Source organism: Ambystoma mexicanum, chromosome 6q (genome assembly GCF_040938575.1).
Source record: "Ambystoma mexicanum isolate Mex_15411 chromosome 6q, UKY_AmexF1_1, whole genome shotgun sequence".
NCBI lineage: Eukaryota > Metazoa > Chordata > Amphibia > Caudata > Ambystomatidae > Ambystoma > Ambystoma mexicanum.
This window is the reverse complement of record NC_090937.1, coordinates 910,877,968-910,950,056: the sequence shown is the minus strand read 5'-3', so window position 1 is coordinate 910,950,056 and position 72,089 is coordinate 910,877,968.

Genomic DNA, 72,089 nt, shown 5'->3' with positions numbered 1-72,089 from the left:
TAAAGACTGCTTAACTTTGTTAGCCTTTTTAGTTCTGGTCACCCTGGTCCACTCATCCTCTGACTCAGAGGCACTGCTACAAGAGGTGGCTGTCTGATCTTCTAGACTCTCCCGGATTCTGTGAGCTTGGGAATGGCTGGCAGAATGTGGTGGCCCAGTCTCTTGGTACCTGTAGAGCTCAGAAGAGCCTTCTGACTCTTCCTTGCTCCCAGGATTGTTTGAGTATCCCTCCCACTGTCCTAGCTGGGAAGAGGTTTTTAATATACTCCTAGTGGGCCTAGTCTCATGGAATTCCCCACCAAGTTTTACCGCCTGATCTCTTGGTATGTGATATTTCTGAGGATCCAGTTCTCTGATTCTCCCATCACTGGAGTTTCCCTGATCAGAGAAGATGGCCCTAGCACTTGGGAACCTGTACATAGATGCCCGCCCATCCATTTCTGGGAGGCGCTGACCTATTAGCCCCATATTTCCCATTGGGTTGAAGTCTACCATCCCCGCGGCCCTTGATTCATGTGAGCCAGTGGACAAGGGGTTGGCAGAGTCCATGGAATTGAAGGGATTAAAGTCTCTGGCGAGAACAGGGTTCCTGAGGTTATGCTCAGGGGTTTTCCTCTACCATCTGACGTCATCTCTTCCAGCCCCTACTCCCTGATGGCATGCAAGAATCTGACCCGTTTGTTCTTCTATTAAGGCCTTTCTGGTCTCTATTAGTTGTTCCTGCATGGCTATCTGTCTATGGAGCCTGTAATTTTTTTCACAGAGTGCATCATTGTCTCTCTGTGCTTCCTGCCTGCATTGGCAGTATTGGGCCAATGTTTGCTGCATGAGACTCACCTCCTGAGTCTGGTCTTTACTGGACTGATTATTCTTTGCCAGAGCATCTTCCATCCTCATGGCATGCTCTAACAGCTTTTCATAGTCCATTTTGAGTTACCCAGTCCCTGAAGGGCCAGGTGATTTTCTTCTAGCTCAGTTTTTAAATGGCTGACCTCTTGGCCTAACGTGCCCCTTTCCTGAGTTAGTGTGCCCCTCTGTGCAGCCAGGTCATCCCTTTGTTTTCTAATGGCACATCATTTCTGGAGTTCCTCATCAAAATCTGTTTGAGTGTGGAGATCCTTCACTATTAATGTATTATTTTCCTCCTTTAGTTCATCAATCTGCCTTTCCAGGGCGATTATCTGCCCTGCACAGGCTCTATTAAAATGTAATTGCTGCTCTAGCTTTTGTTGGCTCTGTTGTAGAGAATCCAATCGTTCCTGCCACTCTTTTTGCAGTGTCAGTAATGTTGTGTCCTGCTCTACCTTATCTTGCTGCAGGAGATCCAGATCTTCTTTTACTTTTTTCAGGTACTGTCTGGTTTCTATCTCTGATTCTTGGCTCTTTTGTAGACTTTGCTCTGCAGAGTCCAAATCAGTTTGGGTTTTCTCTAGGGATTGTACTTGCCTCTTTGCCAGATCTAGGTTTTCGGCATATTTTTCCTGTATTACTCCAATCTGGAGGTAAGCCGCTATTTTGGCAATTTTACATTGCTCTTATTTTACTTTTGGGGCCATATACAGTTCACTAAGTGCCTGGTGTAATGGACCCTGGTCCTGCCATGTATCTAATTCTATGGCAGTGACTTCTTGTTTGACTTCCTGCAGCCAGACCTTCTCATTCTGCTCTACCCATTCACCCCTGACAAACAATTTGTGCAGTAGGTGTTCTTTTGCAATATTGATTTTCACTGGTGTCGCCATTCCGGAAATATTAATTTCCTTTTGACTTATCTCAGGGTTACTTTACTTTTGCAACACAGGCCCAACTCATTTGAGTATTCCTATTGAAGGGTGTTTTTACAGTGTAGCACAGTATGGTAACCCAACAGGGTGTATGTACCCCGTCAGTTAGCACGCTGTGTTAGACTGTCACAAGTGGTATGTCTAATTCAGGATCTCGTGACGAGCCCACAAGCTGTAAGTGATTTCAATCCGGCACACACCCAAGTCAGCACCTACCATGTAGTGCACAACTGAATTCCTTATTTATTTGTATCTAAACGTTTATTCTGAACGATATACCACTCATATCACGCCCTTCTCCTGGAACCCTCCGGTCACACTGAACCAGGAATCAGGTTGGTTTGCAAAGGTAAAGATTTATTTATGTATTTAAAATGTTATCACAATAGGTTTTAATAGGCACACCACACTCACCAATGGGGTGAGGTAACACGGAATAATCTCGTTAATACACAAGGAGTAACAGTGAGCAAACAATTCAGCACAGAAAATAATACTTGTGTGTGGTTTCAGATCGGATAGCACTGTGGTTAAAGGTTCCCCCTATACACCCCTCAACCCCCAAATAGGCAATGTAAGGAGATTGGAGGAGAGAGCAGGTATTCAGGAAAGGCAGAAGTCCAATAGAATATCAATCCCACTTTCCCCCAGCAAACACAAGAGAAAAAACGGAATTGACTGTCAAGCTGTTAGAATGGCTTTTAAAGTTATCATTAAAATGGACAGGGAAAAACACCAAATATGGTCCAATTTCTCAAATTGTTATAAATTCTTATGGGAACCACTTTGGATAGTTGCACACAAACCCAAGCAATGATTTAATACATAGAAAACGTTTGAAATCTTAAAATCCAAATTGGAAGCAATTAAAAGCTGTTTTACACGTGTAAGAATTTCCCCAAACGTAAATTTGTGGCAAACTTTTCACTGCGCGATATTCGCGTTAATGGGAGAACCGTATTGTTTTAGATGCAATTTAAAGCTGTGGATGGTAGCTACAAGCAGAAGTTGAGATTTTTTTTTAGCACAAAAACTGAGGGAGCTACAGACGTTTTAGTAGAGGTCGTTTTTTCAAGATAGGTGCAAGAATGGAAAACAGGAATGCACTTTTAAAATGACAAAAGGATTTCTTACACTAGAGGATGACTATGAACAAAACGAATAACACACAGGAGCACAGTCACTTGATCAGAATGACTGCCTGCGGAGGAAACTCACCTTCTTCAGATGAAAAAAGATCAGCGCAAAGATAGTTTTAGCAATACTAGTACAGGAGGAAGATACGATGGTTTGGATAGAGAGTTCAGACAATTCAAAAATACTCCGCACAGGTTCTGAATACAAGATAGGATGGGTTTAAAATAGGGATTAACTATGCAAAATACATATGCCAGTGACACAATTCTTTCTATAGATACTCACTGGTTATGTTTTTAAATGGAACTGTCAATTCTGGTCAGGGGATTCTGGTCAGGGAATTGGATCTGGTTTAAGACAGACGGCTGGGCTCATTGGACTGGGCAGCATCAGCAAGGCACTCTGGTCACGGCACGGCACAGGACTGGACTGGATCTGCAATGCACTCTGGTCACAGCACAGCACAGGACTGGACTGAATCTGCCCTTCTTGGTTCTGAGGATATTTATTTTCAGCAGGCAAGCAGTACAGCGCAGCCCGGCTGTCTTTTGATGCTTCCGCATAGGTTTGTGGGGTTATGGTTCTGGAATTTGAGGCCTAGCTGAAAATGGTTCAGCTATGCAATGGATTTCTGCTTTGCCAAGTTTCTGGAGTCTGGAGCAAGGAAGATGTAGAGTTCAGCAGCAGGGTGCTTCGCCAGCATCGGGATAGTGAGTGAATCTGTCTGTCTTTTTGAGTGGTGAGCTGTCTCTATTTATGCTATGAACAGATGTCATAAAGGAGGTGTGTGTGCTGGTTTAGCCCAAGCTTGCCCCTTTTGACAGGTGATTGGGTCAGAGTCTACTCTCTGCCTTGATAGGAGGAGAGAAACACAGTGTCACCTTTATGGTGCAATTTTATGAGGCTGAGAATCCACCCCTAGCCCCTGGAACACAAAATCTACTTTTGGCACAATACATGTTTACACATGTGCAACCGCTATAACAATCACATATACAGATTACATATTTTCCATAGCAGATACTCCTCAAAACCCTGTAGCTGTGGGATCTTGTCTCCGCTTTTCACAAAATGTTGCCCTTTTCATGAGGAACACAATGTCCAATTTTTAAGCAAATTTCTGCAAGTGTTCGAGTTTAACATGGGCATGAATGTATACATTTTCATAATTTTAGCAGAAATACATTTTGCGTAAAAACACATTTCTTGCTGTTTCTTTCCAGAACATGTCACACTATTTAGCCGTCTCTTGAAACGTGCAGCCAACATTTAGATTCACAAATCTGTTACTTTTATATTTTTTACAATTTTGACTGGCAAGTTATACGTCTATAAAAAGAATGTTCTTTGTTAATGTTCAGCCACAGATGGTTGTTTGGGTCCGCCTCTTTTTGTCTCCCTGCAGTCCAGTAGCAGTCTCCTCCCTGTTTGCTCCTGGCAGAGGCCATTTACGACTGTCTTTGCACCTCGCATTTCCTTAACTGCAGCTGGTCATTGTTCCTCATGCCTCTGTAGACCAGGTTCTTTCCCAACCCCATAATTAATGCTTCTGTGTGATTTCCTGCTGGGGGAAAGACCTTCCTTCTGTGAGAAAACCTGTCATTCCAGTTTGGTAGCCTCAGCCAGGTTTATTTTAATTGTTACTTCTGTTGAATTTACCCTTAGCTTAAAACAAACTTGTATCAAATCACAGCTAAAATTCTCATTCAAGATTTTAAACCGTGGAATCAAAACAATTACAATATGGGTTACTTTCGGTAACAGGCCTCTTAGATTGCAAACATTTGATTTCCAGTTTATACTGTTAAAGTTTAATCAGGCAGGCTCCTGACAGCTGTCATTCAGGCGGCCAAGGGTACTGCACCCAGAGATTTTTGACAGATCCACAGACAGGCCACTTTTGCTGTGGAAATTTCTTAATGCTCTCAGCTTTTCAGGACTTTGTAATTTCCCCATGATTTCTTAAACTAAGTGAATTGTAGCACCCAGCAAGAATAGTGGATGTTTGAGGGTGTTCTGTACCGGCATTCTGCAGTTTCAGCAAAAAAGAAAAGGGAATTTAAAGCAAGATTCTGGGTTTCACTTAGCAAAGCACTGCTTTTTCCTTCTGTACTCCATGTTCAATTGTTGTGGAGCCCAGGGACATATTTCAGGAGTGAGAGCTCTTTTCCACCACTGACAACATGCGTGGCAGATTGGCAGCCATCTTTTTGTGCTTTGCAAAGCGTGATTTTCAGAGGTTTTGGCGCGCACAAGGGTTTTGCGGCCATTTTAATATTTCTGGTACCATCATAGCAGAGTGATGCGGCATAGTAGAGCAAAAGTTGGTCGAAACATCCCACAGGATGAAAAGCTTCTGTAATTTGTCCCATTAACAGTTGTACTGGTCCTGTTGGAGGTGGGATTTCTACTTCTCCTGCCCTTCATTAAGAGCCTGAGTTATGGATTATTTTGCACGGTAAATCGGGACTTTTCGCATCATTCTGCCCGCAAAACCCCCTTCAACTCATGAAATCGACTTTGCTGCACTTTTAAGGAGCTTGCAGGGACTTCATGCAGGTCCGGCATGCCTCTGCAAGAATTCAAGCACCTTCCAAGAGTATTCATGGAACTGACAGCTCAACATCACATCAGGGGAATCAGCATCCAAAGCTCTCGATCACACCACCACATGAAGGCAAGCGCAAGGCCCCAATCGCAAAGGAATCACAGCACAGAGGTAAGGTCTGATCAGTAATGTAGGGGTGCATGTGTGCAGAGTAGCAGGGTGCAGCCATGTCATCACGGTGGTTCGCATGCAGATTGAGCAGAGAATTACATGAGTTATGAAAAATGGTATGCATGTTGTTGTGGTGCTGTTCACAGTTACGGGGCACCCAAAACAATGTCACTGGGGTGCTGGCTTGGTTGCCGGAGACCCTAGGTAGTAATACTGGGGTGCTTGGCTTTGCGGCTGAGGAGCTAGCAAAGGTAGGCATATGTGGCTGGAATCGCTTTGCCCATGTCGTGGGTGTTCCGGCTGCTACTTGCGCATAGGGATATCTTGCATGAAGAAATCCATGACTAAGCAGAGCATGCACAAAAACTTATGCACGCAGGGACTCACAAAGTATGTCTCGGCGTTCAGACTTTGCGAGATCAATGCTCACTTTTTCATGAATCAGCCCATAAATGTCTTCACTTCAACCACTGAAAAGGGATGTGAGTAAATTCACAATTTGAGCAAACTTATGTTCATGAGGATTTTCAGTGCTAGCTGTGGTTGTGGATGAAGTAAAAAATTGCATACTGTATGTTTTATTTTTTAAACCTCTCTTCTGTTTGGAAAAGTGTGCTTTGTTCTGCACTCTTATCAGCTGCTCTTGGAAGGATCTATTCCAAGGGAGGTATGTTCGTTTGAGGAGCATCAGATGAGGAGTGGGTGGGTTTTCCTTTTTAACGGCCAACCAATCTCTTCTTCCTCTCACTTCCCATCTTCATCTGGTCAGACAAGCAAGGTTAAGTTGGAAATATGCCAGTCAGAGCAGATTTTGTGATAATACCCCTTGCAAACCTTTTAGAGATTCCTACAGAATGAACAGCTCTGATTGGGCCTCCAATAATCTAGTTTGGACAATATGACCACCTTTCACACATTCTTTAAGAGGAGTGATGTTCTGAGAATGCAGTCTTGCTCTCTTGACGAAAGATGAAGAGGCTATTTCATCTAAAAAAACACACATGCGCAGTGTCTAGTAACCCTCGCTGGAAGTTCACTTCCAGATCATAGCCAAACAGGAATGCCCTGCGGGTATGCAAATTAGCTAAAAAAGTGCGCGTATAAGAAAAGTGTCTAATCTTGTAGGGCATTGCTATTTTATAAACAGATTTATCAACCCGAAACTGCGAGCCCTCTAGGATGCATCAACTAACCACAAAAACGTTTCATTCTCTTCAGAGAATCCCAATCAGATGTAGATTGATATTCCTGCTATTGGAATATTATGGCATGTTTACCATTAACTTTCAATACTATGGTGTGTTTGAAAGGGCAAGAGCAACTATTCTACCTTCAATTTGAAAATAGAACAGTTCAGCTATATTGCCACTTGTGCGTAGCACCATGTAGTCACCACACCATAACTGGAATATCACCTCATGATAAGAGCCACATAGCATTGCACTATGGTTATGCAAATTAGCTGGACAAATGTGCGCATATAGGAAATGGTAAGCACTTGTATAAAATAGCACTCCTTGAAAGCCATCATTGCCACTATGAAAACACACTAACGTTTGCAGTGCCCAATACTGCCATTATTGCCACTTGCCACATTACATACTAACTGTGTCAATATATGCCAGGATTTCCATTACAGGAAAACACTTACGTTGGCTGTGCTCAATAATGCTAATATTGCCACTTTAAGAAAACATGTTCATGCTGGTTCTGCCATTATATTTCAGTATCGCCACTACAGAAACACTCATGTTGGTGGTGCTCAATAATGCCAGATTAGTGAGTGTAAGAAGCAATTTTCATGATTGTTGCATGAATATATGCCAGTATTGTCACTGTAAGAACACACACACACACACATGCTGAATGTGCCCATTAAAGACATATTGCCATTGTAAACGGTTATTTTCTTGTTGGCTGGTCACTTGTGGGACTCACATGGTGGACGTGCCCAAACATACAAATATTGCTAATGTAAGAAGACATGATCATGCTGTCTGCATTAATATATTACAGCAGTGCCCTGCAGAATGTTGTCTTGCAGCCAGCCCCTTGCACTCCCCTGCTTGCATTGCATCTGCACACACATACACACAAACACTGCAAACATAGATACATACAAATTCATCTACATATTTTGACTCCACACGCACACATGCATTCATGCATGCTCTTACATTTTCACACACAAAAAGACAACCGATCAGTGCACATACAGAATAACCCTCACATGCACACATGCACATATATATAAACACACACCAACACAACACACACTGATTGTTTTTCACCTATCAGCTACACCAACTCACCATAAGACTCCATGTCACTTCCAGCTCCCTGGGTCAGGATGCCTACACACTTCACAGACAGGTAGCCAGGAGAGGTGTCAATCAAATCAATGTCACCCCCTGATTACAGCTTAATGGGCATGCACTATTGCTAGGAATTCAGCACTCTGTAAGGTGTGGAAAAGCAGGGAGGTGCAGGAGTGCACCCTTAAGGGTAATGGGCATGCACTATCCTTGTCTCAGGGTCTGATGTACAATGCAAGACTGGGGAAGCAAAGTTCACCCACCTCCAATGGACCATTGAGCATGCATGAGCTAGGATACTCAATCCAAAAGAGAAACCAGAAATCCCACAATACCTGCTTACCAGGAACAGTCCCTCTCCTGATGAGCTAGAGCTCAGGTTTTAATGAGCTTTCCTCCCTGGCCACTCTATAGTTGGTGGTTGGCAGTACCGTGTCACCCATTGTGAGTAAGGCAGCGATGTTTGAAGGGCTCTTTTAGTGTCTTCTTTCTGTGAAAAAGAAAGATCCTTTTTGTTATGTAGCAATTTCTCAAGATCTGGTAAAGAAGTAGAAAGCTAGAATCGTGCAAAAGCTGTGCCTTCTTCGTGACAATCGTTATGAGTAGCTCTCACGTGCTGTTCAGGACATGTTGTAAGTATCCGTCCATCATTCATCAGTTTCCTTTAATTAGTTATTTGCAGGAACCAAGACACTTAGAGCACCTGTTTGATTACTTGGAAGAGGTGATCATTGTGGAATCAAATGAAAGGATTGACCTGGCTGAGTCAGAGCGCTTCGTCAATCAGCGCTTGTGCAGTCGTTGAGACAAAATAATACACTTACACTTCAGGGATCAACGTTCTCACTAATATTTAAATTGCTCACAGCACAACACACACCAAGGGGAAGCTGTTAGCCTTATATCTGGCTTTGATACTTCAAAAGAAATCTACATCCACATGAAGCCTCCCTTGCTCCTGCGCGGACCTACTGCTGAAAAGTTTACATGTAGTTTCATCTGCACGAAATTAAAAGTGATATGCTTATTCATGTAAATGTGATTGTTCTTTATCTTTTTTCCTTTCTTTTAGGAGTCAGAGGGGTACGCCCATATCTCCATTCCCTCCATCCTTCGTCTCACCCACTTTAACTCACCCCTGCACACCCCCACACCCCACTCTCTCTCTATACATATGTTTTACCATGCTGACTAATGTGTCTAACCAAATGTACTACTTTTAATTATGCAATCACTGCATAACCCCTTGAGAAGTCAGCGGTGAACGCCTTGCCACAGATCTAGCTTCAAAATCCCATCTTGAGTCAGTACCAAACGGTTCTTTCTCCACTGTCTCCCAGATACACTGCCTATTTTTCCAACAGCAATTCACTAGAGCCTAAGTGCTAAAGCAGATGATTCCAATGATGGAAATATCCATCATGTGTCTGTGTGGGATTGGTTTAGAAAGGTCCCGCTTTAATTCTCTCTTTGGTTCCATGATATATTTATTTATTGTTCACTTATTAGGTGCTTATACAGGAAGCAAATACTGTTTCAAAGCGCCCACAGGGCAGCAGGGGGGGGACAGGGGATGATAGACAAAGTCATTGCAACAATGTTAAATAATTAAATACAACAAAGGAGAAGAGACAGGGGAAGATAAACCTACTATGCCTTGTGAGTGTTCAGAACGTGCAAGTGGAGGGAGGAGGGGGATAGGGTTTGTGGTGCTCATGAAAAGCAGCAGGGGAAGTGCTATGAAGAAAAGTAAGTGCAACCTCCAGTGGTGATGGAGGGTGCATCGAGGCAAGTGCAGGGGATAGACAGCAGCTGGGATTAAAGATGTGGAAGGTCAGGGCCCCCGAGGAGCCATAAGGGCCCTACACACCAGTCAAGCTACTGTGCAAATTGCTTTACATGCAAGGAGTTGGAGTCAGAGGAACATATGTGTCTATCGAGGGAGTACTTGGTCAGAAAGAGTTGCAGATAGAGTGGTCCCCGGCCTCGGACAGCCTTGTGGATGATGTAGAGGAATTTGAATTTATCTGTGCTGCAATCAGGAGCCAATGAAGACTTTGCAGGGAAGGAGATATGCGGTCCCTTGGTTTGAGGCCAAGGATAAGTCTTGCTGCCTTATTTTGGATTAGTTGGAGGGGTTACAGAGTGGACAAAGGTAGATTAAGGAGGAGACTATTACAATAGTCAGGCCTAGAGAAAACCAGAGCCCGGTAACAGTGAGTCTCTGGAGGAAGGTGGGGAAATGTAGAATTAATTTCAGAAAGAAAAGCTGAAAGTGGGACTTCTTGACAATTTCCTGAGTATGAGGGAGGAAGGAGAGCGAGGAATCGAAGGTTTCTGGCTTCCAAAGAGGGAGCAGGGGAGAGCCCATGGAAGAAGGCTAGAGTGAAGGGAAGATGGAGCGTGCTGGGGTCCCAATAGGGAGGATCTCTGTTTTGCTGGCATTGAGGCAAAGATCATTAGAGGTACACCAGACTTGGATGGCTGAGAGGCAGTCAGGGATGAAGGAGGGTGCAAGGGCGTCTGTAGGAAGTTTGAAGAAAGGTTGTGTGTCGTGAGCATAGCACTGGAAGTTGGGGGAGAAGGAGGAAATGAGGCGTGCCAGCAGAGTAAGATATTACATCATGTAACACATAGTCCCTTCTCCCTGTTCCATGGTGGTCATTTTTAGTTTACTTCTTTTTCATTTGCTTCAATGGCTGCCATGGAAAGGGAGAAGAGACTATGTTTCCCAATTCATGGTGGGCATTTTTTTGTTTCCGGTTGCAAAACGCAAAGTGTCTTGCAACTGAAAAGAGCACTATTAGCACCCCGTTCTAATGGGCTGGGCACTAATGGCAATAAACCCCTCGCCAGTGGGCATTACCACATCAGGTAATGCCCCTGGGCCTTTGTTAAGGATTTGCTATTCTCAGGCATGTAACTATGGACCTGAGGCAGTAATGTCCCCTGAGCTCGGGGCAGATTGACTAAATGTTACTGGTAATCAGTGCAACTCGCACATATAGCCTGTAGCAATTACAGCAGGAACAATTGTAAACATTTCACCTGATGACAATACTTGCTCTCCATATATATATACAGTGGCCACGCTACTATGATACTTACAAATATTCTACCATCCATGAACCATCAATACATAGCTTCATGGCCTATTGGACTATGGGAATTTAAAGACTGAGAAAAACAGTAATGCAATTTATTTTGAAACACTCATTCCACAGATCATGCAACATCAAGGTGGTGTGCCAAACATATTGAGACATGGAGAGATACCCACCCAGACACTGATTCTAGAGCATGCCAACACATTCACGACATGCTGCAATAATGAAGACGCTCAGAATAATATAAAACCTTCATTTGCTTGAAAGAAACATTAAACAAGCCCACCCAAACATTAAACAAGCCTTCAGAAAAAATGTAAAATTAAAATGGACAAATGTACTCTGCCTCTCGTTCAACAATTGTGTTGGCCAATGCCAACTGAGCAGCAACATCTGCCTCCCTCTCTCTAGCTCACATGTCAGTGTTCAGCTGCTTTAGGGCATGCCTCCTTTGATCCTCTATTAAATGTTCCACCTGAATAGTGTCCTCGATTAAGGCAGTCACAGTACATGCCATAGCTTCCCCTACCTCAGCCCTGGCCGTGGGATGTTTGCACCTGCCATCAAATGTGTGACCTTATTTGATGATACAACTCCTGCTGCCCAGAAATCCCCATTAGGGGTTGGTTTTCCTCTGCAAAAATGATTGGCTGTGGAGAGGGGAACCCACTGTGGCACTATCCTGCATTCTCTGGTGGTCCACCACAGCCTGCCCTCCACTGGGCACAATGGCAGGGCTGGAGTCCTGCACCTTCCTCTGTACTGCATCCATGGATGGCTCCTTGTTTGCCTTTACATGTACCTCCACCTCAATCAGGAACAAAGGCACTTCCAATGTGCCCAATGGCGGGACAGCACCAAAGGAGCCGGAGCCGATGTCAGGTTACGGAAGCCTCTCTTGAGGTAGTCTGGTAAACAGAGGTGGATGTGGAGGGTGGGGCTGTTGAAGTATTTTTTTCAAAGAAAGCACCCAAGTCAAGTGCTGATGCTAGGTGGTCATGACCACCTCCCTTTGATTATAAACATCCTGCTGTTGAATGGCAACTACAGCATCATGGAAAGCATTGGTTCTATGAAATTCGCCCACCAACTGTGGCAGCACTGTGGACTGGATTATGTCTTCAAGCAAATAAGTGATAGCTGTCTACATGTAGACACCAGAGGAACATAGCATTACAGCAGGTGAACCTGGGGCAGTAGGCTGTGCTGCCCCTTCTATGGTGTCCGCCTTGCCCACCTGTGTCACGCCCATGTCTGCAGAATGTAACTCACCCTCAGATCCTCAAACAGACAAACAGGGCAGGTCCTCAATACCATCCTCATCCACTTCCATGTGCAACCCTCCCACCTCAATTGGGGTCTCCATGGTACCTCATCGGTCTCCTGGGAAACATTTCCCTCCCCCTCTGCTGCTGAGTTGTCTAAAACAATGATGTTAGCTATGTCCTCACCTTCAGCACCTGTGATATCTGAGGAATCCACAACCCCAGCCACTACTCCTCGCAGAGCTCACTAACATGGAGTGCCTGGGGGTATGCTTCTATTTGGGGGCTTTGTCTTTGGCATGCTCCCAACAAGGTGAAGCAACCTCTTCAGCTGCACGAGACACTGCAAAAGAAGAAAAATACATCAATATCTCTGGAAGAACGTGTAGTCACCTTCCTGTGCACAACTGTGACGTGTGACCATGCTGACATTATTACAATCAATATGTGTTAATTGTTGTGTACACTGATGTTGGTGTCACGTGCATTTCTTTAGATATAGCTAATGTGAATAGCACATGGCCACAGAGCTAGTTCACCTCCAATTCACACAACCATGTGCATCCATCTTGTATTCCGCATCTTAGACTGCATGTAAAATATATATGTATTTTTATTTTTTTTGTTGTATGGCTAATTAAACCTTTTAACACTAGACTTGAAAAAAAAATTCAAAGTACATAATACAAATACATTTTCAACTGTACGATCTCTTATAACAATATTCAATATATAACTCTTCTAAAAAGTTTAAGATACAAAAAAGTGTAAGAATGTCATTCATCTGAACAGACCAATTAAAATTCATATCGCATTTCGATGAACCATAGCCATTTCACTCACTCAGTTGTTTTTCTTTCATCCGTAAAATTTTATACATGGTAACATTTAGCATTGTACTGTTGCCAGAATTAAGAGACCCCATATTTCATCAGATTTAACATTTTCAAGTTGATGTCTCAAATTAAAATAGCATTTGCTATAAAGATTATGTAACCCTGGCCAGTCAGTAAATTAGTATCTCTGAATCTCTACTTCCGTTTTACAAATACAGGAAAGTCGAGCTGGGTGAGGAATAGCATCCCATTGCACCTATTTTTGCAAATGTGGAGAGAACTTACAATCTTAATTGAAAAATAAATCTTCTCACCTTAGGACATATAAATCCTTGTTTAAAGATCACACGCGGCACTCGCTACGTTTCCAGGCTCCACACAGACACGGAATGTCTCAGCAGTACGTGGTCCAGCTGCCAAAGCTGTCCGTCAGCTACACGCGGCCAGCGATTGCCGCGTGTGATCTTTAAACAATGATTCATCCTTCATTGTGAGACCAATCAAGCCTGAACATAACCTCCATTTTTGAGGAGCATATCCGGGACCAGTACTTTTTGACAGTCGCTTATACTTGTACCTAGGCAGGGGAGTTGCTAGGTCTGGAAAAGACCCGTGGCTATGCTGATGTCGGAACTGTTGGGACTAGGGGCTAGCTAGTTTTTTGGCTGTAGCTCCTGAGATTCTATCCAGGGCTACAACTAAAAGATCAGGGGCTATAGCCCCTTTATCCCCCCCCTAGCAACCCCCCCTAGCAACGCCCCTGTACCTAGGGTCACCTTAGCACTCCACACTCATATAGTTCCCATCCTGATGAGGGCCTTGACAGACATGAGGCCCATTTAGCTTACACAGACAGCCTGAGACACCCTGGTGTAGACGCACCATTTTAATTACAGTGCCTCATCACTGTTCCTCTGAAAGAACATTTTGTCATTTGTTTTGTTGTTCATGTTGAAAAATTTTCATTTATTCTTTGTTACATGCTGTTCACTAGATTTTGACAGTATGTGTTCTGCATTTCATGCCTTTGACACACAATTTGTGAGACCAATCAGTGTTTAGTCCATTGTGTTTCCTTTTTATGTATGAGTTTCTGTGCAAAAATGTTATCTTTCTTGACCTAATGTACAAACTGCCTAAATTATATAAATCAAGAATTCACCCAGACTGGGTATTTTGAATAGAGTGTCGTGTACATTCATTCTTGCCAGGGGACTAGAGGAGAGTTCAAAAAGGTTTTCTCTCTTTTCTGACCTATTCAAATGTGTTTGTTGTTATATAAGCAGCCCTCCTGGGCAGAATAGGTCTTTCACCAGGAGCCCTTTTCGATAATCTTCTCCACTAGGGACACATTAAGATCCTTAGAGTAATCAAGGCTAATTAATTCCATGAATGAATAATTTTCTTGTTTCCATTCTTCCAGGACTTTAGGGCCCGGAAGTTGTGTTAGAATTTCAGAAAAATTTGCCAGAATTTTTTGTTTGGCAGGCTGCAATAACATTTTCATAACACATAGGGCCTCATTACACGGACGGGGTTGGACCAAGGTTGGTGGGGCGGTAATTCCCCCTTCCCCCATTGCCTTTCCCCATTCCCACTTTTGCCCCATAGGGCATAATGGGAATGATGCTAATTACGGCACCGCAAATTGCAGTACCGTAATTAGCTCCCTGGTCCCTTTGCGGGTTGGTTTTTAATGCCTGCAAAAAGCAGACGTTAAATTCTCCAACCCGCAAAGGGACCTCAGAGTAAGGCGGTAAGGGTTTACTGGTACCGGTAAAATACCGGTACCGGTAAACCCTTACCGACTACCGTGTAGTTAAGATTTTTTTAGAGTAGCCAGGGACATAAGCCCAAGCTCACATCTTATTGACTCAATGTGTGCAGAGTTCCCCAGTCCAAGCGTTCCACGCCACAATTTGCTTTCAAGTTTTCTTAACCATTTAGTTTCCTGGTTGGTGAACATTTCTAGTCCATGCAGTATACTAGGAACCAGGCTTGAGTTGTATAATTTCAGAAAACCTTCAATTGAAAAGCCACCTTTAAATCTGATGAAGTTTCGTATGACACTAAACTTATTTCCGCTTTTGAAAAAACGCATTTCTGCAAGTCATTGTTCTTTAGTGAATCAGATGCTATCATCCCCTGGTAAGTATAAGAACTAACAGTCAGATTGGTCTCATTTTCCATCTTCCATACATACTTTAAGATTTTCGAAATGTTTGTTTTTTGATAATTGATAATCAGGGCATTTCTTTTTTTTAGAATATTTGCTCAAGGCTTGCAATCTCTGTTGTAGGCCAATCTCAGCTCTGTCTAGTAGCAGGGTGTCACCCGCACAGGCCAACCATTTAGTCGCTTTTTGGCCTATCCGAGGTGGAAGTTGTGGCACCCCTCAAGAGCTTTACCAACATCCGCAACATAAAGGTTGTGTAGAATGGGAACCAACAGACAGCTCTGCTTAAAACCAGAATAATGTTCTATCTTTTTAGACAGCAGCCCCTGTTGGGTTAATCTTAACTTGACTAAAGTATCAGAATATCATTCTTTAACAAAGTGGAGAATCATTGGATTGAGGATCCATTTTTCCAATTTTCCCCAAAGTAACTTCCGGCCTACAATATCAAATGCCGCTTTGTAATTGACAAATGAAATACACAAAACAGCATCTTTATTAGATAGAGTGGCCCAAATTAAATAAAAAAGAGACCAGGGGTTAGTAAAGGTGTACAACCCTTTTCTAAATCCCATTTGTTGATACCCTAAATATTTGTTTTTTGTTATCCAAGCATTTATTTTGGATAGCAGTGGTAAAATAATTATAATTTGACTGTGTCACCTCCAAAGTCTAATTTGGAGCCCCTCCATCACACTCTCACCAAGTGACATTATATTCTCTGACACATCACTTACGTGCCTCACTTATAGACATAAGTGATACCTGGCATCAACAAGAGACAAAGCAAATCCTTGAAGACACAAGCACCCCAAACACCAGAAGGGAAACCATTCATTGTATGTTCATGTAGGTCATCAACACTCCAGCCACACTGCACCTCCGCAGTCCACCAAGGTCTGCATTCCTCAAAAGCAACATTCATGCTGCTCAAGATGGACGTTGTGTGTGCAGATGAGTAGATTAAATGTCCTAGCACCATTCACTTGTGGACATATCTCACAGCCTCCTGTGTACATCTCAGCTGCACAGGACACCCACACAGATGTTCTCAAGAATGGAATGTGCACATGCCCTTTTCAGGTTGTGGAGGTTGCATCCACTGGTTGCCAAGATGTATGTAAGCCATGTGTGTACTCACTAGGCCGCTGTGTCACATGGTCTAGGTATGGTGTGCCAATGATGCACCACCCAATATACTTGTTTAACACATGCCCGTGAGTGGACGATGTACTCATCCCCCAAGACGCTCATGCTACCTCAGTCATGAATTTGTAACATGAAAAGACCATGTTCCCTTTGTGTACCTACCAGAAGCTTGAATTTGGCGCTGCAGGTCAAGGACCTGTGCATGAAGTGCGGGCTAACATTCTCTGGGATCCAGACCTACAGTGGTGTCACCTTACGGCGTCCAAAACAATGGACCCGATGACTGGATCCGTCCTATATGGACGTACTAGCCTTCTTGTGGCTCTAGATCCTCATGTCACCCAGACGGTTTGTCACATTGTCAACATAACAGACTGCTACCGCCACATCCACCCTTGATGGCAGCCGTAATGCACTCCCAGACTCTTAGGCAGGCTTTTGCACCAACCTGCTTCTCAGTTCTGAAGAGGCCCTCATAGTACCCTAGGGCCTCAGCACCCAGGGTGTCAACATCTGTAGTTCAGAAGTTGACAGCCCTCAGCTTCACCACCATGGCTGGCTCAGATGATATGCCAAGGCATTATCCATGGGAGGCTGGCAGGGGAAGCAGTGGGTCCTGAGTGTCCCTCAGCATGGGAGCTGCAATGGTGTGATACAGGTGGTGCAAAGGTGAGGCAGACAGGCTTTTACAGGGGGACCTTTATGGGGTAAATGTGCAGAGTGTGCTAACAGAGGAAGTCATGCTGGGTGAACAGTCACTCCAGGAAAAGTCCTACTGGTCAGTCACCCTACAGAGGCATCCAAGCAACAGGAGCTGTCTGACAGGGAGAATGGGCAGAGGCTAAAGCAGTATCAAAGGCAGGAGGACAGGCAAAGCACAAGTGGCATCAGGCAGTGCTACAAGTCAGTAGGTGAGGGAAGGTGTGAATGTTTCACAAGGTGTGTTTTGCAGGCAATGCATGCACAGTTTTCACACAGTTTCTTTGTGAAAAGGAGGAACATACATGGATTCCATTTCCATTGCACGATCGCAGTGTATATTTGCAGTACTGGGGCCACGGATAGCACCATGAGTGATAGTGCATAGCCACAGAAAGAGAAGGGACCGCCAAAGAAAAATGTTTTCTCGAATGGGAAGATGCTCACACTCACAGACTTTGTGAAGGAGCATTACATGGACCTCTGTAATTTGGCTGCAATACCATTTCAGTTTCAGAATGTGTCTAACTATGGCAGCAGGGGACTGAAATGGTACATGCCTGTGGAGTGGAACATCATACATTCAAGGAGGTATATAAGTGCACACAAGATCTAAGTAAAAAAGAAGAAAAAGGGAAAGTTGGGCTGAAATGTGTGTTCCTCGCAGGAAACTGGTTGAGGACCACCCCAGAGAGAGGAGCTGAATCCCATCAAAGTGGTAGTCAGTATTCCCATTTCCATTAAGCAGGTTGTCTGCATGGGAGGTATGGACATAAATGTGGCCACATCTGGTGAGGGATATGTCTGCATGATGACTTTGCTGCACATAACGTATTACATGGCAGCTGCTTTGCAGTAGCCTGCTGGGTAGTGGTGGATATATGTGATAGGCTTCTTCATGTTTGTATGCCATGGGATGGGCACTCCCTTCTGAGGTGTAAGGGTGAAGTGATCAATGTTTAATTGTTCCAGTAAACATGTCTGTTCATTGGTCTATGACACATATCAGTGAGCCTCAATGGGCATGCCTGTGTATGGGCCAATCACATTTTGAGGGTTCCTATCAAGATTGCACATTTCTGAATAGGTGATTCGGAACATGTGAAATTGCATGTGGTCTCTCACTTCTATAGTCTCAGACTCCATATTATTTAGTCCATTATTCTGAGTCCTCTGATTCTGCTCCTCATTCCTCATGTCTGTGGAATATTTTTATCCACACCACTGCACCACACTGCACCCCTTTGCCAATGGGGAAAGAAAACTGTCAAAAATTGAGGAAATAACTCTGTGTGCACCAAATCTGAAAATTGTGCATGGTGCATAAACCACCACAGGGCTGCACACCCTGCCACACGCACAGGCAAAGTTGGTGTACAAACAGGAATCACTGCTGTCATCTGTCACTGTCACTTGAAACAAGGCCACAGAAGGGCTAACATCCGAAAATTCTCTTAAATACAGTTTTCCTAATCAATGGCAACCTTCAAAGTGCTGTTTCGGCACTAAATTCAGTCATTTTCCACGGTGAAGTATTGAAAGGAAAGTGTGCTGAAATCATGGATTATCCAGGCAGTCAGAGGAATCGAGGCCTCACTGACTGGCTGCTACATCAGAAAATTAGCTGTCAAACCCTGTTTAAAAGTGCTTCTATTTCCTGATTAAAATGGCAAAAATCAATTCTGTTGGTGAAGGGCTAATCCTTTTAAAATGTTTAAATCCTTTATAAACGGTTCTTATATTTTATATGGGAAATGAAAAAACTTTCATGTCAAAGGGCCCAGTCTATGACCAATCCACTATGCAATTCAGATGTGATAGCCTGGCCTGGGAAAACTGACACCTCTGCTTGACACTTCCTTGAGAACAGGAAGGCTAATGGCTGTTAATGGTTCCCGCATAATGAAAACAAAGAAAGCCTCAGACATGTGTCTCCTAGCTGACCCAAGGACAAAAGAAGGCTTGGACACCCACCTTCCTAAAGGAGGGGCCGGATGTGGAGGAGGTTTCTCAGTGAACTTCAAAGGACTGGCCATTTGCTCACTTTGAAAATAAGAAAAAAAACCTGGACTGGATTTTGAATGGAAATTACTTGTTTTTGCTTCAGAACCTTATGACATTTAACAGGACGGCCAAAATAAGTAGACAAGTGAAAAATACAAACATATAAATCTTAACTCATGCCAGACAGTTGAAGATGTGGTAGGAGTTTGTACTACGTAAGGAACCAAGGATACACCGAAACAATGATTGTGGAAAAACTATACATGTTGCAAGCTTAAAATTGTATGTACATGATCCCCTGATCAGCGCCCAGAGATGTATCAAATTAGAAATGATTAATCCAAAGTATTATGGGTAAAACTGATAAAAATCCATATAATGACAAATACAGCTCTCACAAAGATGTGAAGGGGATGTAAATGTAGATAATCGAGTATAAAGTATATGTGTACAATTTTATGAGGGTACATAATGGTAGAAATGTACATTTGTGCGAAAGTATGTTTTGGGTAAAAATCCAGGTGGGAGTTCCTAAATCCTGTCATAGGATGACAACTCTGTTTAGACTGCCAACCAGGACAAAGCACACGCCAGTAGCCACTCACAGACATGGGGGTGTGTTCAGAAGTTCTGCCCACACCATAAACGGGGGGATGACATTTGTAATGTATAAATATAGAAGTTTCACTACACAAAAGACAGACTGCTTCCAGAACACACTGATTCCAGAACCCTTCTAGATGTCCACGCAACACCTTATTCAAGAACTCTTCAACTTGTAGGTGACTCCAGAATTCTCGAACGATCCAGATTTCTGTGCAGAACCCAGACTCTAACATTGCAAAATTATTGCTAGCCTGACCCAATTGCAAACATCCCAAACTTGAAGGGATTTAAATCTGATTCAGCTTGGCTTGCTACCACTAAGGCTTGCCGCTGAAAACTTGCATTGTGTTATCTACCATGTGCAGTAACCAGAAGGGGCCCGTCCAAATCCAGGCTGAGGTGCAGTTCAGTTGACCAGAACCGCCTTGCTGATCCAATCCCGCTAGATGTGCCTTGCTGCCGGTAGACCAGATCCAATTTATTGAGCAGAGCTGACGGTCCAATTTAATAACTTCTTCTGTAAGTATTAACAGGAAGAACAGTGACCCTTAGTATATCTACATTGTATTATCCCTATCTCAACACATCCCATCTTTAATTCAGAACTCCAGTAGTGTTAGAATCCTTCTTGCGCTGATTGTCTCACCTATGTTCCAAAACCATAACTCCATAGTGATTCTGAATAACTAAGGTAAATCCCAGAAAGAAGTAAAGTATCCACAAAAGGATGGGTTACGCTGATCACGTGACTCTAAGATCCATCTGTGGCATTCTCTTTTCCATAGTCATAATATAGTGTAATCAAACCCATCTGTCATTTTCAAAAGCGCATTTCTGTTTTCAATTTCGCTCCTATTTTGCAAAAACTCCTCTCACTAAAACCTCTATAACTCCTTCAGTTTTAAAGATGAAAATGAAATTTCAACTCTCACTGATACCTAACATCCTTAGCTATCTCCACAACTAAAAACCGTGGAACAGCGTATTTGACTCGTTTTTCTTCAATATCGCATAGTAAAAGTTTTCAGCGAATTTGCAAAATTCCCAAGTTTACCCGTGCCATATCCCCTTTTCAAGGTGCTTTTACCATCCGATCCTGATCTCAAGTGCGTATTGTTGTTTATATTATAGCTTATGTATGTTAGGACCTGATTAGTGTTGCTTTCTTTAGAACTTGTCTCCATTTAAGCATTTTTGCACCTTTTTGCAGTCTTTCACAAAGCCATTTTTCATCTGCCAGTTTACAAATGTCATTTGCCAAAACGGTTTTCCGCTCTTTTTTAGGGATCAAAGATTGCCTATAACTCTAGACATTGTGTTTCATTCCTGAAAACCTGCTGATTACTCACATTGGTGTAGGACTGCTCAATTGGATTTAAACAAAACTTTGCAGGGGGAACATTAACCTAAAAGGCTATCTGTGTGCAAAACAAACTGTTCTTTTTCCCTGTGTTTTCAATTTTGCCTCCTTATAAGTGAATTCAATTGTTTTCCTTATCTTTCTGAATTGTATTGTCACCCTTTGGGTGATTGCTGCCCCATATATATCTATATTAAACCTATGTGTGATTGAATATTAAATAAATAAATACATCTTTACCTTTACAAACTAGCCTGATTCATGGTTCAGTGTGACCTGGGGGGTATTTTGAGAAGGGTGTGATATAAGTGGTATATCATTCAGAATATTGAACTTATAGACAAAAATAAAATAAGAGTTTCATTTGCACACTACATACTAGGCAAGACTGGGTGTGTGCCTGATTGAAATCCCTTACATGTCACATGAGCACCCCCTGTCCTATGTAGTGTGTTCTGGACCACATGACTTTAGCCATCATCCCAAGTACAGTGTTACATAGCTGTTCTTTCATGTTTAAACCTGTCGGAGCCATAAGAGACATGTGGCATTCTGCAATGCTGCCATTAGAAAGCCTCACACAAGTTACAGCATTCATAACTAGTATCATGGGAAGCCCATGTGGCCGCATCACAAATGACTTGATATGGGATAAACTTTAATGCTGCACATGTTGCTGTCATGCCTTCAGTGCTAATGACAGCCACTGTCCAAGGAGATGTTCCAAAATCCATCTGAAGTTCTGTGCTCACCCACCAGGCTGGGGGTGCAGTGATGGAACGCCCATCATCATGCCCAGGGCAGACTGTTTGACAACCGCAGACTGCTAGTGGCATCCAATCTGGCCTTTTACAGCTTTGACTCACAAGAAACATTTAGTGGCTACAGAGGAGCAAGGGCATGGACACAGTAATGTTATGTACGTCATGACAGTCTAGGTTTTAAAGAAGATTTAAGACCCAAATGACATCTTATCCTTTGGGTAAGTTAGTCGTGACAGCCAGCCAAGAGGGAAAGTACCTGGATAGGCCCAGTGTTCAGCCTCGACCCCTCAGGTGGAGTGGGCTGGAGCCCCCACCAGCTGCCCTGCATCCACGACCAGAACGGAGGCAACTTCTTCTTCTGCAATGCGACGATCTGGCCTACCAGCCCAGCTGCTTCTACTGGTGAGCACACCCCCATGCTTCCACCCACCTACCCCACGATTGCTGAGGCGCAGCCACCCTCCGAATTGCCATCCATTGTTCTTGAAGCCTTCCTACTTGCACGGCGCCGACTTGCCCGATTTCAAAATGTCGGGCGCGATGCGGCCTCAGAACGAGGCTTAGCTTCCCTTCGTCGCCAGGCAACGCTGCAAATAACTACCGCGTATATCCGCCGGCAGGCAGAAGCCGGCTCCAGCTAAGGCCAGCATAAGGCCTGTTAGCTACTGTAGATCCATCCAGTGTTCAGCCTCGACCCCTCAGGTGGAGTGGGCTGGAGCCCCCACCAGCTGCCCTGCATCCACGACCAGAACGGAGGCAACTTCTTCTTCTGCAACGCGACGATCTGGCCTACCAGCCCAGCTGCTTCTACTGGTGAGCACACCCCCATGCTTCCACCCACCTACCCCACGATTGCTGAGGCACAGCCACCCTCCGAATTGCCATCCATTGTTCTTGAAGCCTTCCTACTCGCACGGCGCCGACTTGCCCGATTTCAAAATGTCGGGCGCGATGCGGCCTCAGAACGAGGCTTAGCTTCCCTTCGTCGCCAGGCAACGCTGCAAATAACTACCGCGCATATCCGCCGGCAGGCGGAAGCCGGCTCCAGCTAAGGCCAGCATAAGGCCTGTTAGCTACTGTAGATCCATCCAGTGTTCAGCCTCGACCCCTCAGGTGGAGTGGGCTGGAGCCCCCACCAGCTGCCCTGCATCCACGACCAGAACGGAGGCAACTTCTTCTTCTGCAACGCGACGATCTGGCCTACCAGCCCAGCTGCTTCTACTGGTGAGCACACCCCCATGCTTCCACCCACCTACCCCACGATTGCTGAGGCACAGCCACCCTCCGAATTGCCATCCATTGTTCTTGAAGCCTTCCTACTCGCACAGCGCCGACTTGCCCGATTTCAAAATGTCGGGCGCGATGCGGCCTCAGAACGAGGCTTAGCTTCCCTTCGTCGCCAGGCAACGCTGCAAATAACTACCGCGTATATCCGCCGGCAGGCGGAAGCCGGCTCCAGCTAAGGCCAGCATAAGGCCTGTTAGCTACTGTAGATCCATCCAGTGTTCAGCCTCGACCCCTCAGGTGGAGTGGGCTGGAGCCCCCACCAGCTGCCCTGCATCCACGACCAGAACGGAGGCAACTTCTTCTTCTGCAACGTGACGATCTGGCCTACCAGCCCAGCTGCTTCTACTGGTGAGCACACCCCCATGCTTCCACCCACCTACCCCACGATTGCTGAGGCACAGCCACCCTCCGAATTGCTATCCATTGTTCTTGAAGCCTTCCTACTCGCACGGCGCCGACTTGCCCGATTTCAAAATGTCGGGCGCGATGCGGCCTCAGAACGAGGCTTAGCTTCCCTTCGTCACCAGGCAACGCTGCAAATAACTACCGCGTATATCCGCCGGCAGGCGGAAGCCGGCTCCAGCTAAGGCCAGCATAAGGCCTTTTAGCTACTGTTAGCGCTCTGGTTGCGCTACATGCACATGCTGTACTACCTCCCTATTATACCACCTCACGGCAAGGGCAGAGGGCAGGAGCCCTCTCCCCCCCGCAGAAGCCACATCGCAGCCATCACCGCTGCCCACGAGCTACAAATGCACAAGGTGCAGGGCGTGCCTGACCTTGTCCTTTCACTGTGCCTAACCCGGGCATGGCGGGCGCATTACGGCGCCAGAACGAGGCTGAGCCTCGCTAACCGCGGCAATATCTAAATCCTACATCCGCCGGCAGGCGGATACGCCGGCGCAGCCGAAGGCCATACAAAGGCCCTGTTTTGCGCCCTGATCGTAGGCGCGGCGCGGCCTTCTCCCTTGTCCCTCCCTCCCGAAGATATCCTGCAAGGAACCCTGCCCTCCGCAAGGACGGACTCACACAACCACGGTAAGCCCGAGGGTTTTTTCCTGCACCTCTAGCTGGAACCTAGAAAACTGCACGCTTTATACCTATTTGGCACTCTCTATCAAAGGCCCTATGCAACCACTGTTGTATTTCGGTAATGGGGCTGCTTAACCCCTTCCCTCTACCTTGCAGCTCTATTGCATAAGGTTAACCTTGACATCAAACCTTACCTGATTTGTGCCCTAACTTTGTGCTGTGCCCTATGGTCGCCACCAGACCCTCCTTGATTTGTGCCTTAATTTTGTGTTGTGCCCTATGGTCGCCATCAGACCTCACCTGATTTGTGCCTTAATCTGTGCTATGCCCTATGGTCGCCATCAGACCTCACCTGATTTGTGCCTTAATTTTGTGTTGTGCCCTATGGTCGTCATCAGACCTCATCTGATTTGTGCCTTAATTTTGTGTTGTGCCCTATGGTCGCCATCAGACATCATCTGATTTGTGCCTTAATTTTGTGTTGTGCCTTATGCTCGCCAATAGACTACAATTGACCTGTGCCTTAATCTATGCTGCTGCAGATAGTACTTCACCTGATTTGTGCCCTGACCTGCCCCATGGTTGTCACTAGGTATAACACTGCCCTAGCCACTCTATATACTTCAATGTGCTTCTAGTTGCCCTGACACACTTAGATGACACACTACCTAGCTGGCCTTCTACACTTGCCTAGTCTGCCACCGCTTTGCCCACATAGAACCTAGCCTGGTACTCGCCTAGATCACCCAACTGCCAACATACAGATCTCTTTACAGACTGCTCAGACCTCTCTGGCACCAAACCACCAGCTACACGCCTTTGCATGCAACCTAGTCCACGCCCATAGTTTGAACTTGGACTTGCCCACCCTCTCATCCCAGCCCACTACCAGAATGAAAATCACCCATTACCAATCCTTACACATTGCCCTGAGCCTCCTTACCACCATGGCATTTGCAGCCGTGGACTCACACCCTGCTGAGGATAGAAACATGAGACTGAGGGCAAGACTGCCCTGTCTTCATGAACCTTCCTCCTACTACAATCACAGAGGATATACCGATCTAGCAAACAAACGTTCGCAATACCCCAAAACCACCACCCCTCGCCCTGCTCCTATAACTACTAACCAGCCACCGTCACAAAGAGATGCCCCCACTAAAAATAAACAACCTCCCTCGACTCAACCAACCAGTACCTTATCAATAATTGGATCTCTTATTAACGCAAGATCCATGGTCGCCCATGCTACTGAGATCTCGGACACCCTAACCAATGAAAACTTAGACCTATTAGTCATAACCGAAACATGGCTCCACGATGCGGCTGGCCCTGCCATCATGCTAGCTATACCTGACGGCTACCAACTACTAAGAGTCGATAGACCTAACACTAAAGGTGGCGGCCTAGCCATCATTCATAAAGCTACCTTACCTTTCAAACTAGCTACTACTCTGATATTCCCATCTTGTGAACTCCTTACTGCCAAATTGCACCACTCTTGTAACCGGACTTTCACCCTGCATGCTATCTACAGACCACCTGGACCTTTGGGAACCTTTGAAGACGACCTAACCAGCATCATAACTAACAATACTAAAGACCACGCCCAAATACTATTACTGGGAGACTTTAACCTGGGCTTTAATGACAGTAACGACAAACATGCCCTATCTGTCGCCTCACTCCTGAATGACTACGCCCTAACTCAAAAAGTCTCCTCTCCTACTCATGCCAAAGGTAGAACCCTAGACTGGGTTGCTGATCGGAACTGTAACATCAGCATTACCAACATAATACCACAATCCTGGACCGACCACCACTTAATTGTATTCAATGCCTCACTAAACCTTATCCGACCCAAACCTATACTCATGGCCCCGCCACTCCCCACCAGAAATAAAAAAGACATCACATCTGAACAACTCCTACCCCACCTTCTCCCTACCCTTAATAACTTAGACAACATCACAGACCCCACGTCGCTTGTAGAAGTGTACAACAGCTCAATGATCAAGGCACTCGACTCGATTGCCCCTACCAAGCTGCGCAAAAGCAAACAACTCTGTCACCTTAACAACTGGTTCACGCCATACCTGAAAGACCTTAGAATCCAAAAAAGAAAGTTGCAGTCAATCTGGCAACACTCACCCACTGAGGAGAACAAAACTAAATTAGCCACCCTCGCCAAACAGTATAAAAAGGAAATCATAAGTACTAAAAAAAATACCTTCAATGACAGAATCTCTAAAGCCAAATCAGACACTAAGGAGCTATTTTCCATCCTCCGTGAAATGGAAACACTTATAACACCACCTGACAACATTCCTAAAAATAAGCCCTGGTGCACTAACATACAAAATGCCCTGGCAGGTAAAATTAGCTTGCTCCAATCTAAAATTGCTATCAAAAAAGCCTCCTTGCTCCTGCCAACAGAACCCATATTGCAACATCAGCTCCTCCCAAACCAATCTAACACCCCTCACCCATTTAGCTTCAGAAAAATATCCATATTGGAGACAGAAAAAATCATACTATCTCTAAAACCCTCCAACTGTAAAGGTGACAACTGTCCGGCCCAAATTATAAAAGATGCAGCTCGAGACCTAGCACCCTTCATTTCGAAACTCATTAATGCATCCTTTAAGTCTAATCTAGTACCTGACAACCTCAAACAATCCTGGGTGCTTCCCTTGCTAAAAAAACAAACACTTGACCCTGCCATACCAACTAACTACAGACCCATCACCACCGTCCCTTTCTTACTTAAAATCATAGACAGAGTAGCATACCTGCAAATCCAGGACTACTTAGAAACTAACAATTTACTAGGATCACGGCAATCTGGCTTCCGTCCCCTTCATGGCACTGAAACAGCCTTGATTGACCTCAAGACCCAAATTGACGAGTTGAAGGACAATGGTAAAACAGCTATGCTACTCCTCCTTGACCTATCTGCGGCCTTCGACTTGGTAGATCATGCAGTCTTATGCAATCACCTAAGCTCGGCCGCTCATTTCTCAAGTGATGCCATAACCTGGGTACAATCCTTCCTTGCAAACCGGACAATGAGAGTCTTCTCCCCCTCAGCTGCCGCTGATCCCATACAAGTTTCATGCGGTTTTCCCCAAGGATCATGTGTTTCTCCAACGATGTATAACATCTTTACTAAACCCCTGTTTGATAAGTTGGACAGACTGGGTGTTGTCTACACTAATTACGCAGATGACACTCAGATTCTAATTCCCCTTTCGGGTAACTTCTTGGAAGACACGGACTTAGTAAATAAGATATATCTCCTCATTCAGGCTTGGATGGCATCCCATGGCCTCTGCCTGAACGACGACAAGACTGAGCTACTGATCCTTGGCTCAGCGCTGGCCATCAAAAAACTCGGTCCCAACTATGCCTCATTTAACATCGACAATAACGTTATCAAAGTGATGACTGCAGTCAAAACCCTCGGGGTTTATCTTGACTCAGCGCTTACCTTCAAAAAACAAACGAACTCTCTAGCATCCTCCACGGCATATACTTGCAAATTGATCCGAGCATGCAGACCTTTTCTAACTGAGACTAGCTGCATCACATTAGCCAATGCTCTCATCATATCCAAGCTGGATTACTGCAATGCCCTCTATGCTGGTTCTAACAAGTATATCCTTGACAAACTACAAACTCTCCAAAATAACGCTATCAGAGTAGCGTTAAATATTCCTAACAGAGCCCACATCTCCACCTTTAGGAAAAATATCCATTGGCTAAAAATCAAAGACAGGATCACCCTCAAAATACTTTCCCTCACATCCAAATGTCTTAACAACATTGCCCCCCCTTATCTGGCCAACAGAATCCACAAGAGAACCTCAAACCGTCCCACGAGACTGACCAATGCCTTCACCTTAGTGATGCCTAGATACAAAAAGAGTACAGCCGGCGGCTCTAGTTTCCCAATCATAGCTGCGCAAACTTGGAACAAACTCCCTCTGGATCTCAGAATGGACCAACCTTACTCTAGTTTCAGGCGAAAAGTCCTCACTTGGATCCGTGCCAATGACACTTAACTTGACCTCCCCCTCCCACACAGACACTAGACGTCTGCTACCAGCTGAATGACATCCGTTCAACTAGACTGTACCTTAGCTCTGCATATTTTTCTTCTCCTCTGCTTTCTTTCTATACTTACCTTTGATCTAACATGAACTGTATAAACTGCACTTTTCTTGATTCAATTGCGATCTGCATAAATTGTATTTTTCCTGTAACTAAGTTCTCAAGTAATCTTGCACTGATTGCGCCCAGCTACCCCTTCGGGTTTGGTTCTGCGCTATACCAAATAAACAAACAAACAAACAAACAAACATATGCATATAAATATGACCTAGTTCAAAACTGATATGGGCAGAGGCCTTTTCCAGCACTGGCAATCAGTTTTATGAGAGTAGGGTGACAGACGAGTGTTCTTACTGGCTTGCTTCAGAGTCCCTAGTGTCTGCACAGGAGTATGAACTATGCACACATCTGGGTGTAGGTGTGTGCCGTCCTTGGTCCATTCAAGTGGGTGTATGGGCTAAGATGCCCCGTACATGCAGCCACATATGAAATTCCCAGTCAATCTATATGTTCTCCCCATGAGAGTGGGAGAAGGGCCATCAGTGCAAGCCCTTCACTCAGACTTGTTCTGGTATTCATCATTCTTGCTGTTTACCTACACATTGGACATGAGTCAGGGGATGCACAGTAAAGAATAAGTCTTAAGAAGCTGCCCATCAGACATGATGAGCAAGTCTGGTGAAATTGTTGGGACAAGTCCTTATGGCAAATCTGCAATCACTGAATTTCCAATTACTTCCATCTAAAGGGGCTGTCAGGGATTGTTTAGGAAAAGGCTGTAGTGACCCCCTTGGACGTCTGTGTATGGGTGATTAGCACGATTTGGCATGTGTAAAGGGGATGACATACTGGGCAGTGAAATGGAGAGCTGTATGTCCTCTGAGGCATGGTCACGTAGTGGTTTGTGGAGCAGGACTGAACTAGATTATTGAGTGGAATGTCATGCATGCTGTGGCTGAGGGATTATTGTCAATGCCCTGGCATGTGTGATTTAGATGTGTCATGTCAGGATCTTGAGTAACCCACCACATTTCAACTGAATGTAGCAGATATTGCTCCATCAAATCAGCCTTTTATGACATACAGAATCAGAATAAGTTTACTGGATTTGTAGTGATTGAATTTGCATTTGTGTGGTGAGTGTTGTATGTTCAAAGCAGCCATTGCCATGTCAAAAAACCCATATGGGATTGTGTGGATTTGAGTAGAGAAAGCTTGACATGTAGCATTGTTTGGTTTGTGATGTGGCACGTGATGTGCTCTAAGAGGAGTTCAGATAGGATAGGCATAGGGATCCTTTATCCCGTGTGGGGGCACATAGTTCTGGTTTTTGAGGTATATTGAAGATGCATTGTACCCTATGTGCCTAAATAGATATTATAATTATATGAGTTGTGTTATCTTTTACATGTGAGGATTCCCCAGAGTAGGCACTGGCTGCACCATCTACCAGCACAGACCAGCAAGCAGTGTCCAGTGAACATTCAGAATATTTGCAGGCAATAGTGAGAAGGCATGATGACTCTTCCTCCTCAGAGGAGGTTGCTACTGATCTGGATGACATATATGAAGAAACCCCAATCATGGGCCCCAAACTCAATACCCAAGAGGAAGAGGGGCTCCTCCAGTTTATATATGAGGCTGGGTCCAGGGAACAAGCACAGGCTAGCTTGCTCTCAGCTCATGGTGCCATGCCACAACATAGTTCACCTATTGGAGGTACTTAAAACACTGGGGCACATGTGTGTCAAGACATGAATTTTCCGTGCTCTAGTGTGTCCGCAGCTGCAGGGGTCCGGACCATTGGCACCCAAATCACTGCAGTCCATAGTGCATTCTCCACTGACTTTAGGCTCCTTATAACAGTGCTGACCATTGTAAATAAGCCTGCATATGCCACGTACACGTGGGGGTGGCTTGGCTTGTAGTCAACCTGATTGAGAGAAGGATTTGCTGCATGCAAGCACCAAACAGCAACAGACCCCAGAAGAGGTGTCTGGGAATATCACATATATGGGACATGCAATGGTAGTGGCCATTGGGGATTTTGCTAGGAGATGTGTGCATTGAGGGAGGGCATGCACTGGGACATGACGGCATTGAGGGAGGGCATGCACTAGGACATGATTGTCATTAGCAGCCTTTTGCATGAATCTGTCAATGGCAATGGAGGACCAGGCTTGAGTGGGCTCCCAAAGCAACCTGCTGCACAGGGGGATGTGAGCCAGTAACTGGAGGGAGGATGGCTCTCCTTAATTACCTTACATGTGGAATGAATGCACTCTGTTGGGGGCTGGCCTGCTGTTATGTTGACCCTGATGGTGGGGTTTGGGATCAATAGTGCTGTGGATTATTCTTTGGTTTGCCATGTCTCGTGGTATAATATTCACCATGCTCTCAGAATTTTATAGTTGTGTTTGTAATGTGGGCTGCATTGTTTCCATTTAAATATATCAGAAATGCACTTGCCGAGCTCCTTGGTAATGGTATAATTATTCGAACAGTCTTTACTCTGATCAGTCACCTGAATCCATAGGTGTTCAAGTTCAGCCACAGAGACTGTACTGCAAGGCCATCTTTAGGGTTTTAGATGATGTCATTTCTCAACATCTATCTAGTTTAACGGGTCCACACATTGACAAATAAACTGTTGTGTAAGTGTTATTTGTGGGGATGTAGTACCCTTTTCCTGTTACATAGCCAGTGTGACATGAGGATTTGGTGGCTGGATCCTTCAACTCTTAGCTGCATTCTATGTTCTCCTGATACACTTTTCTTTCTTTACTGTGTGCATGCAGGTTGTTCTTGTAGTGTTTTCCTGGTAAGTTGGATGCTGAGATGATGTAACTACATTTGGTCGCTATGCTGAGCATTGATAGTGATGGATTCTGACATGGGGTCTCTGTGTTGTGTACTTTTGGGTATGTTTTTGGCATGTAGAGACAGATGAGCTTGTAGTGTGTTTTCTGTCATTCAGCGTAAACTCAATGGGCATCATTACCGGTTGGTGGTAACCCGCTGGGGCGACCAATGGGTTGCCGCCAACCCTGTAACACCAAATCCGGCGGGTGACTTCCCGGTGCCACCAGGACATTACAAGTTGTGTCGGCACAGGAAGTCAGGCGCCGGATTTCATAAGTCTCCTTTCCCATAGAGTCCAATGGAACTCTATGGGAGTGGAGAGATGAAAGCACTGGCAACGTTGCTAATGGTGCCAGTGCTTCCGGGACAACTCTGTTAAACCGTATTTGTTTAATAGCACCTTGTTATGAATATTGGCCTAAGCACATTCGTGTTGCACGAAAAACCGCGTTTGAAATGCTTCAATTTCTGATCAACTTCGCCGTCATTTTAAGAATCATTCGCCATTTTGATTTCGACTCCTGCTTTGTGTTCTAAAATGGTGGACTGTGTTTTCAACTTGCAGCCGAGCCGAACGACCTTTGGGTTGTATCAACATTTAGGCTGACCATGAGCAGACTGTTTGTTCTATGCAAAGAAACTTTGTGTCTCGTATGAACTGCAATCCAAGTTTTGTATGTGCTCACAAGCCTCATTCTCATATAAACAATGAGACAATGTAGAGCAAACTCAGATCGCGTGCTTTTGCTGAACTGCATTGTAGCAATTCTTAAAACAAGGGTAACTGTGGATCAGAGAACCAATGTCACCATTGTAACTTCATGGACATGCAAACTTGTTAAATCCGTTGTACAATATTGTAATATTTGTCATGTGAACTGCGCACAAACCCTATCATGTAAATTATGAGTTTGGAGAGGGGCTGGACAATGTTTGGAAAAATTGTATAAAAGTGACTGTGTTAAGATGTCCAGCACTCTCACCCCTCACTGTGTCTGCTGGTACACACTGCAAGGTGATGGGAGCCAGATAGCTGTATGATTTGCTTTGAATCTGTACAGAATAAAAGATACTTGTATCTTTTTGACCCAGGATTGGCGTATTTCATTTTGTGGTACTAAGCCTCCTTCTGCATCTCCACCCTTACCGACAGTTGCTGTTCCCGTAATTCTGTCTTTACCGCCAGCGGTAGTGTCTCCACTACCCCTTGTACAAGATTTGTCTGAACATTCTTTTCCAAGTGGTTCTGCTCCACATGTATCGATTGAAGGGGCGGCTGCCGATCCTAAAGTAGTGACTCATAGTACAGTATCAAAAGCTAGAAAAAGAGAATTGTGTGCAAGGGCTAAGAAATGTATACAAGAAGGTGAGAAATCAGCTGTCTTAACTGCAATTTCTGACCAAGAATGTATTCCTCAACAAAATATTTTGATAGAGGGGATTTAGCTGAAATGTGGAGTGATTTGATGGACATGGATATCCCACAAGGGTTGAGGGATTTGAATGTCGTAGCTTACTCAAGGGACACTGCGGAAAAAGTACATGAGCATGTTGAGAGGGTATTTGAGTTTAAGAGGGAGTTAAATCGGTTACAGAATGATGATATGAATGGCGATAGATTGGACGCTTCGTACGTGCTGAAACAATTTCTTCCCTCTTGTAAAACAATGAGTGGAGAGATGCGTATTTGCACAAGAGACACGCTAAGATGGATTTCTGCTGTTTCAATTCCTACCATTAAAGTATATGACACGGTTAGTCAGTATACCCCGGCTATGCAAAGAAAAGTGTTAAGGTAATGGTAGAATACATTCAGGATGAGTTTATGAAGAAAAAGGTTTGTTGTCCCGCAGATTTGATGGTCATTTATAAGAGAGCATTTTCACCCGATACTGCTTTAACTGCTTTATCACTTGATTTAGCTTTGTTTCTTAACGAGCGTTCAGAATTGCCTACTTCTCAATTGCCAATGAGGGAAGTTGCTCTGATATTTGTTCCTAAAGTAGAAATTCCAGCTAATGTTGCAACATGCGCAGCAGCCACTATTATTGAAGCTCATTATGTCTCACAGTTTGCTTATATCCCATTTTGTAGACAGGAAGTGAATACCATTAGACAGACGATTCCAGATATCAGGAAAAATCAAACAGGATTTTATAAAGAAATTGAATCTGTCTTGCATACCTCGGTTTTCACACTGGGTGATATAGACTTGTTGTTCCCTGTGATCCTACCTGCTGATTTATGGAAACAGATTAGAACTATAGACGATCTGGCAGGACTGGGTGACACATGGGTTAACTTGGTACGGATAGATAGAGAAAGGAAGGCTGTGAGAATCCACCACAGGTGATATTGACACTGCCATACATAATAGTAACTATAATGAACACTTTGGTTCCAGAGAGAATAGTTTGGGACAAGCTTACAGCTTGCATCCAGGGGAAATCTGAGGGTGCTCCTGAATGTTTCAATTGGTTCAAACAAGTTTTCAGATTTTAACGTCAGGATTTAAGTACCGAGTCAGGAAAAAGGCTGTTTGTAGACAAATTTGTGCGTGGATTGTTGCCTGATATCCAATCACAAATTATGACTTTCGAAAGCACCTGCAAAGCTAATTCACAGTCTGAAGTATTGCACATGGCTCAGTATTATGAAAATAGAGTCAATACTGAAAAAGAGAGGATAGAAAAGAAGAGGGGAGACTTGAAAACCAAAGTATTGTTGCAGCAGATAGTAAGAGGGATTAGAGTTGGGAATACACAGTTTAGAGGACAGGCTGCCCCACAGAGTAAAGCGCAAATGGGTCCTGTACACATGAACCAATGTGCTTATTGTAGACAAGAGGGTCATTGGCAAGCACAATGCCCGATCCTTCAGCAGCGATTGAATACCACATATGGTACCATGGTAGATTACCCAGAGGCTGTCCTGGGATAGGGGGTCCTGGTAGAAATCAGTTCACTCAAAATCAACAGTCATTTTCCCAAGATAGTCAGCATCATAGTGTTGATAATAGGAACATTTAGGTAAAAATGAAGGTGGGGAATAGGAAGCATCTATTTTTGATCGATACAGGAGCACAGAAGTGTTCCGTTGATCATTCACAGGTTACAGATATTCCACTGTCAGGGCAGAACAACATTTCTGTAGGGTTCTCTGGTATGCCAGTGGTTAGTCCGGTCTCTCAGCCGGTACCGATTTCACTGGGGCCATTCACCGATTCATGTCCATTTCTTTTGACGACGATTTGTGGCGAAAATTTGTGGGGGTTGAATCTGTTGAAAGTATTGAATGCAGCAATTTATTTTTCTCCGGATGGAGTGCATTTGACAATTTCACCTCAACAAACTTCTGCTTCACAATTCTTGAATAGGCCTTTACCGACTGAATTGGATAAGGTTCCGGCATGTTTATGGGCGGTTGATGACAATGACGATGGTATTTTGCAAATTGAACCTGTTGAAATTGTGTTGAAACCAGGTGTTAAACTACCACGTATTCCACAGTATAAGATTTCAGTTGACAGTGAACAAGCTTTAAAGAGTATAGTTTCTGATTTTTTTCAATCGGGAGTAATTGAGGAAATTGCAGGAAGTTTGTGTAATACTCTGATTCTACCGGTGTATAAGAAAGGGGATAATGCGAGTCCTTTCCTTTTTATTATTGATTTATGTGCTATCAATAAGATTGCTGCTCCACAATTTCCAATTGTGCCTGATGTGACTACTATATTAACAATGATTCCAGCTTCAGCTACTCATTTCAGTATTGTGGATCTAAAGAACACTTTCTTTAGTATTCCTGTACATGTTGCCAATAGATACTTGTTCACGTTCACCCTAGGGAGATGCTCGTTTACATTCACGCTTGTGCCACAAGGGTACACTGAGAGTCCAAGCATTTACAGTAGAGCTTTGAAGGAACAGCTCAAGACACTTGTGTTACCTTCCACTTGTACGTTGTTGCAGTATGTTGACAATCTTCTTTTAGCTGGAGGCTCAGAGGTTGCTTGCAAGGAGGGCACCGTGTTGCTTCTTATTCATTTAGCAGAACATGGGCATAAGGCTTCATTGAAAAAGTTTCAATATTTTCGACAGGAGGGGAGAAGACTGACATCTGAATGGATACAAAGCATCTCTAGCATGTCTGTCCCAAACACACAGAAAGAAGTCAGAGCCTTGATAGGCATGGCCTCGTACTGTAGATAGTGGATCCCTAACTTCTCATTAATGATAAAATCAATGTTGGTATTGAAAAAGAAAGGCATTTATTTGCCTTTACCATGGAACATGGATTTCCAGAAAGCTTTTGATGTGCTCAAGGCTGAGTTGTGTTCAGCACTGGTTTTGGGAACACCAAATGAAGACAAGGCCTTCGTTTTGTATGTGTATGAATGTGATGGATGCGCTTTGTCTGTGTTAACACAGGAACATGGAGGGAAGAATAAACGGTGCGGTTATTTTTCCTCCATGCTTGACCTTGTTGCATGTGCTTTGCTGAATGTTTGAGAGCTGTTGCTGATGCCGCTGCATCTGTAAACCAAAGTGAGGATATGGCTCTGGGTCACTCCTTAATCACGACGGTACCTCACTCTGTAGATGTTCTATTAAATAGAACACAAACGCAACATCTCACATCAGCACAATTAACAAGATACAAGCTGATTCCATTTGCACTGCATATCCAAATTAAGAGATGTTGAGCATTAAATCCGGCCGAACTATTGCCTCTTCCGCAATAAATTGCTTGCAGTGACAAGATGTCACATGACTGCCTCTAAACCACAGAACAAGAGACGAAGGGCAGAATTGACTTAAGTGATACACCGTTAAAAGATCCACAAGGGGAGCTGTTTTGCGATGGCTCCTGCTTCAAACTTCCGGATGGTACATCCACTGCTGCTTATGCCATCACTACATTAAGCACTATTGAGGAGACCAAAAGAATTCTGCATAACTCCGCGCAGGCCGCAGAGATTATTGCATTGTGTGGGATATTTCAACCCATGCCAATGCACCCTACTACACCCCTTTGACAATGGGGAAAGAAAACTGCCAAAAATTGATGTGCTAACCCCTGTGCACACCAAATTTGCAAAACTGTGCATGGTCATAAACCACAAAAGAGCTGCACACCCTGCCACACACAGGCAAAGTTGATGTAAAAGCAAGAACTCCCTGCAGGAGAATGCCAGTGGGTGTTGTTACCTGTCACATGAATCAATGCCACAAAAGTGGGATAAAATCCAAAAATGTCCTTAAATACAGCTTCCTAATCAATGGCAACCTTCAAAGTGCTGTTTTGGCATTACATTCTGTCATTTTCCCAGTGAATTATTGAAAGGAAAAGGGTGCTGAAATCATAGATTCTCCAGTGCAGTCAGAGGAATCCAGGCCTCACTGACTGACAGCTGCATCAGAAAATTAGCTGTCAAACCCAGTTTAAAGGTGTTTCTGCTTCTTGATTAAAATGGCAAAATTCACCCATTTAAAGCATGTTTGTGAAGGGCTAATTCTTTTAAAATGTCCAAATCCCTTATAAACTGTGCTTATATTTCATATGTGCGAAATGAAAAGACTTTAATTTAAAGGAACCCAGTATGGAGCTAATCAACTATTTAATTCTGATCTGACAGCTCAGCCTGACACTCAATTGCTACAGGAAGGCTTAAGTGATGCTAATGGTTCCTGCATAATGACAACAAGGAGACCACATCAGACATTCGCCTTGTGGCTGAGCCAAGAACAAAGGACAGGCTCTGCAGTGGAGGGACAGGATGCTCCCCTCTACACCCCACCCTGATCTGACAGCTGTTTGTTGAAAGGAGAAAAAAAACCTCTGAACTTCGTGGTGTTTACATTTATATTAGTGATTAAGTTTGAAATGATTTATCTCTGCAACCTGAAGGAGTATAACTCTAAAAATTGGTAGATGTTAACCTAATTTTAGGCCAATGCTTTTAAGACATTGATGAAATCTGTACCACTTAAGGAACCAAAGTTACAAAAAAATCCTTATGGTAGCAGAACTAGTAATGTTGCAAGCCTAAGATTGTATGTACATGATCCACTGATAAGCGCCCAGAGGTGTAACAAATTAGAAATTATTAATCCAAACTGTTAGGATTAAAATTGATGAAATCACATAGAATGAGAAAGATAGCTCTCACCGACTGGGAATTGGACGCCAGGATAAACCATAAAAAATGTAATGCATGTGTCTGATTTTAGTAGAGGGCAAATTGTAAAAATGTCTATTCATGGGAAAGCTAAATTATGGTCAAAATCAGTGTGGGAGTTCCTAAATCGCATCATAAAGATGACAGCTCTGTTCAGACCACCAACCATGACAAAGCATGTGCCTGCAGCCACTTACAGCCCTGGGTGCGTGTTTTGAAATTCCACCCACACCATAAACTTAGGTGATAGCATTTGATAGTATAAATATAGGAACTTCACAACACATAGGACACACTGCTTCTAGAACCCATCCAGATTTCCGTACCGCACCTTGTTCCAAGACTCTTCATCTTGTAGCTGAATCCAGACTTCTCTGAAGATCCAGATTTCTTTGCAGAATCCAGACTTTATCATTGCTGAACTTGTTCCAAGACTCTTCATCTTGTAGCTGAATCCAGACTTCTCTGAAGATCCAGATTTCTTTGCAGAATCCAGACTTTATCATTGCTGAACTCTTGCTAGCTAGACCCACTTTCAAACATCCAAAACTTAAAAGAATAATTCTGATTCAGCTTGGCTTGCTACCATTAAGGCTTGCCCGCTGAAACTTGCATCCTGTAATCGACCGTGTCCAGTGACCAGAAGGGGCCGTCCAAATCCAGTCTGAGAGGCAGCCCAAAATTGACCAGAACCGCGCCACTGATCCAATCCCTCCAGAAGTGCCCTGCTGCCGGTAGACCTGACCCAATCCAATGACCAGAGCTGACGGTCCAATTTAATTACAAAAGACTGCAAGTATGAATAGGAAGAACAGTGACCCATATTATATCTGCACTGTATTATCCTAATCTCAACCCATCACATCTTTAAATTCAGAACCCTAGTATTGTTAGAATCCTTCTTGTGCTGAGTTTTTTCTCATCTGTGTTACAAAACTCCTTAGTGATTTTGGAACAGTTTATTTAACACGTTTTTCTCCAATATCGCATAGTAAAGGTTTGCCCCAAATTTGCAGTTTTCAAAAGTTTACACATGTCTTTTTCGCATTTCAAAGTGCTTCTTCCATCCCATCCTAATCTAAAGTGTGTACTGTTGTTCATATTATAGCTCATGTGTGTTAGGGCCTGTTTAGTGCTGCTTTCCTTAGAATTTTTCTCCATTTAAGCATTTTTGCAACCTTTTGCATTATTTTACAAAGCGATTGTCACCTGTCAGTTTAAAAGTGTCACTTTTCAAAAACGATTTTCTCTCTTGTTTGGGGATGGGAGATTGCATTTAAGCCCTAGACATTGGGCCTAATTACGACTTTGGAGGTAGCCATGGTGCTATCGGCGCCATGGCTGCCTCCATAACCATGTCCGGGTTCCCTGAATGGGGAAATACTGGGCCATTCCGAGTATGGAGGGCCCGGTATTTCCCCATTCCGGGAACCCGGACCTTCCCCATTCCCATTCGAGCCCCCATAGGGCTCAATGGGAATGGGGAGGGAGCTAACAACAGGCCCATTACAAGAGGGCCCGTTGTTAGCTCCCTGGTTCCCTCGCGGGACCCGCTATGGACGTCTGGATAAACCAGACGTCCATATCGGGTCCCGCGAGGGAACCTCATAATAGTGCGGAATGCGTTTAACGGCATGGGCACCATTACCAGCGCCGTTAAACGCATTGCGCACAACTCACAATGAGGCCCGTTGTCTTTCATTGCTGAATACCTGCTGATTACTTACATCTGTGTAGGATTGCTCATTTGTATTTAAAAACACTTTGCAGGGGGAATATTAACCTGAACGCTATCTGTTCACAAACCAAAACTGTTCTTTTTCCTGTGTGTTCTATTCTGCATCATTATAAGTGAATTCAATTGCTTGAGTTATATTCTGAATTGTATTGTCACCGTTAGCTGATTGCTTTCCCATCTATATATAAATATTAAAATTGACGTGTGATTTGAATATTAAATAAATAAATAAATATTTACCTTTACAAACTAGCCAGATTCCTGATCCAGTGTGACCTAGGGGGTATTTTGAGACGGGTGTGGTATGAGTGGTATATCATTCAGAATATTGAACTTATAGACAAAAATAAATAAAGGTTTCATTGCACACTACATGCTAGGCGAGACCTGGGTACGTGCCTGATTGAAATCCCTTACAATTGACTTGAACTTGTGAACTTTCCGAAGGACTTAATTTGAATATATTTACAGACAGTCTGTATGCCTTTGGGGTGGTTCACAACTTCAGTAGACTATGGGCAGAGAGAGGTTTTTTGACCTCACATGGAACTAAAATAGAACATGGCACTTTGATAGTTCCGCTTCTTTCAGCACTTGCACATGCCTTACCGATAACTCTATTGTCCATGCGGATGACAGCACAGTCGAGAACAGGGCTATCTCCCTATGAGATAATCATGAGGAGACCAGCCAATATTTGGAATGTACCTAAACCCAAGCAGCTGTAAAATGTAGAGCATTTGCTCCTTTACTGAGTACTGTGACCAGTTAACTCAAAACTTGTATTTGATTTATCAACGGGTGCAAGAAGCCCTCCCAGTAAAATATGAGGGGCCAGGTCATCGACTCCGACCCGACGACTCGGTGCTCATTAAAGCATTTGAAAGAGCATCTTGTCTCGCACCTCACTGGAAAGGACCCTTTCAAGTCCTATTGGCCACACAGAATGGTGCGCGAGTAGAAGGAAAAGGACACTGGATCCACGGTTGCCAGTGAATTCGTCGAAAAAAATTGGTCGACCAGACAAATGGTCGAATCAAATTGGTCGAAAACCATTTAGTCGAATTTTTTTTTTTTTCTATTTTAACCCTTTTTTTTTTTTTTTTGGGGGGGGTCCCCCCCCCAACCTCCTTTTTTTCTCTAAAAACCCATTTTTTTAACAAAACGAAAACCCAAAAATAAATATATAAATAAAAAAATGTTTTCGACGAAATGGTTTTCGACCAAATTGCGTCGACCAAATTGCAGTCGACCAGTTTTTTTTCGACGAGTTGACTGGACACCTGGATCCACGCAACGCACATCAAGAAGAGACCTTTTCCTCGGCCCCACGACAAATGGGAAGAGAAGGAAATTGTTCACTCTGTTCCTCATCACAAGTTTGTTCTAACCGACACCGAGGGTGTCCCGGAAATCCTTCCTGAGCCCGTGGGGCCTGGGGAGACTGCCGCTTTGCCTTCAAGTTCTTCTTTGTATCTTTCTGCACCATTGAGGAATCTTGCTTCTGCTCCATCACTTCCTTCAGGAAGCGACGACACTCTGTTCACAGATCATACCCTACCAGGAGTCTTGAGGTACGATCTGCGTTCGAGGAGTCAGGCTTACAGCACAGCATTGGCTGTGCCCAAAAGAAATCATTCTTGAGCCAGACCGTTGTTACTATTTCACTGGAAAAAAAAAAAAATAAGAGGCAGGGACCGGCAAAGTTACCTACAAGCAAGATAGGCCACGTGGTCAGGAGCCACCGACGGATGAACTAAAAGAGCCTAACGGAGAGGCTTCTAAATGGACTCTGAGAAACAATGTCCTTTCCTAAATCTACTCATGCGGAACAAGCTACCGGTCTTGTGGCTGACAAATAATCTGTTCATCAGAGATCATGGTCCTTGAGGACACATTGTGTATTAATCACAGAACTGGTCTGTTTAATAATTATATTTGTGCTTGGGTTATGGTACATGGAATGGGTGCGTCTGCTTGAGACTTTGTTACCTACTGAAATTATCTCCACTGTGTCTCCACCTTTCGTGCATCTGCACACTCTTCCTCCTCGAGACTCCCAACATAGACAGGGTTATAATAATAACACTCTTCTATTGATCATGAATGTGACCCATGCGATTCTAAACAGAACGAATTGCTGGGTGTGTTCACACTTGCCACAACACGGAGGAAAAAGGGGTTGAGCTGGTATATTCATCCTCTTCCTTTAACTACTGCATGCTACGCCTCACTAAGGGCACTATTCTTTGGTCGTTGTATGACAGTATTTCTGTAAACTTCGATGGGACTAAACTTAATGAATTAAAAAAATTAGTCCTGACACCTTTGGGATGTTCCCTCTTTGCAAATAGGAGCAAACTCAATGTTGCTTCTATTAGGCCTTCTGATAGACTTTCCAGACCTTTTCAATCACTGATTTCTTTCAAGATGGCTCTCGTAGGCAACCAGGATGCCATGCCTCCTTCCTATACTATCAATCATAGCCCCAACTCTGTTTCCTTCTGTATACAAAGGGATGGTTCTCAGCCAATGGGTACATTTGAGGGCTGTACTAACATCGCAAATCTAGCCAGTGAGGACAGACCTTTGTATGTAGGGGATCCTGTTTGCTTGTTTGTGGTAATGCAGCTTATCCTTAGTTACCTAGATATTGGCAGGGTACTTGTTATTTGGGTATCTTGTTACCAGGGGTATATGTGGCCAGCACCTCTGAAGTCTGTAGAGGTTGTTCAAGGCAGGATGAGAATGGTGATGTCAGTCTAGAAATCTAATTTGAGACTGCAAACGCATTTTGGTGGCCGTGGGCCAACCGTCGCATGCACGATACGACAGAATATAGGTTTTGGAGTTTTCCAATGAACGACCATTTTGATGTAACAAGAATCGCCATTTTGTTTTCTAACCATTGCTCATTGCTTTCTGTTCCTATTGCTTCGCAGTATATTTTCCGCTTAGACTGCTCGACTGTGGAACATTGTTGTCTGTATATGAAAAGGACAAGGCCACAGGGCCGAGAGGATAACAAGAGTTTCGCTGAAACAAACGTAGGCAGCGCCAGGAAGAATGCCCGGCTCCCTCCTTAATGTAGCCTTGAAGCAGAGCCGCAGGGCATTTAATCATTTCACAGCTGCCAGCCAGTCTCGTTATATGGTAGAATATGTTAGAATAATACCGCTGAAGGCTTGAATTATGCTTTTCTAACTGCCCCCTTTGCTGAGCCCACTGTGAGCATGTCGGCTCCCATGACACGAATAGCACCTGATAGATAGCAAGGTCTGGAATGCAACTCCCTCTGTATGTAGTTCACTTCCAAGAACAGAAGTGCCATGTTCTATTCAATAACCGAAAGATGCCTACGCACTCACAAATTGCAAATTGTTACTAGAATAGATGTTTGAAGGTGTCATAGTGGTCAGAGATGTCCATCATCACACCAAGTTCAAAGAAACACAATGAAGAGGGGTGTTATACATGTCATAGCTGATTGTTTGATATACATTTTGTATATATGTAACTGATGTACGTAATTCACTCTCTTGCGTCCCTCGAGGTCTAGAGATACACGTCGTGGGGCGTGAGACCGAGTTGGCCAACTGAGACTTTTGCTTTGCAATAAAACCCTAGCTTTGGGAATACAACCTCGTGTCTGGCGTCTCTATCGTGTGTGCGACCCGCCTTGTTTCCATAGATGTCAGGGTGCCCTAGGGGCCCCTTTCAAGATGGCGCCCGAATAGGGACCCTCCCCCACTTGTTCCTTCACGTAACGTTGTAATTGAGAAAGGCAGAGAATGGCGAGGACGGGACGATCGAGCCGGGATCAAGAGGTGTTCGGGGCACCCTGTAAAAGTGATGAGAGACTCCTTTGCAGATCTGCACACATCTGATCCCTGATCGACGTGCCTGGCTAGAGAACAAGGAGGCGAGGGTCCCGAAACGAGACGGAAGACAAGAAACGCAGACACAACGTCCTTTGGTGCGTCAGTATACATCGACTTGATTTATCAGGTGAGTCATTCCCCGATTCAAAGCATCCTGATATTGGTTGAGAGTTGACTTTGCAAAATCAAACGCCCTAGGTAAGGTTGATTAACCAAGGGGAAGGTTGAAACAAGACTGGGGTATTGTCCACCTTAGCTGGGTTTTTCTGCTGTGGTAGGCAATCTTTGGGAAATGGCCAAATTGTACCACCTGGGGGAACGCCGGCGTATGAGATGTATGTGAAGTATGGAGTGGGTGCGATAATATTCTGTGAGACTTGGCATAGGCAAACCAGAAAGTAACAAGACAGTGGCCGATTAATGGTAGTTTTGAGATGGCGAGGATGGATTACTTAGAAAGGGTGTTGATAAGAAAGAAAGCGCGTCCTGCAGCATTTGAAACTATTAAAGACTGAAGAAAGGAAGCAATGCTCCGATTTAAAAGCAGAGCAAAGCATGCGCACAGGCATAAATCAAAAGGTGAGTTAGCGGAAGAAAAAGAAGAGGAGGAGTGGACTGAGAGTCTAAGAAGGGCAGGCAGGCGTGACTAGTTGAATATAGAAAAGATATACCCACAACGAGAATTACACATGCCAGATGAATTCACAAGTTATGGGCGATGTAACAAAATCCTTTGTGCCGTTTTGGAGACAGATAATGAATCTGAGGATATCAGAAGACTAGCAAGGGTACTGAGGAAACCATCAACAGAAACACTGATATTCTGTACAACATGACGCTAGAGCAAAAGGCCATTAGATTAGTGGCTTTCCAAAATAGGTTGGTGTTAGACATCATCCGAGCTGAGCGTTGTGGGGTAGGTAAATTGGTGGGATCTATGTGCTCTGTTTTTGCACCTGACTCCCCCACTACCATATTCAAGGCAATACAATATTTGCATACCTTGAGTACGAAAGTACATGTCCCAGAGGGAAACTGGAATCTTAGTGCTTGGTTCTGGGAATTATTACGTTCATGGGGTTTGAATCTTTTTGCAGTCCTAATGATAGTTCTTGTTGTTCTGCTGTTTTGTTGTTGTTGTGTACAATGTCTTCCTGCCATATGTTCGATGTGGGACTTACTACGTTCATGGGGTTTGAAACTCTTTGCAGTCCTAATGATAGCTCTTGGTGTTCTACTGTTTCATTGTTGTTGTGTACAATGTCTTCCTGCCATATGTTCGATGTTAGGAGGATGTTGTGCACAAACTATAGGTACATTAGGACTAAAAGTACATGCGCCCAAGAAAACTGCTAACGCTTTTCTAATGAAGGATATCTCTGTCAAGGAACTTATGGCGATTGATATTTCTGAAGAATGTGATTCAGGATGTACGGACATTGAGGCATGGGGTTTTGAATAAAGCCAATGTTTGAGTAATTCTCTTGTTTTAGGCCAAAAGGAGGGTTTGATAAACCGTATTCGTATAATACCGCCTTGTTATGAATATTGGCCTAAGTCCATTCGCGTTTCACACAAAACCGCGTTCTAAATGCTTCGATTTCTGATCAACTTCGCCACCATTTTAAGAATCATCCGCCATTTTGATTTCGACTCCTGCTTTGTGTTCTAAAATGGTGAACTGTGTTTTCAACTTGCAGCCGAGCCGAACGACCTTTGAGTTGCGTCAACATTTAGGCTGACTGAGAGCAGACTGTGTGTTCTATGCAAAGAAACCTTGTGACTTGTATGAACTGCAATCCAAGTGTGTTCTGCACTCACACGCCTCATCCTCATATAAACAACGAGACAATGTAGAACAAACTCAGATTGTGTGCTTTTGCTGAACTGCACTTTAGCGATTCTTGAAACAAGGCTTACGATGTATCAGAGAACCAATGTCACCATTGTAACTTCTTGGACATGCAAACTTGTTAAATCTGATGTTCAATATTGTAATATTTGTCATGTGAACTGGGCACAAACCCTAGCATGTAAATTATTAGTTTGGAGATGGGCTGGACAATGTTTGGAAAAATTGTATAAAAGTGTCTGTGTTAAAATGTCCAGCACTCTCACCTCTCACTGTGTCTGCTGGTACACACTGTGAGGTGTTGGGAGCCAGATAGCTATCTGTTTTGCTTTGAATCTGAACAGAATAAAAGATACTTTTATCTTTTTGACCCATGATTGGCATATTTCGTTTTGTGGTACTAAGTCTCTATATTTTTTTTGGTCTTTCAACTCTAACTACCGGTGCCGATGCTCCCTGCAGGGTCAGACCGGGCTGGCCCAGCAGCCCCAGCAGGCAGACTCATAGTGTGGCAGTCTGGAAACAGTCTGGAAACAGTCTGAAAACAGTCTGGAAAAAAGGGTGCCAGTAAACTTACTGGCACCTTTGTTTCCAGACCGCCACACCCCTATATATATAGGACTCCATGGGAGTGGGAACCCTGAAGCACCAGCACTGTTAGTAATGGGGCCAGTGCTTCAGTGAAAAACAGCCCGTTAGGGGCCTGAACTCCCGGCAGGTCAGGCCTGCGGTAGTACAGAGCCCCTATCGGCAAACACAGAGTGACACGTTACAGTAAAGGTGCTGGTAACTTGTTACCACACCTTTATTACCGGACTGGGGAACTCATAATGAGGCACAATGGCTCTAAGTACTGTGGGGAAATAGGCTTGGGCAGAGAGATCCTGGGCAACTGTTTGCCTTACCTGCACAGTGTGGGGAATGTCCGTGTGGTTGTGCATGTGTGTGATGATGCACTACAATATCTGATGCAGGCACCAGGATTATGTGGGCTGGGCTATGCCACCTATGATGGTTGTGGTATGCTGAAATGTCCCAGTGGCAAGGCTGTGAAGGGCTACTACCACCCTCACTTCAAGATTGATCACATCAAGTTGGTTTGCAGCAAATTTCAAGTAAAAGATTTAAAGATCCCCATACACACCAGCAAGCTAGAATACTAAGCAGATGGTACTTGTGCTTCACAGAAACTCCTTGTCAATGTCAGTGGGCTAGTAGGTGTTGTGAGCACTGAAGCACAACATTTTTCACTTGACAATTAACCATGATGAATTTTTCTGTGACAACGATGCCCAAACTTTATTTCGTAAATGATTTGTGATGGTCTCACTTTGCTCACCGGTTACAAACCCTTTTTTGAGAATGAAAACAATGATGTTTTTTTTGATGGATCTCATGCACTACTTGCCACCACAAAAAAACTCATTTTGTACTAGGCACTAGGGCCTCATCACGAGTTAGGCAATACCGCTGGGGCTATTAGCCCTACCGCCAAACCCCCTGGCGCTATTAGCACCAGATCACCGGTTTGGCGGGACGGTGAGTCCCCATTGGGCCCATTCTGGAATTTCCCATTTCCCATTGGGCCCAATGGGGAATGTTCGGTGCTATTGCTGATGGCGGTATTACCGCCGGCGGTAATAGCACCAAAAATCAGCAAAATAGTGGTGGATTTGCCCCCAGCTCAGAGCTGGGGCTAAATCCACCAAGCCCGTGATTTGGCGGACCCTTAAATGCAGCGGTAATAGCGTTACTGCCGCATTTAAGGGCTACCAACCAAACTCGTGATGAGGCCCTTATACTCATAACTCACAAGTGTGAGATCAAATAAGAATTGGTAAAGTATATTTCTTATCAGCATGGAACTTGGATAGAGCAATGTTGCCTTCGGAGGGAGTCAATTAAAACATTTAGATCTCATGGTATAGAGAAAACCTTGGTAAATGTACAACAATAACTGTAGCCTTACAATCAAATGAATGTCAACAAAATAATCCAGTATAAACAGAAACGCTCATTTGCTTTCATTGTGTCCATGTAGCTCTGGGCATAGATTATCTAAACGTTTCACTTGTGCAAAAAAAAAAAAACTGAACAAATGAATTTGGAAACCAGTTTTGCAGCTTCGAAAATACGGACTGGAGCAATCAGGTTTTGCCAAATATGTGTTATTTAAATAGATTTTTATTAGAGTAATATTGGAGTAGACTGATGTTTGAGCTATGTTTGCTGTGTAATAAAAACAGATGTCTTTATTTGTCACACTAAACATAGTAAAAACAACAGCCCAATAAAGGTTTCTCCTAATGAAAACGTTTTAAAATAAAACATATTGGGGCAAAGCGTGTTTCCTTGATTCTGCATTATCTGAGCAGCAGAACTACTGCACAGTAGAGTTGCTCAATGATTTGCCCTGCTGCAAATGCTCGATAATCTGGGGTGAGATTATCTCTCACTCGTGCCACAGAGTGAGCAAATGCTTAGATATTAGGGAATGAAGCAAATAGGGGCTGCACCAATCTGTACTATTAAACAACGTTTGCAGTATGGCAAAAAGAAACAGACTGTTTTTGTACTATGCTTGCTGTATTTGTGCCCTATTGAAAACATGTTTTGATAATATGATTTGGGGCTGTACCTGTTTGCTCCAATCCATATTATCTAAGCAGCAAATGTGGTGCCAAATCCGTTTGCCCCAGTTCTTTGCACAACGGTGCATTTTGGATAATTCAGCCCTAGGGGTTAAGCGCATTTGCTCAATGTTCAGCATAGCCTCAGATGCTAGATAATCTGGTCCCAATTTGTCCAGGGAAGATATGGGTCATTTACCAGTTTGCTCTTGAACAGACCTTACTGGGGGCCTAATTATCTAAACGGGGCCACTGTGCCAAAAAAGGATCAAAACGAATTTAGCACCGCAGTTGATGGATATAACAGGAAATCTAAAAATATTTTCACCCGGGCAAAACTGAGGCAGACTATTGTGTTATTGTGTTTGCTCCACAACATAAAAAGATTTTTTTTTTCCACAGCAACCGTATGATTCCTTTTTAATGTAGTGGAAACGTGTGTAGGTAATGCAGACTGGGACAACAGCTGCTTTATTACCCATTACCAAAGCAACGTGATTAGTGCTAAATGGATTAGCTCAATTCTTTGCCCTGGTGAAATTGTTAGATAAACTCGCCCTAGGGCAGTACATACAGATGATACAGATTGTGTTATTGCATTTATGAACAGTAAAAGGATTGTTATGAAATCATTCAAGCAGGACTCAGAATTTCAGTAGCTGTAGGACCTGTCGACCAAAATAGTAATGGCAGTGCCACAAAAGTAGACATGACACCCTCAATTAATGGCGCTGAAGAACATGGATGTTTTTCGTTGTGGAAGACTGCACTATTGTAAGCCAATAATAGATGGCTATAATTGTTGGTTTATGAGCTGTTTATAAGAGAAAAGGAGGGGAAAAAAGGCATGGGTGATATCAAATGTTACAGAAAAACTAAGTGGCAGCTATTCAGACGTGGCAAAATTTTGAAAATGATGCCAAGAGTTGAATGTCGATAAAATAAAAAAGCAAACATATAATAGTAGACAACTATGAGAAAGGGGATGTGGAAAATAGCACCAGTGAGTGTTCCAGCCTGTTTTGCATGACATAATGACTACAGATATGTATATGTGAAAAGTATATTTGTGATAAAAGTGCTGCATGCTTGAATCACAAAGTACATAACACACAATCGACTTGGAGCTAATGTAATTTTTCACAACAGATACCCTAATATTAATATTATTGAAACGGCAATACTCATTGAGAGTCTCACATTTGGATGTCATGAGAAATTTGCTGTAATACCAGACAATCTATTGGGATACATTGGACGTCTCAGAGTAAGGAGATTCAATTCCTAATTCACAGTCACTCTAAGCGAATGCTATACATGCATATACTTGGGATAGACAATGAAGAAAGGGCAATTATTCTTAAAGGAATGGATACAAAGGAAGAATTCTTAAAAAGAAGCTGCAGCTTAAAAAAAGAAAATCTACTCCAGCAACAAGATATCTAATACAAACATAGACTGACGTTGGCTCTAAGTTTGTGGAATCTTTTTAAACAAAAGAAGTAAACGTATTCCAAGGGGAAAAAGGAAAAGTGAATAACGTAATTTTATTGTGACATGCACATGATACATGAGTAAAATACTGCATTCAAAAAGTTTCTCTTTAATGAATTAGGCAAATAGAACTTAATACACACTGTACGGTACTTGCTTATGCATATGATCCGGTGCTCCTAGATCATACCTTCAGTGATATAAAAAACGCATAGCCAATGCTCTATGGTCATTTGTGGATAAAAATTGTCTAATTATCAACAGGGATAAGACGCAGGCTAATTGTCCTGGACATTGAAATAACATACACTGCGCTGTATAAATACCTGGGGGTTGAATTGGACTAGGCAATAAAACCTGCACAGAGGTCCATCTAAGCAAAGCAATCCAACTGACATTGTTAATAGTCCAATTCACCAAAAGAAGTGGTGCTTACACGCTTGCGGGAGCAAGACAGTTATATTTCCAATGTTTGGTCCCAGCGGTTACTTATGGCTTGGAGAGTCTGGTAGACCTTGACTTGAAATGGCTCCAGTCGATCAAAGGCAGATGCTGGAGGATACTACAGGGATTACCGAACTGTGTCCACATGGTTATAATACGACTAGAACTTGGTATTACGTAAAAACCCTGGTTCTGAAAAAAGGGCAATAATGTACATCTAAATGTTGAGTGGGCCCTCCAACCCTCTCCTCAAGAGCTTAGGTAACGCCGAGCGTAGGCTCGAAAGCAAAGTCTAGTTTCACTAAAAACATCAACAAATCCTATTCCAAAACATAGGGTGGACCCCGAATTGTGGGGATGATTTTTATGAACTCAGGTGCCTATTTGAAAAACCTTTATATCTGTGGGATTGGAATGAACATATTATGCACCTGAGCTCATTAAAAAGCTATGCCTTTGTGTCTGACGTGCTATATACATACAAGAAGGCCCAGCCTTACCTGGATATATGTCCCTCAATACACCTGAGGAGATGTATCCTTCTACTGCATATTAACCACCTGCCTGTTCTGAGCGTAATGGGTCCATCAATGTCACTCCTGGAACAGGAGCGCTATTGCCGTATTTGCCTTAAAAGAGCAAAGGGTGAGATGGCTAAGCTAAGCATGTCTAGACAGAATGTCCTAATTTGACTACAATGCATATGAATGACTTGGGTAAATATGTACACCATTTAGATACCTTCAAGGAACCTCTATTTTGGAAGGAATGTATCAACACCAATAATGGGGGGCTCAGAATCGGGAAGGTGGTGGCCAAGATGCTGACCTCGACACATGATAAAGAGGCACATGAATAAACCAGTGGCATTGCCCCTGTGTGATTGGGGGCACCAAAATCTAGCAGGAAGCAAATTTGAGTGGGCACCACGGGGATTTCACGTCTTTCTGGTGTTAACCGGAGTCTCTACTGAGATTAATCTTTATTGGAAGGTTGAATCCTGTATACAGGAGCTGGCTGAATAAGACCTGGAGACACCCAGGCCCAAAATTACAACAAGGAGCAAAGATTAGGTGAAGACCCAACCATGCAGCCGCTCTCTGGAGTCCCAAATTGGGTTCTATAATAATTGTAGTTCTGCTCAATGTGAATCCTTTAGTTCAAATTCTTAATGAAATATGAAAGTCAAATGGTGGTTTTCCATCAAGTGAAAAGTATTTATTTTATACAAAGAGGTGGCAATTAGCCACCAGAATATTCTTCGTGAGGAAGAAATTGCCATTAATCATTCTATCCGTAGACTTCTATTGTGCCAATGCATTTCGGAATATAACATCCTTCATCAGGGCAAGTCTAAAAAGTGATTTTCACATGCAATTATATTAACCATTTCGTAGTTATTACACAATTAAACAAATTTCCATATTTTCAACAACACAAATATATCAACGTTAACAGTCATCATCCACATAATTGAAAAAGTAAAACAACACATACCGGGCCACGTAATGAGCCGGAACAGAAGGTAGATCCAAAAAAAATAAATAAGAAAAACAAATCAATATGCAGGTAGATCCAGACATCTTGTAACTAAAATTGGAGGTAATTGGGTCTTTACCTGATTTCGGTGAGTAATGGCGGAAACTATTTTCCGGAGTGCAAGCTGCTTCCACCGAGTGCGGAAAGCAGGTGCTGTAAACGGTAAGAGAAAAACTCTATAAAAGACTTATTCTAGGTGTGCCTAATCACTAATAGTAAACTCGGGTGGTGGCTTACCTTATGTGGTAAACGAAGCGAAGGAGTTCTCCCTGTGTCTACTGAAAGCAGACTGTCTTCGTTGCTTCGGCGCGTTGCCGAGCAACCTGAATTTTGTAGGACACGTGATTGAGGGCATGTTTAGACACGTTGCCGAGCAACCCGGCATGTGATCACGGCTCTATGACCAATGTCAGGAAACTGTTCGATAAATAGCCTATAATCAAAATGACTTACTTAGTGGCCTTCCTGGGGTAGAGGCGAAAAAAGTCAACACCTAAAAAGCGTAATACGTGGATTGTAGTCCATAGACATAGAGAAAATACTAAGAAAGATTACTGAAAACTATAATAATGGGCGTTCCTAACTAAGATGGATGGAACCTAGGGGTCAGCTCAAGGACTGTACTATATATGGAAACAAGTGTTTACATGCCGCTAGTGGTGTCGTCTAGATAGACGGCACCTTGGGTCCTGGAAGGGCTCCAGGATGCGCAGCATGGAGAACATTTAATTCATGTAAATCATTACTTTTTCAAATACATTCAAGTATTGGTGTCAATCTAAACCAAACGATGTTAGATATCACAAACAATCAGGTAAAACACAATTAAAGTAAACGCAATTAGAGAAAACAGTGGTAGTTGATCTCCTCGTTTAACCCATTGGGTGCCAGACTTCCCAGTTTGTCGATCCAATAAGTCTCTCTGCGATTCAAGCGTTGGCCTAAATCTTCGTGAGGGCTATTTTTGGTAAGTGCTTCCAAAATCACAAATCTTATTTGTGACACATTATGTCCACTGGAGATCCAATGCCGAGCCACGGCTGAATTGATGTTAGCATTTCGTATGCATGACCGATGCTCTCCCCATCTCAACTTGGCTGTTCGTGTCGACTGTCCTACATAGAATTTCCCACAAGGGCATTTAATACCATAAATGATATTGCTACTGTCACATGTGGCAAAAGTTTTGAGCAAAATCTTCTGCCCCGTCCTTGGATGGTTAATGGAGTTTCCTTTCATAATAAAATCACAGTTAACACACTGTAAACATGGAAAAGTCCCAGTTCGCTGTGTCATTGGTTTTCTCGCTGTTGGTTTTGTTTGTACCAGTTCATCTCTAAGATTCCTACTTCGTTGGTATGCAAAAGTTGGTTTTTCACTAAAGATATCTTGAACTCGGGTATCATTTTTGAAAATCTCCCAATGTTTCATAATAGTTTTCTTAATCTTTATGCTTTGTGTAGAGAACTTAGATACGAATACCGGTGACTTCAATTCTCTTCTTCTTTTAGAATTCTGTTCTAATAAAAGAGTCTCCCGAGGTAAAGCATCAACTCTGTCTGATGCCTCATCAAGTTCATCCTGCTTGTATCCTCGAGCCAGAAATTTCTCTTTCATTTCCATCTGTTGTGTCTTGTAATCTTCAGGATCACTGACTATTTTCTTGACTCTCAGTAGTTGGCTATATGGCAGGTTCTTCAATAAACTCGGCTGGTGGAAGCTGAGGCGATGCAGGAGATTGTTTCGATCTGTCGTTTTCCGAAATAGTGAAGTGCTGTAACATGCAGATTTCTTGTGAACTTGTACATCAAGGAATGTTATGATTTCATATGAGAACTCTCTGGTGAACTGTATCCTCTGGTCGATATTGTTCAGATATATGAAGAAAGTTTCAAAAGACTCTTTTGTACCTTTCCAAATCCCAAAGATATCGTCTATGTATCTCGTCCATAGACGAATGTCATTCTTCCATTCTTGTTTGTTTAATACATGGTCAGTTTCAAATTTGTGCATGAAGCTGTTGGCATATGAGGGTGCCATCGTAGCTCCCATCGAGGTCCCTGCTACCTGTAGATAAAATTGATTTCCATACTGAAAATAGGAGTTCTCAGCAATAAATTGTAATAATGCCAGTATGAATTCTTTTTGGGCACGTATCTCAGGTGCTTTCAGTAGCAACCATTCTACTGCTTCCATCCCCAGATCATGGGGTATGGAGGTGTATAAACTTTTCACGTCTATAGTGAACATCAGATCTTCAGGCGCAGGTGTCAATAAGTTCAGTTTCTGCAGGAAGTGGGTGGTATCCCTTGTGTAAGTGCTAGTTTTTTGTATCAAGGGCTGTAGAAAAAAATCTATATAAACTCCTAAGGGTTGGTTAATGCTCTCTATCCCTGCAACAATTGGTCTACCAGGTGGTTTCATAGCGTCTTTATGGATCTTCGGTAATGTATAAAAGTTGGGGATCCTTGGGTGTTCATTCAAGAGAAATTTCTGTGTGTGCTCGTTAATCCAATCCACTTCAAATGCCTTCGTTAGGAGGCTCTTCAGATTCTGCTTGATCGAGAGGGTGGGGTCATGATCCAAACTCGCGTATGTGGTCTGGTCTTGAAGCTGTCTCTTACATTCAGCGTCGTAGTCATAAAAATTCTGAATAACCAGGGCTCCTCCCTTATCTGCAGGACGAAAAGTAATGCTCTTGTCACTAAATAGATCTCTAATCAATCTCATCTCGTGTGGTTTCAAATTCCTATATCGAGGATTTCTGTAGCTTATACGTTCGAGGTCCCGGGTAACTAATCTCTGAAATATTTCTATGGATGGTACTGTAATCGGTGGAACGAATCCGCTTTTAACTCTAAATTCTTGAAAATCTGGAATCTCGGTCGGATTCTCATGGGTCTCTAGTTCATTGAAGAAAACTTTCAGTTTGAGTTTGCGAACAAACTTATAAAGTTCTATCTTTGTGTCAAACAAGGTGGTACCGTAAGTCGGTACGAAGCTTAAACCTTTCTGTAGAGTCTCCTCTTCTGCCTTGTTGAGTCTCCTATCTGAAATGTTAACCACTAACTTTTCTTGTGTTGTAATCTCGTTAGGGGTTTGTTTCTTGCGTTGCCTCCTCCCCCTGCGGGTTCTTTTCGACGAGCGCCTAAAAAAGATACAGCGGGTGGGGTTCGCGTGGAAGGGCTTGTTGTCGGTGCGAGGTTCTCTATGTTTTGTTCTGCTGGAATATCGAATTCTCTTTGGGCTTCTGAGTCGGAACTGGAGGTGTTGTCGGATGTGTATTTAAATGATTTCTTCGGTGCAGCTTGGCTGTATTTGTCCATCCAGGTATATACCTCGTCATTAATGTAATCATAGGTATCTCTTCTAAATTTCTTGATCTTCTTTTGCTCCAATTCAGACTTGTAGTCCTCAAGTTTAGTATTGACCTCTAGTAGTATGTTATCATAATCTTCTCTTCCAAGTGTATCAACTAATTCTTTCTCTATTTCCTCAATTTCCGTCCTCAGGGTTGTCAGATTCTTTGATAACTCTTGGATAGTTAGCAAGATCAAATCCAATGAACATGCCGGGTTGCTCGGCAACGTGTCTAAACATGCCCTCAATCACGTGTCCTACAAAATTCAGGTTGCTCGGCAACGCGCCGAAGCAACGAAGACAGTCTGCTTTCAGTAGACACAGGGAGAACTCCTTCGCTTCGTTTACCACATAGGGTAAGCCACCACCCGAGTTTACTATTAGTGATTAGGCACACCTAGAATAAGTCTTTTATAGAGTTTTTCTCTTACCGTTTACAGCACCTGCTTTCCGCACTCGGTGGAAGCAGCTTGCACTCCGGAAAATAGTTTCCGCCATTACTCACCGAAATCAGGTAAAGACCCAATTACCTCCAATTTTAGTTACAAGATGTCTGGATCTACCTGCATATTGATTTGTTTTTCTTATTTATTTTTTTTGGATCTACCTTCTGTTCCGGCTCATTACGTGGCCCGGTATGTGTTGTTTTACTTTTTCAATTATGTGGATGATGACTGTTAACGTTGATATATTTGTGTTGTTGAAAATATGGAAATTTGTTTAATTGTGTAATAACTACGAAATGGTTAATATAATTGCATGTGAAAATCACTTTTTAGACTTGCCCTGATGAAGGATGTTATATTCCGAAATGCATTGGCACAATAGAAGTCTACGGATAGAATGATTAATGGCAATTTCTTCCTCACGAAGAATATTCTGGTGGCTAATTGCCACCTCTTTGTATAAAATAAATACTTTTCACTTGATGGAAAACCACCATTTGACTTTCATATTTCATTAAGAATTTGAACTAAAGGATTCACATTGAGCAGAACTACAATTATTATAGAACCCAATTTGGGACTCCAGAGAGCGGCTGCATGGTTGGGTCTTCACCTAATCTTTGCTCCTTGTTGTAATTTTGGGCCTGGGTGTCTCCAGGTCTTATTCAGCCAGCTCCTGTATACAGGATTCAACCTTCCAATAAAGATTAATCTCAGTAGAGACTCCGGTTAACACCAGAAAGACGTGAAATCCCCGTGGTGCCCACTCAAATTTGCTTCCTGCTTCTTTTCCTTCCCTCCATTGGGAGACACACAGCAGTGGCGGCACACAATTACAAAGGAGATTACCTTATACATTGAATATGTCATTTGAGGACATTGAAGGTCTATCTAGCAAATGTGCAGAAACTTTAGGTTTCTCGACTGAGGAAGCATCAGCCATTCTTGAACTCATTAGCGAAACGTCAATTGGCGCACATGGTACTACACCAAAAGATCCGGCCAAACGGATCAAACAATTAGAGTATCTTATACGTAAAGAGATAAACAGGAAATTACACGCAATAACCCTTGGAAGATATTTAAAAAACCAACGCATCCCAAGGGGGCTTCGCATACAGCTCCGACCGACTTTGTGCAAAGAGAGCAGAGAATTTGTCCGAAGGTGGGAATCTATACTCAATAAATGTTCATTGGATTTGATCTTGCTAACTATCCAAGAGTTATCAAAGAATCTGACAACCCTGAGGACGGAAATTGAGGAAATAGAGAAAGAATTAGTTGATACACTTGGAAGAGAAGATTATGATAACATACTACTAGAGGTCAATACTAAACTTGAGGACTACAAGTCTGAATTGGAGCAAAAGAAGATCAAGAAATTTAGAAGAGATACCTATGATTACATTAATGACGAGGTATATACCTGGATGGACAAATACAGCCAAGCTGCACCGAAGAAATCATTTAAATACACATCCGACAACACCTCCAGTTCCGACTCAGAAGCCCAAAGAGAATTCGATATTCCAGCAGAACAAAACATAGAGAACCTCGCACCGACAACAAGCCCTTCCACGCGAACCCCACCCGCTGTATCTTTTTTAGGCGCTCGTCGAAAAGAACCCGCAGGGGGAGGAGGCAACGCAAGAAACAAACCCCTAACGAGATTACAACACAAGAAAAGTTAGTGGTTAACATTTCAGATAGGAGACTCAACAAGGCAGAAGAGGAGACTCTACAGAAAGGTTTAAGCTTCGTACCGACTTACGGTACCACCTTGTTTGACACAAAGATAGAACTTTATAAGTTTGTTCGCAAACTCAAACTGAAAGTTTTCTTCAATGAACTAGAGACCCATGAGAATCCGACCGAGATTCCAGATTTTCAAGAATTTAGAGTTAAAAGCGGATTCGTTCCACCGATTACAGTACCATCCATAGAAATATTTCAGAGATTAGTTACCCGGGACCTCGAACGTATAAGCTACAGAAATCCTCGATATAGGAATTTGAAACCACACGAGATGAGATTGATTAGAGATCTATTTAGTGACAAGAGCATTACTTTTCGTCCTGCAGATAAGGGAGGAGCCCTGGTTATTCAGAATTTTTATGACTACGACGCTGAATGTAAGAGACAGCTTCAAGACCAGACCACATACGCGAGTTTGGATCATGACCCCACCCTCTCGATCAAGCAGAATCTGAAGAGCCTCCTAACGAAGGCATTTGAAGTGGATTGGATTAACGAGCACACACAGAAATTTCTCTTGAATGAACACCCAAGGATCCCCAACTTTTATACATTACCGAAGATCCATAAAGACGCTATGAAACCACCTGGTAGACCAATTGTTGCAGGGATAGAGAGCATTAACCAACCCTTAGGAGTTTATATAGATTTTTTTCTACAGCCCTTGATACAAAAAACTAGCACTTACACAAGGGATACCACCCACTTCCTGCAGAAACTGAACTTATTGACACCTGCGCCTGAAGATCTGATGTTCACTATAGACGTGAAAAGTTTATACACCTCCATACCCCATGATCTGGGGATGGAAGCAGTAGAATGGTTGCTACTGAAAGCACCTGAGATACGTGCCCAAAAAGAATTCATACTGGCATTATTACAATTTATTGCTGAGAACTCCTATTTTCAGTATGGAAATCAATTTTATCTACAGGTAGCAGGGACCTCGATGGGAGCTACGATGGCACCCTCATATGCCAACAGCTTCATGCACAAATTTGAAACTGACCATGTATTAAACAAACAAGAATGGAAGAATGACATTCGTCTATGGACGAGATACATAGACGATATCTTTGGGATTTGGAAAGGTACAAAAGAGTCTTTTGAAACTTTCTTCATATATCTGAACAATATCGACCAGAGGATACAGTTCACCAGAGAGTTCTCATATGAAATCATAACATTCCTTGATGTACAAGTTCACAAGAAATCTGCATGTTACAGCACTTCACTATTTCGGAAAACGACAGATCGAAACAATCTCCTGCATCGCCTCAGCTTCCACCAGCCGAGTTTATTGAAGAACCTGCCATATAGCCAACTACTGAGAGTCAAGAAAATAGTCAGTGATCCTGAAGATTACAAGACACAACAGATGGAAATGAAAGAGAAATTTCTGGCTCGAGGATACAAGCAGGATGAACTTGATGAGGCATCAGACAGAGTTGATGCTTTACCTCGGGAGACTCTTTTATTAGAACAGAATTCTAAAAGAAAAAGAGAATTGAAGTCACCGGTATTCGTATCTAAGTTCTCTACACAAAGCATAAAGATTAAGAAAACTATTATGAAACATTGGGAGATTTTCAAAAATGATACCCGAGTTCAAGATATCTTTAGTGAAAAACCAACTTTTGCATACCAACGAAGTAGGAATCTTAGAGATGAACTGGTACAAACAAAACCAACAGCGAGAAAACCAATGACACAGCGAACTGGGACTTTTCCATGTTTACAGTGTGTTAACTGTGATTTTATTATGAAAGGAAACTCCATTAACCATCCAAGGACGGGGCAGAAGATTTTGCTCAAAACTTTTGCCACATGTGACAGTAGCAATATCATTTATGGTATTAAATGCCCTTGTGGGAAATTCTATGTAGGACAGTCGACACGAACAGCCAAGTTGAGATGGGGAGAGCATCGGTCATGCATACGAAATGCTAACATCAATTCAGCCGTGGCTCGGCATTGGATCTCCAGTGGACATAATGTGTCACAAATAAGATTTGTGATTTTGGAAGCACTTACCAAAAATAGCCCTCACGAAGATTTAGGCCAACGCTTGAATCGCAGAGAGACTTATTGGATCGACAAACTGGGAAGTCTGGCACCCAATGGGTTAAACGAGGAGATCAACTACCACTGTTTTCTCTAATTGCGTTTACTTTAATTGTGTTTTACCTGATTGTTTGTGATATCTAACATCGTTTGGTTTAGATTGACACCAATACTTGAATGTATTTGAAAAAGTAATGATTTACATGAATTAAATGTTCTCCATGCTGCGCATCCTGGAGCCCTTCCAGGACCCAAGGTGCCGTCTATCTAGACGACACCACTAGCGGCATGTAAACACTTGTTTCCATATATAGTACAGTCCTTGAGCTGACCCCTAGGTTCCATCCATCTTAGTTAGGAACGCCCATTATTATAGTTTTCAGTAATCTTTCTTAGTATTTTCTCTATGTCTATGGACTACAATCCACGTATTACGCTTTTTAGGTGTTGACTTTTTTCGCCTCTACCCCAGGAAGGCCACTAAGTAAGTCATTTTGATTATAGGCTATTTATCGAACAGTTTCCTGACATTGGTCATAGAGCCGTGATCACATGCCGGGTTGCTCGGCAATGTGTCTAAACATGCCCTCAATCACGTGTCCTACAAAATTCAGGTTGCTCGGCAACGCGCCGAAGCAACGAAGACAGTCTGCTTTCAGTAGACACAGGGAGAACTCCTTCGCTTCGTTTACCACATAGGGTAAGCCACCACCCGAGTTTACTATTAGTGATTAGGCACACCTAGAATAAGTCTTTTATAGAGTTTTTCTCTTACCGTTTACAGCACCTGCTTTCCGCACTCGGTGGAAGCAGCTTGCACTCCGGAAAATAGTTTCCGCCATTACTCACCGAAATCAGGTAAAGACCCAATTACCTCCAATTTTAGTTACAAGATGTCTGGATCTACCTGCATATTGATTTGTTTTTCTTATTTATTTTTTTTGGATCTACCTTCTGTTCCGGCTCATTACGTGGCCCGGTATGTGTTGTTTTACTTTTTCAATTATGTGGATGATGACTGTTAACGTTGATATATTTGTGTTGTTGAAAATATGGAAATTTGTTTAATTGTGTAATAACTACGAAATGGTTAATATAATTGCATGTGAAAATCACTTTTTAGACTTGCCCTGATGAAGGATGTTATATTCCGAAATGCATTGGCACAATAGAAGTCTACGGATAGAATGATTAATGGCAATTTCTTCCTCACGAAGAATATTCTGGTGGCTAATTGCCACCTCTTTGTATAAAATAAATACTTTTCACTTGATGGAAAACCACCATTTGACTTTCATATTTCATTAAGAATTTGAACTAAAGGATTCACATTGAGCAGAACTACAATTATTATAGAACCCAATTTGGGACTCCAGAGAGCGGCTGCATGGTTGGGTCTTCACCTAATCTTTGCTCCTTGTTGGCACCAAAATCTAGCACAATCTAATCTGAAACCCATTATAAACCCATCCCATCTAGCTAGAAATGCTCAGAAGTCATCCTATATAACTTTCCAACAATAAATAGGAATGTTCTTGCAATAGCCAATTTGATTACACACCATACCTCGCTTTGCTAATTTGGGCAGGATGATGGCTATGATGAACTATGTACTTTGATAGTAGTGGCATGAAGTGAATTTGGTCTCTACTGCTTATTTCTCTGTTACCTTAATGCGTATCTCTACATCCATTTTAAGAGTATCAAACAGTTTTTAATTGTGATTTTATTAATGTAATGTGATGATGTAATGAAGTTTATATGTATGATATTTATTGTATATGTGTAAAGTTTTATGCTAAAACTATATCATAGTAAATAAATTCATATATTTCTACAACTAGACAATTGGAAAGACACGAGCGAAAGAAGGTACTGCACCTCTAATGGATAAAGAATGTAGACTAATTCAAGCTGGCGACTCATAATTCTAAACTTTACTACGGAGTTTAACGATGTAATACAAATCCAACGAGGCCAAAACAGAGATAAATATGCATAAAAAGAGAAAAATTCAAGAAACGGCGATGCTTGAACATGGATGAATCCGTTGGACCAAAAACAAACATAATTAAGGTGTCAGTGAACTCCGATATTAGCAAAATAAGTATCAGAAAATGTTAATAATCATTTGAAATGGTAATGTGCCCATGGAGTGGGGGGGGGTGAGTTGTGGTATACGATAATTCATGACTATTCAAGTTGATTAACTGGAATATTTTAAACATGTAGCAAATTGGGTCCTAAAAGCAGTTCATATTTAATAATGTAAGAGGCATTTTTTAAACTAAAACTAAAAAAGACTGTCAGGACCTTGTAGGCCTCAAAAATCTCCTGTTCACGCTAGATCCTGGATAAAACCTTAGGCCGGTCACTGCTTCTACATCATATAGGTCAACATTGGCGGTCCAGCCATGGAGACAAATTGATTCTGGTTCAACTTATTCAATTTTAAACATCGTCATACGACAAGTAGAGCAGGTTCAACTCCAGAAAGAGTCTGACGATAAATCTATGACCACCTTTTCATAGAGATGAAAGAGATACTGCTTTCCTCGAACATGCTACTGGAGCACGAGGAAAGGGAACACACGGCAAGTGATGGATGGAAACGTTCACCTCAGAACCCAACAGTTCGACTAACAGAAAGCAGAGAGTCATTCACCACAGCCTTACTTAAAAGAAAATGTATCATATCGTTTCAGTGACCCCTAAATCGAAAATGTTGAAAAGCTTTTCCTCGTTACATAAGTATCCATGTACTATCATGCATTAAGAGGTCCCTGGGAAAAATCAATGTCTGCACATGTTTGTATACCCGACCCATTGCTATTCCTCACAGTTCACTGACACCAACGGCATAACATGCAGCTCCCAGGGAAAAAACATGGCTCCTTAACCTCTCAATAATAAGGCACAGCATCAAATGTGGAAGCAAATTAATAAGTGAAATCTTGGAACTGAAGTTTGAAAGCAGGGCAATATTTTCCAATGCAGATGCCCTGTGCAGTGCAGGAACCCCTCACTTCAGTATGCTGAGATCAGAAATCTGATCTGTGCGCACCTGCATGATTACGTTGGATTGTGCCCCCCATCCTTGAATCAGGAAATATCAACTTCAATCACGGGAATCAATGGTACAGTGATGGCGTACATATTTGCCATGGTGCAAGACATTTCAGATTTCTACTGTGCAAACGTGCACATGGCAGAGGACAATTCAGAGTCACTGCAGAGAAGTAAATGGCACATAAAACTGGGTGATTCTGACTTGCCATAAGCATCACCACACATATCCACTGACTCAATGGACTGTCTCTGCCTTGTGCGTAGACGGATCACAGTCCATGTAAATGAGCGTGTCTGGGTGGGTGTGCAGTCAGTCAGATTTTGTACATGTTTTACTGCAAACATTAGAATGAGCCCATCAGATACATATCTGCACCCGTTGGCTTGATGCTGCTCAAGTCCAAGCCAGCTTCACGAGTTCTGGGAGCTATGAATTCACAAAGGAGTTACAACCATCTAACCGATCTCATGCTTATGTACATTCTTTCCATGGCCTTCCCTGAAGTATGAAGTCATCTTGAATGAACTTCTAGGTGTAATTTATCCTCTGATGGTGTGAGAGCAAAGGCTGGTATTCTGCTAGGATACGTGCCAGAAAAGCAGCAGAACAAATCAGTTTGTGAAATTATCAGCTACTTCAAGATTCATATCTGAAACTGTTGCAAAACCAGTAAATATCTAAAACATTTTTGAAATACATGTTCAGGAATGCAGCATGCCAATATATCCATTTATTCTATCTATGTTGTTTTGTAAAGCACTAACCCCAGCAGGGACCATTTCAAAGTGCTATGGTGAAAACTGTTAGAACATTGTGGGATCCCTATACAAAAGGCAACAGGTCGATCCATAGGTTCTTCGGAACTTCATATGGTCAAGTCTGAGAAGGAGGTGCATTGGAATTGACTCTTAAAGATAGAAACATTGATAGTATTGAGATCGACCCCAAAAGCAGAGATATCGTGGATGCTTGGAAGTGAGGAGGTTTGGGAATCCGAAATTAGGCATCTCGTTAGCTGGCCGCACTTTGAGAGATAAAGAGAATCCTTGCCAGAGTTGTTATTATTATTATTATTATTATTATTATTATTATTATTATTATTATTATTATTATTATTATATGTATTGAACGCTGTCCTAGCTTCGAAAAGCAACGGAGCGCTTTACAGAGTAATACAACAGTACAAATGCATAACAGAGTGCTTTTCAGAGGTAACAACAGGACAGATATACAGCGGGGGTCGGATACTCAGGGACACAGAGGAAGGGTACAGCTGTACTGGGTTGCGGGGAGGAGAGGTGTAAAAGGCATCTGGTAAGTCAGATGGCACAGGGGGCGGCATGATGGCGTAGGTGTTGAGGAGGAGAGACTCCTTGAAGAGATGGGTCTTCAGCGCATGACATAGCTTTGAGAAAGGCAAAAGATTTTGAAGCCAGTACAATGTTTCGTTTGTACCAATTGTAGGGTTTCGATCCCCTATTTAAAGGGATCTGATACCTCCAGGCAAAGGATGAGGTAGGTGGCATGGTTCTGGGCTGTCCGAAGATTATGCACCAATTTGGAAGTGAGCCCGGTGTTGATGCAAATACAAAATTCGAATGAGGCAAGGAGGCAGTAGTCTGACTCAGTACACTTTCCGTGAGGTTTAAAGGACAAGTTGCTGTCAAAGATCATGCCCATGTTGCAGATCTAGAGTTTGGGTTATGGGCTTTGGTCAAAGAAGGACTCCTTGAAGGATCCAGGGCCCCCAAAATCAAGATTTAATTCTTGACATGCTTTTAAGCAAAGGCTCTTAGAAGCCATCCACCCCTGGGTATGCAGGAGCCCCTTTGCTCCCATTTGATAGCTTCTGGATCTCTGCTGGATGTTGAGGCATGGCTGCGTCTCCTTCAGACACCGGTCCCCTAGCTGAGCAAGGGGGCACTAAGACGTTGGACATGGTCGGTCGAAGAGACAGACGTACCCTAAATAAACTGTGATCTACATCTACAAAAGGACAGCTGGGGAGCACTATCTTTCAAGAAAGGGGCACGCCGCTGTATGTCTGTCACATGTTTCCACCGTGAAAACACAACGCCATGATGCCATAAAGCATTATTGCATGGACAGTTACCGTTCTTCTTTATACATTCAAATAGAATATAGGCAACATCACAGGAATGGCATACTTTAAAAGCAATCGCATATCATCTAAGACTAATCAGTAGAAAAAGCGGGAGCTCTGCCTATGAGCTTTTGGACAGCTGTGCTTGTTCATTTAGAATGTGGTCATCTCATTGAAAATCGTTTAGTGAATCAGGCGCAAAATGTTTTCTCCATGAGTGGCCATTGACCACCCAGTCACAGCCTGCTTGCTCTGATATATCGCCACTATTTATGTTTAGTCAAATCATTTGCTATATTTTTGTGTGCAAAATGCTGTCTTGTTTATCCTATCGGGAAGCAGGGTCGGAGTGGGCCATAATATTGTCTGGGGCACCAATGAAAATGTGGCCCACAGTTGCAAATGGCTATTCATTCCTTTTGTGACACTGTTTGAATAGTACCCAAGGGCGAGTTTTTTAAATAAAATGTGGTGCAAATTTTGCATTTTAAAGAATATATATTCAGCAATACTGGTCAAAACTCCTAGCCAGATAGTGAAGTAACTCATTGTAGTAAATCAAACTCTTAACAATGCTTTGTAGTTTGATTTGGAGTTTATTATATGAGTCCCCGGCGGCTGCCGTCGTCCAGCCTCACCGCCGTAATCTGCAACGTTCACTTCTCTGCATTCGAAAACAGTAGAATGCAGAGAACCGAAACGTTCGCAGATTGACATGTAACATTATGAATATACTGTAACATCTCCCTTCCTTATACACAACCAAGAAACACCAGAATATAAGGAAAATGTATATATCGGTTTGAAGAGGTAGGAAGGGAAATACAAGGGTTAAAGAAAACAGGGAGAAAATAAACAAAGGATTGAGGATTAAAATTAAACCAAACACATGTCTATGGGAAAAAATCTCAACCAGTCCTACAACAAAACTGTACTAAAAATATGCTTATCCCTACTTTATATGTGAAAACACTGTAGCATAAAGGATACACCCTACTGTTGATTTCATCAGCATGGCCTCCAAATTCTAATAACAACTCTGATATATGAATATAGTCAATAATAAATGAACCCTTCCTTAACGTTAGGTACAACTCTCCTGGGTCTTGAACACTCTCCACCATTATTTCTGGAAACCCTTTGGTCCTCTCCATTAGGTTCTTCTCCAAATCTTCTTTCTCTTCCTCTCTCATCCACACTTTGTCTACATCTAACAAAATCATTGTCACCATGTCTTAATTCATTTTCTTCTGCTGAGATGATATCATCACAAGACCACGTGTCCCCATTTTCCAACACTACTGATTTCCTGAGGCGCTTAATAACTTTTTGCGGAGCACGGAACTTAGACTCTCCCTTCAGGACTCTTTTGGGTTCCTTTACTCTAACCCAATCACCATCTTTGATATTATTTTCCTTCACACGTTTATGCTGATTATAGTACTTTTTGTATTGGTCTTGTTTTTTCTTAACTCTCTCCATAACCTCATCCATGTTAATGTTAAAATCTTTCCCTGTAGACATCCAAGCTGGTTTAAGTCTGTTGTTTGCAATCCTACCTCTCATTAAAGTGAATGGTTCTATACCAGTGACAGAGTGGGGTGTAACCTTATATGTATCCAACGCTTCTTTCAAAGTATCTTTCCACGGCAAATTATTTGCTATTGCCAGCTGAATGGTTCCTTTTATGAAGCGATTCATCCTTTCCACAAGTCCGTTGCTCATTGGGTGGTACAAAGCTGTGGTATTATGTTTGATGGCTCTATCACTTAAGAATGTCTTAATTTCCTGTGACACAAATTGAGTACCATTGTCAGAAATTAATTCCTGTGGATCACCTTCTCTACTAAAGATCTCCTCCAAAAATTTTGTAACTTTACATGTCGAAACTGAGTCTTCCAAAATTCCACATTCAATCCATTTTGATGTATAATCGACTAACACTATCAAATATATTTTCATGGGTTCCAACACTTTATACGGGCCAGCAATATCAATGGCTAGTTTCGACCATACTGTATCAGGCACAGTTACAGGCTGAAGGGGTGTGACTCTTATTACTTTGCTTTTATCACTAGCTGCACAAGCAGAACATTCCTTAACCAGTGACTCTATTTCACCCCACATACATAGCCACCAGTATGTTTCCCTGACTCTTCTTTTTGTCAAATCTCTGCCAATATGTCCTTCATGTGCAATGTCCATAATTCTTTTCCTCAATGCTACTGGTGGTACAATACGATCACCACGATAAACATATAAATCATCATATGATATTTCATCTTTGATCTTCTCCCACAGTTTAATTCCTTCCTGTACATTTTTCCATCCATCTGTTACAGCCTTTTTCAACATCTCTTGTTCTGGGTCTGAATTAGTGGCTGCCATCCATTCTCCTTTATCAAAACTTGGATGAATCTGTGCAATAATGGAATCCATATCTTGATCCTCAACTAAACTCTCGTCACTTGGTATTTCAAGGTATTCATCCTTACAAGGCAACCGGGAGAAACAATCAGCAACTTTGTTGGATCTGCCAGGGGTATATTTTATAATCACATTATACTGCATAATGATCAAAGTCCATCTCCTAATGCGAGGTGATGTTAAATGGGAGTTCTTGGGATTTAGGACATGAATAAGAGGTTTATGATCTGTTTTCAATTAAATGGGAACTCCCCAAATTAATCCCTTGAAATGTTCTAATATCCATTTAACACCTAGTGCTTCTTTTTCAATAGTGGAATAATTTCTCTCCGCTCCCTTTAGGGATCTTGAGGCAAAAGCTATCGGAACAAACGACCCATCATGGAATTGTTCCAGAACTCCACCCAACCCAACATTGCTAGCATCAACTGACAGCACAGTTCTGGCCCCAGGGTTGAACATTTTTAGTGTGGGTGCCTTATTGATCAGATTTTTTATATTGTCCAATTCCTTTTTACATTCTGCTGACCAATCAAATTTCGTGCCTTTGGTCATCAAATTTCGCATGTGAACAGTTTTTTCTGCATAATGATCAACAAATTTAGAATAATACTCAGTGAGACCAAGCAGACTCCTCAGCTGATCCTTATTTGCAGGATCAGGGACCTTCAAAATGGTATTAATCAGAGTTTCCTTGGGTCTTATGCCTTCTTCACTGATACAGTGACCTAGATATGTAACCTCCTTCCTTTTAATTTTGCATTTCTCTATTTTCAATGTTAGACCTTTTTGTTGAATTATCTGCAGGACCCCTAACAATTTAGCATCATGATCTTCTTCACTCATGGCTGATATTAAAATATCATCCTGAAAATAATGCACGCCTTTTAGACCAGTAAACAAGTGTTGCATTAATCTCTGGAACACTGCAGCTGCCGATGCCAGGCCAAATGGCATCCTTTTATATCGAAACGCCCCCAAAGGTGTTATAAATGATGTGAGGTGTCTAGATTCTTCATCTAATACAACCTGATGGTATGCTGATGACAGGTCTAAGGTAGAGAATATTTTTGCTGGTTTCATCGTTGTTAACATCTCTCCTATGTTGGGTAACGGATGTCGGTCGATCCATATGTTGTTGTTGAGATCTCTCAAATCTACACACATCCTAATGGATCCCTCAGGTTTCCTTACAATGACAATTGGAGAGAGCCACTCAGAACTTTCAATTGGTTCAATAATATCATGAAAACATAGTTTATCCAACTCCTTCTGAAGAGCTTCTCTTGTGCCAATGGGGATGTTTCGCACTTTGTGGACAACTGGCTTAGCTCCCCTCTTCAATATTATTCGATGCTTGAAGCCTTTCAAAGCTCCTATGCTATCATTGAAAACCTTGGGAAAATTTTTCACTAGATCTTCAGCAGAATTATATGTATTGCTCATTATACTCATTATAGGCTCTTCTTCCCCTGGATGTATTCTTATTTTTAGTGATGCTTGCTCCCACCAACCAATTATTGAGTAACCTTCCTTAGCAACATAAAGTTTGCAATAAGTCTTCCTTCCCTTGAAACATAATTTTACCCAAATGTATCCAATTATGTCAATGGGAGTCTTCCCATATCCTGTAGCTTTGACAGTGGGGATATGAAGTTCCTTTATATCCATCTTCAACACATTCTCGAATGTATTTATATCAACCATCGTGTAAGGTGATCCCGTGTCAACCATCACCAACAACATAATATCATTTATTGTCATGGACACCCATGAGCCCATAGTGCTCCCAGTTGTGGCAACAGTGAGTATATGCACTCTGTCTTCCCTACCACTGGTAATCGCAACTAGGTCGTTTGATGTAGAGGCTCCTTCAACTGCCCCTACTGATGCCATGGTGCCTCTGTTCCATTGACCATTGTTGCCCATGTTGCTATAACGTGAATTGTATCTGCCTCTACCTCTCGTATTGCGGCAAACTTTACCAAAATGGCCCACATATCCACACTTGTAGCACTCTGCTGAATGAGCCGGGCATTCTTTCTCAATGTTCACATGTTTTGCCCACCCACATTTAAAACACCTGTTCTGTGATCTCTGAAATGTCTCTCTGTTTTGTCTCCAATTTGAATTGAAATCTGACTTTACTACTTTTTTTACAACAGCTACAAGCGCTTCTTCACTACCATCGTATTTCCCTTCGCTGTTGACATGTACAGATTTAATATCAACACTGTCATTCTTGTTCTGTATCTCCTTCATACACTTCTCTCCAAGTTCAAACGTCCTTGCTATTTCAATAGCCTGTTCCAAAGATGGGTTTTTAGCTTGCCAAAGGCGTTGTTGTATACGGTTGTCAGCTACATGAAGTACTAATTGATCTCTCATATATTCGTCGGCTACGCCAGTGAATTCACATGTCGAAATGAGTCCTCTGAGAGCTGCTATGTAATCATCAACCGATTCACTTTTACCTTGTTTCCTGGACAGAAACCTATATCTTTCCAAAACAATGTTTGTTTTATTCCCAAAATGTTTGTTTAATTTTAGCAACGCAATCTCATATTTCCTTGACGTGGAAGCAGAGTCCCCAGCCTCTAGTTCATTATAACTGGGCTCTGGCAAAGTCCTAAATATTCTTAAGGCTTCTGCGCCTATACAGTTCAGCAAGGTAGCTTCCTTGACATCATCATTGTACTTCGCACCACCTACTGCTCTCAGATACACTTGAAAGCTGTCCTGCCACTGTTCCCAGGGGCACGTCGGATTTCCAGGCAAAGGTAAGAATTTCATTGGAGCCACAACACTCTGCATGGCTGATGATGCTATATGTACTAGTAAACAGACGGAACTCTTTTTGGTTTTATCTGTCTTGAGCTCCTTCTGCTTATTTATGTTTTTTCCTTTCTTTTCTTTTTTTTTTTTTTTATAGTGCAATCCCCATTAGTTTTTTATAAGCACTGCTGTACCACTCATACAGTCATATCACTGGACCATATCCATTGCTTGCTGTAGCAATTGTTCCTTGAACTATATTTATTCAAAATCTTCGGTCCCAGCACAATTCAATGTAATCCTTGCATGTCTATCTTCACAAAGGCTCTGCATCCATTCAACATGCAGTTGCCATGGTTACTTTGCTGGATTTATACAAAATGGAGGCACGTTCACTCACGTCGTTGGGTCCTTTCCTCTAGCAATTTATGCACGACTCGCTCGTGAAGTCGTTGGCAGTCCGCGCGCACATTCACACTTGCGGTCATGAAACGATTCTCATATAAGGTACAGAGACCAGTGAATATCTCTTTTATCTCTCATACCTGTCACGTCGCTTTTGTTTTCTTGAAGAATTCGTTATATATATTATCCTGGGGTTCGTAGTGGTATACTGCATTCATAAAAAGATGTGCGCATCCAGTCGGGGACTCTCATCGAACGTGCCACTGGTCCTCGTCGCCATTTGTAGTAAATCAAACTCTTAACAATGCTTTGTAGTTTGATTTGGAGTTTATTATATGAGTCCCCGGCGGCTGCCGTCGTCCAGCCTCACCGCCGTAATCTGCAACGTTCACTTCTCTGCATTCGAAAACAGTAGAATGCAGAGAACCGAAACGTTCGCAGATTGACATGTAACATTATGAATATACTGTAACACTCATCAAACTGTCCCACTTTGACCCAACAAACTGGCCCACACCAGCGTTTTGTGTTTTTTGGTTCGGCCATGGGCCTATTGCCCTATAGGCCAGTGCGAGCCTGTCAGGAAGCAGACAAACGTTTGAAAATCATTTATTGCGAAATATGCAGGTGTTAAGCAGTGGTTGAGAATCGCGCAGGAAAGGGAAGTGCTCTGCTGTTTTTCCACCTAATTAGGCGAACATTGGATTTGCCTGCAGTGTAAATCCATTCATAATGGGGCTCAGGGTAACTAATGTGTAATCTTGTGAAAAGCCTATTGGTTTATTCGAGAGTTACTCGCCTGGAGCGATCGTTCTGTGCTGTCCGCCTTTTAGAACTCCCGCGTGTGGGGTTTGCGGCCCTGCGCATTTCTAAACCCTGACGACATTGAGGGATCGACCTGCGTGTGGAATACTCTTCTGATTGTTACCTAGCAACCAGACCAAACTTCCATGACAATAGAGGCCCAGCCAGTGAGTGTACTTTGTTTGATATTCTCAAAAGAGCACAAAAACAGAGAGTGTTCTAGTGAAATCGGACCTAGATATTGACCTCAGTCCATTACAGCATTAGTCATTGGTACCGTCAATTACGAAGCGGGGCAAACATAGACACCATATATATTGTCCATTAACATATTTGACTAGCAATACGACCCCACTAACTCCAACAAAACACAGAAAGTAAAAGTATGAAAAATATATCAGGTGAACCAAGTAAATGAGAGCAGAAAAGGGGTGAGGGTGGGGTAATCGGTGGTGGTGTAAGGATACACTCATGGTTTTCTGCTTACGTGAGTGGTCTATCATTTGCTTTTAGATCAGTCCTTCTCAAAATTCTGCTATATCTCCTCAAACTGGTCCAGTTTGTCCCAAGCATGGAAGGACATGTTTCGCCATCTTGGCCAGTTTTAACTAATCAGCCAGATTTAACCAATCCTCCATGCACCAGCAACGCTTGGCCTACCCTTTTCTTCTCATTTTCGAGCAAGTTCATGTCTGAATAGAATCAATGTCTAATATCACTACAGAATTATGGAACCGTGCCTGAAGCCCACATCTGCCTGCTGTAATCCTACAACTATCTTCTAGAGGTACAGTGCTGTAACACCAAAACATCCAGCAAGCTCAGCAAGTGAAATATGAACATTTGAATAACATTTTAAACCAGGGCAGTCACACACCCAGGGCTAAAAATTTGATGAAGACCCATTACAAAGTATTCCCTTGCCCAGTGGTGCCAGGAGGTGATGAAAGAACTCTCCTTTGAATTTATGAGCACAGGAACATAAATTGTGCTTGTTATTATAACTGCAACAAGTCAATAATGGAAGGAAATGATACTCGTTGCATAGAAATGTTAAGCTATTAACACCACCAGACACTATGAAACAACAAAAACGAGTTTGTAGGTGGGATTGGAATCAACTCTATGTCCACAGTACTATAAAAGATGGCAAAAAAACGAAAATGACAATAATGGGTCCAGTAAATTACAATTGCACCTGGTTGGCTGGAATGTCCACTGAGGTGAAATGGTGGCCAGTCACTACAAATGAGGACCATTCAAGTGCACTGGATGTAGTTGCTAACATATTGCTTTTTTTTACATCACCTGAACTGCTTTGATGAAAGTTTAAGTGGTGATTTTTGCACCACCCTTCCACTCATTGACCATTCATCTGCAGATTGCAGGCTGAAATATCCACTCTTACCCTCGCTAACCACTACCCCTATTTCCCTCACTGCTCTTCACTCTTTTTACCCCACTCTCTCTCCACTCACCCCCTCATTTCCTTACTCTTCACCACCGCTCAATGCCTAATTTCTCATAGACCCTCTTTGCAATGCCTATACCAAAGTAAACATGGCAGGATTTGTCATGTTTAGTTTTTATTTAGCAACTCTTAAGGCGGTCCCTCTTAAAGGCGCTTCCAGGGGGACAGATAGATAAGGTGATTTGCCCAGGATCACACACTTTTGGTAACACAGGGGAACCAGTTTTCCTGTTTCCAAATGATACACCTTTGCCTACAACAGTTTGGTACAAAGACAAAATGTCATATCAAGCTAACATAGCAAGTCTCCTATTCACATATTTATTTTGAACTGGCAAGAACTGATTGGCATAACTTTGAATTCTTAATCTGGGCGTTATGTGTAGACTGTTTAAACTACATGTCGTTTGGAGGTCGTTGGAATCTCCCACTCA